This window comes from Pyrus communis, chromosome 6 (assembly GCF_963583255.1).
Source record: "Pyrus communis chromosome 6, drPyrComm1.1, whole genome shotgun sequence".
Lineage (NCBI taxonomy): Eukaryota > Viridiplantae > Streptophyta > Magnoliopsida > Rosales > Rosaceae > Pyrus > Pyrus communis.
The window spans coordinates 3,996,226-4,068,314 of NC_084808.1; the positions used below are offsets into that span (position 1 = coordinate 3,996,226).

The window sequence follows — 72,089 nt, forward strand, 5'->3', positions numbered from 1 at the left end:
TTATCATTAAAACTCAAAGTTTTCAAGCCATTTTCATTAGTTTTCCTTAAAATAAATGCTAGCGGCAAGCAATTATAGTAACTTACTAAGTTTTAGAAAACAACACTTACAACTATGTTGATAAATGCTACCTGCATCTGTAATCATTTCATTGCTATTTGTTTGGCTAGCAACTTCTATTTTTCTATAAGGGAAACTATAGGTTTCAAATAACCAAATCAATGGCTACATGTGGTTGTGCGCCTGGAGACGTTTGGTATTCCCAGGATATTTTTTGCTAATTTTTTTTTTTTTATATGTTGGCGCATGTAAGTTTTTCAATCATTCTTCTAGCCTTTGCTACCTTTAATTCCAGTAATTGCCGAGTTTGGGAATTATGACCTATAAAGTAGTTGTTTGGGTTTTGTGTTCTTGTTTTTCTTCATTGTGTTAGTGTGTTTTGATAGCTAGTTCCCTCCAAAGCTTCCCTATTCATATCAGTTGTGGTGGTGCCTTCTCGCTCCATCAAAGTCTTTGCCTTATTTTCCCCTGATTCCAAGAGACTCCAAAATGACTAACCCTCAACTTGCTGCTTCCTTCCCTGGAAATGCCCATAGGCCTAGAATTTGTTTTGAGCACTATATCCCTAGATGGGAGAATCCTTTCCCAATCCCTCAATCGGGACAAGAGCCCATAGTTATTGAAAGGATATGAACACGTTTACCAAGGAAAGATGAGTAACCAGGGTGAACACCAATCTTTAATGTTGAGCACATGCTGTCATGGGTTATAATGGGGAAGATGTTAGGCCAACCACTTGATGCTCGTTTGATCAAGTGGAAGTTTGGGCTTCTGTGGAAGAATAAGGTGAAGAACACCTTCTATTTGGACCACTTTGGAGGGAAATGGTTTGTGCTTGAATTCACAAATGAGAAAGATCTAAAATTTGCCCTGAAGAATCAGCCAATTTTTCATCTTGAAAGGTAGATAACAAGTTTCAAGGTGTAACAACCCGTCCTTTGATTTACGGAACAAAAAGGGTATGTTTGTATTTTCACTAAGTTTGGGGATATTTTCCTTTTAAAAATAGTTTTTTGGGTCTTAAATGGCGTGCCCAAAGGGCCCACCCCTGATTTGTTTATCCCTAGTCCTCTCTCCGTAGCTGCCACATGGCAGTCTCCCTGAGCTCTCTCTTGTCCCTTCTCTTATTTCCCCGATTTCTCCTTCAACTCTCACCCTCGTTCTCTCATCTCTCTCTCGAACAACATACACATGCACGCAGACCACCCATCATTCGCAACCCCGACGAATCGATCAATCATGAATTCTTCACTGATTGAGCAAGAAGCAATGTCAAGGAGGCTAAAAGAACACTCAAGAATTTGAGGGTCAAAACAAATCTGTTAAAATCTAGAGTACAAGATATCGAGATTTTAACCAGAAACCATATCGAGAACAATTTTTCTTTTTTTACACCCTCCGTGTAATGTTCCGCCAAGATCCAATTTACATTGAGAAACAAACCAGCGAAGGAAGGTGAAGTTGAAGAAATAGAAGTCACTATTTATGATTATTGGGTTAATCATCACAAAAAGGTTGACTAGTTTCTTAGCCAAAAAGGAAATGGGTCTAAGCTCAAAGAATAGTTAAGAACTGCTAATAAGATTTAACGAGGCCAAAGACATTTCGAAATTCACAATACTTTGTGAGAGCTGTTTCAAAGTTCAAAAATTAAACATAGAATCTCTAAAACAACACAATGACGAAGAAGAAAGATACGAAGCAACCTGTGTATGCATGCAATGACACGATTGGCTACCTTAAAGTGATGCCCTTGAGCAAACCAAAGCTCAAGGCTTGCGGGCAATCCTGTTTATCACTTCAAGATTGCGCCGAGCTGCCCAAAATGTCACCTCCGAAGAAGAGTGGAGGCAGTAGGAGGTTCCATAGTGCATCGAAACAAAAAATGGCACTAGGATGGCCTGTTTGAAGCCCAGCTGCCTACCACAGAAGTTTGAGTGGTAGACTTTCAGCCCGTGCTCATAGCTCATGCGATCGCTGCATACTCCCTAGGCCAGATCTCGTTGCTTGATGCAGCTTATGAACTTCTCCTTGTAAAGCGGGCTAGCATCCTCCTCGAAGGCATCCTGGAAGATTTAGTCTGAAAACCATGGGTATCTTCACAGAACAGAGGCGCCCTATTACAAATCTGCCCGAGTCCGGCAAACTCTAAAGAAGTACAAGCAGGTGAGTGTTGAGTGGTTAGTAGGAGATGCCTCAGCAAAAATACGAGCTGGAGCTACTCCCCCAAGGAACTCCAGATTGGGTGCCTGAAGCTCGGGGAAGTACCATTGCAGCCACAACTGGACTATCCAGGTTGGCCCGTTGAGGTTGGTATCAAAGGGTTCGCCTTTAGTCATCTTAAAGAAGAGGTGGTAGAGGTGAGCGAGAAGGAAATGCCCTATGGCCACATCGTCAAAGGAATAGAGGGATTCCACTAAGGGCATCCACTCTAGCTTCACTATTTTGGATTTGTTGGGGAAGACATGTTTGTTGAGCCAGTACAAGAGAAAGTACATGTGCTTCTGGTCCGTGCTTGCAATGGCTGAAGGCGGGCTGAATGACTTATTCACGAACGGAATGAAGCCTGCAAAGGACGTCTCGTAGCTCTTGAATGTCAAATAGGCTTGAGTTCATCTACCCACTGCGACCAGGCTTCATCCTTCATCAATAGGAAGCCTCTTCGATGGGTAAACCACTTGGAGGCCGAGATGCCAGCCTCGGCGGAATATGGGTTAGGGGTGAACCAATTGGCTTTGGGCATGTTATTCTCCACAGCAATTGGGACCCTGGAAGTTTAGGCAAGCCCTAGAGAGTGTACTCCTCATTCTTTGAAGAAAATAGAAGTATTTAGACTTGCCCGAGGGTAATAAAGGTCGTTAATTCGGCAGCGCATATTGATGATCCCTTCGCCAGACTCACATGCAGGATGAACGGTTTTGGGTGCCATTAAATGTTTTTTAGATAGGAAGTGAAAGAAAATTGAAGGCAGAAAGCAAGAAAGAATTGTGAAGGTAAGGAAGTTCTGGAAAATCTGGGAATTCTGGAAGCTTAGAGAATTAGAATTGCTAAGGTATTTCGCCGAGAGGTTTAAGTGGAGATTATGTAATGAGCAGTTAGTTAACGTTGGAAATCATGGGTTAGTGCAAAGGTTTATTCGAAAACGGTTGGTTAAATAGTGCAAATCCCGAGGAAAAGCATGCGGCGGCTATTTTAATCATTATTAATGTCTCGGATTGCAGACTTAACAATGATTAAAGGGGGCATTATTTAGATTAATATTTGAATATTGGGCTTAACTGAAGGGAGGCCCAAAGGCGCCAAAATGAGATGAACTTGCCCAAAGCCCAACTACGAAGCCTGAAGCAAATTGAAGCCTTCTCAGCCAAGGCATAGGCCATGTGCATATGATTAAAGTGATAAGTGACAGAGACCAGCTCACTAACAAACAAAAAGTACTTTTTGATGGCATAAAGGTGTAAATACAAGATGACTCACTACCCTTGAAAGCCCTCAACCACGAATGAGGCTAAAGCAATCAGGCCAACAAAGACAAGGATACTCAACAAATCAAACTCAAACAATATACAAACTCTGCTCTCAAGCCAAATTTGCATCTAGAAAAGCTGAAACTCGTCCAGATTCAGTCATTTTAGCAATAGTTCCCTTAGAAAAGCTATCTTTTGTCTAGTGTAAAAGCTATGCTACTGCCCTTAGTGTTGTAGTATCAATTCCCTTGTGTAAAACGTGTTTACCATCCATCCCTTTTTAGCATACAACTCCTGTAAACTCAAAAAGAAGTGGTTGCAGGAGGTTTAACCTTGCCCGACAAGGTGAAATCTTGCCCGAGTCTCTTTGCTTGCACATTAAATTAATGTACTTTTCAGTATATATTCAAGTTATTCTTAACTACTTTCTACCTGATAGCCCATTTGCAATCAGATCTAGTTAACTTAATAAACCTGTTTACATTAAAAAAAACAAACTAGAATCAAGGAAATGGTTTAATGGGCTCTGGACTCCCTCCTTTTTGGACATATGAGATTATGAATTAAAAGTCCTTGTTTACAAGGCAAGAAAAAGAACTTAATATAGACTTAACCCATATGTGACAATCCTTTAATAACAAGAAGTTTGAGTAACTTGGGGCGCAAGTAATCAACTTAAATCATATCTATTCTACATCTGTTATACTGAGATAACAGTGGCAAGCCTGACACTTTGTTAGTTTTGATTGCGAGCCTTAAGGCCTACACCTAAGGCCTTACAAAGGCACCTTTGAAATTAACTATGAACTCCTCTTGTAGTGCGCCCAAGCAGTAAGAGCCTAACTATCATACACCAAGTGCCATTCACCCCTGGGGAGTTATGCGAAGGGCCGAATCCATCTTTACCACGAACAAGTGTGATTCACATAAAACCAAAGCCAGCTTCTGCCACCATACTCCTTCTATTCTCCATGCACCCTCCATCAACTCCATACACACAAGGCGATAAGCGTCACAATATACGAGGAATGAACAATTATGCGAAACCAATTTGCGGTCTTATGGTGGTTCGATTTATTTAATACATGTTGTGGGTAAACTTTTTTCACATCATTTATAATGTATTATTAGATCAAAACACTGTAATGGTCATAAACTTATTTTAATTTATTTTGAATAAGTTGTTCTCCAATAATAGGACAATTAGCAACACTTTGTGACACACCCCGACTGCAGTGGAGGCATGCTGGCCGTCACGTGAGGGTGACGTAGCCAAGTGTGCAACAGAAGTGATAGTAAATGTGAATAAATAAAAACCAAAACTAAACTTATTTAACTAAAGATAATATAAGTGTGTGAACGTGATCAAGTATATGATCCCCACATATCAGAGTATAGGCAACACAAAAGTGTAGTCGAACTAACTAAACACTAATTATACAAACTAAGAGAGGATCCTTACAATATTTAATGGAATGTTAGAACCTTCGAGTAGTCCTCGTGAGCCACCAAAGATAAACAGCTACCTAGAACTGATAAGTAGCAGGATTGTAGCCCTTAGCTTTGCTTGTCCACGCTAGTCCTCGGGGTACGTCTCACCTTCTTCTTCTCCGGTCACCCGTCGGCCTCCGCCTTCCGCCCCCGCCGGCCATCGTCTGCACTTGCCAGTTGATGCGAGAATTATACGCGCACAAATTAAACCCTAATTGTGACAATTGTAGTAATGATGTAAGTAGGGATCGTTCTAACCGGGGATTAACTAGGGGTGCTAATCTATTTTGAATTGACTTGAAAACACAAAAACTAAATGTAAATACTCTTAACAAGACTACTATGACTCAGAATGGCTTTGAAAAACTCAAACTGCCTAAAACAATCAAACTGACTCAAATAGAAACTAGAACTTGATTTAGACGAATTTGAAACTGTTTATGACTCCAAAAGCTTAAAGATAAAAAAAAATAAAACAAATACGAATGATTAAGACTCAACGAAATATGGGGGAAATGTGTTTGGACGATATTAAATTAAATGGACAAAATATAATTAAAGGCAAAATGTAAATATGAATGTGATGAAAATATGGATGATGGAATAGCCAAGGGGTTCTTCTCCACACATGTTACACTTGCATACAATATTGATTCTCAGTTGGTCTTTCGATAAGTTGTGAAACTCAACACCCCGGGTTAATTAGGTCCGCTTAAATTAACCGTCAAGTTCTCCTTAAATTAATGAATTGGATGGGTTAGCGCAACGCAATTCACCACATTCTCCAAAAGTCCTTTACGTGAAAAGCACAATAAAGATACAATCAAAGATCATTAAGCATTTATGAAAACTATAAGTGTTGACGAGGCATTCGTTACTATGATGAGCATGAAACTAGTGTCAAGAATTCATTTAACGCGATTGTTTATAAGCAACCTCCACTACTTGTGAATATAAGTTCATAACGATTAGGTGAAATTCACTTATATTCTAGCGTCATATTTATGCATGAAAATTAAGCGCGCATTCTTAATAAACATTCATAAATAAGTTATCAATCAAACGGTTAAACAAATTGAATCCACAACTTATGAAATTCCAACGAAAGTTAATCAATTCATATTGCAAATATAAACATAGTTTCGAATCACCCCCTAGCTAAAAGGGGTTTAGTTCCTCATAACTTTGAAATCAAAGAAACACCTAAACATTCCAACAGCTCAAACTTGAATTGTATGAACGTTTAGGCACTCTTCTCTTCCAATCCTTATACGTACAAAACAAAGAGAATTAAATTATAACTTTGAAATCAAAGAAACACCTAAACATTCCAACAACTCAAACTTGAATTGTATGAACGTTTAGGCACTCTTTTCTTCCTCGTTGTTGTAGCACAAGGTCTAAGGTGAGCTTTGGGGATTATGTGAAGTGTTTTGGAGGGATGGGAAGTGGTTGGAGATGGAAGAAAAGATGCAGGAAATTGAAGTGGGACTCACGGCAAAGAAGGAATGGAAGTGTTTGTGGTGTGTTGTGTATGAAAATGAGATGTCTTGAATGAATGAATGCAAGGGTTTTTATAGGGAGAGAAAGGAGTGAATGTGCATGTGAGTGAGATGTGTAGGTGCTGAAAATGCATGTGAATGCATGCTGGAAATGGGAATGAAGGCCACGGCAAAGTAGGAATGTTGTGGTGCAATGATGATGTTTTGTGGCTGAATTGGTGGTGGAATTATGATGGGAATGCTAGATTGGAAAGCATGTGTTTGCTGAAATTGGATTAAAGAATGGGAATGCTAGGTTGGAGAAATGATTATGGATGCATTTGTTGAATGATTTGTGGTGCAATGATGAAGAGAAATTGCTGAAAATCTAAGGGGAAGGCACGGCAAAAAGGATTTCAGGATGCATGTGTGTGTAGGCCACGACATGGTTGAATGATTATATGTGTTAAATGAATTAAAGGGTGCATGTGTTGATGGTTTTTGCATGTGAATTAGAGGGGGAAGGTATGTGCAATGAGTGGTGTTTTGTGATGCATGTGAATATGCTAATAAATAATACATGTAGGGTTAGGAAATAAAATCATAACTTAAAGGGGAATGATTAAAGGGTGTTGAAAGGTTTGAAATGCATGTGTAATGGCTGAAATTGTAAGAGGAATGCATGTGGAAATGTTGGAATGTGAAGGAGTAATGCACGGCTTTGATGTGTTTTGGGTGTGTGTGTGTGAATGTGTGGCTTAATGATTAAGTGAATGAGTATGTGGATGCATGTGGATTAAAGGGGTGTGAATGGTGATGTAATGATGAAATGAAATGGCTAGAAAGTGGCAAGGGAAATGCACGGCAAAGAAGAATGTTTGGTGCTTGAAATGCATGTGAATGCATGTGAGTGCATGTGTGTGTAAATGGGTGAAAATGTGGGTTAAAGTGATGCATGGCTAGGAAATGTGAGTGAATGATGTGCATGTGTGTGAATGCATGTGGAATAAAGAAGAGTATGGAAGTGAATAAATCATAATATGGCTAGTTTAAAGGGCTAGGGTTTAAGTACATAGAATGGGCCTAAAATAGGTTGGTTTGCATGGCATAGAATGTTTGATTTGGGCTAGAGGTTTTCCATGGCTCAAAGGATTTGTTTGATTGGGCTAGGCCCTTTGTTTTATGTCCCCAAAGAGCATACAAGGCTTCAATTTCGTCCATCCTCTTTGCTCCATGATTAAGCTATCCAATCCAAGCCCAAAAGTGCCCCAAATAGCCTCAAAATGCACATTCTTGCTCCCTAAGCCCTTAGAACCTGAAAACACACAAAAGAAGCATAAAGGACTAAAATAACTAGAGAAACATAACGTAAATGCACGAGAACAAGCCATTTAAGTCGCATGAATATGCTCCTATCAAACTCCCCCATACTTATCTTTTGCTAGTCCTCGAGCAAAACAGAATAAAAACAAATAAACAAAACGACACTAAACACGTAAAACACAACCTAAACCTTCCAACAACCGTCTTAGGGATTTCCAATGCACATGACATGTTAAAAATCATCATTCTCACAGATTTTAGCCATCTTTACACTTAAGTACATTCTTACTCATAGTCACCACATATTATTTCACAATTAAGCATTTAAAACCATGTTTTGAATGTAGTAACATGCCTTAGAGAATTTGCTCAAATCCTTACAAGATATGCACTCGTTTTTCACACAGATTTTCTGACGACACTCCCTACACTAGGTATATGTGAGAAGATTGATGTAAACATGTAGACGAACACTCACATATGTTATAACAAGGAAAGCATTTTCTGGAATTATTAACATGTATATGATCTCATGAATGGAATGCTACTACTTAGAATGAGAACCAGTGATTCCATAAGCTCATATCAATTCCAAACTCCACATATTGAATACATAACATCAAGATAGAAGTTGAGGGTTGTAACGGGGCTAAGGGTAATGGTTTAACAAAGAAAGGTAAAGTGAAACAAAGGTAATAGAAAGCGAAGTAATGAAATTGACACTTAAACTCACTTTTAATGGCAGAAATCTACTTTTAAACACAAGGGAAGATTCATGCAACAACTAGGGTCAAATTCACTCTTTTGGACCCTAGTTTCAATAACCAATGCTTGTGAGATCATTCTCACTTATTTTTCAACTCTTTTTTTTTTTTTTTTTTCTTTTTTTCTTTTCAACAATTTTTTTCTTTATTTCATTCTTTGGCCGTGCCCTATTATCTTCCCCCACACTTATTTTCTGCAGTATATTGATCAAAAGGAGTTCATTCTAAGTCATGCTTCACTATCCTTTAAGAACAAGGGGTTAACAAAGAAAATAAGCTTGAAAAGGCTCAAAAGGGGTAATCCTACAATACATGTGAAAATGGATAGGCTTTTTGGCTTTGGCTTGACTAACAACTTCATCTTATTGTATGTTATGCAATCAATATCATGCTTTGAATGAAACGGATATAAGTTCTAGCATTTAGTTCTATCATGATACAATTGCATTCTAAGTAGTAACCAAGCAAGGAATAATGAGATCATGCAACGACTTTAGAAAACAAGAAATCACAGATTATACTCTCCAAAGAACGTTATAGGCTCAAGTCTCTCAGGGTTGTAGCGTTTGTTTGAGTTCCTTCCTTCAAGCATGTTACAAAAACGAATTTTTCTTTTATGATTGCATGTGAAGTCATACATTATAACCATAACCAAGCATATACCAAGAGTAAATCAAACTTTCATCCATGTTTATAACTCTTTTTAACAGTCATGCAATTACAAACCAAATCCTCATTATTGTGTTGGAAGGTAGCCTAAGACACAAACACACAAAAACGACTCAAAACACTCTTTTTAGGCTTTTCAAAACAATTTTTTTTTCAACTTTTTATGGTATTTTCGGAGTTATAAAAACAAAACATACTAAAACACTCTAAAACAACTTAAAAACACCTTAAAACAGTAAGGAACAACATTTGAAGTTATGGGCGATAAAATCCCACGAATTTGCATTAACAACATTAGTTACCCCCCCCACACTTAAATCAAACATTGTCCTCAATGTTTTAAGCTTAAAATCATATAAAGCATAAGTAAACACACAAAAAGCATTTAAACATACTAAACATGGCAGAATGTAAATAACAAAGAGAAGAGTTTAGAGACGCAAATCTGGTTGTGGAATGTAAATTCCATCTTCTCCTTGTTGATTTCATTGAGGCTTGATGTTGTTGATTCCACAGGGGTTCCTCCCATCGTTGATTTTCCTTTGTGCTACTCTTGAACTGGGCAGCAGGATTCTTTTGGTCTCCCCCGAAGGTCTGAGCTTACTCCTTTGGTCTGTTTCTTTGTTCAATCTTTCCAATTCGTATTGAAAAGGGTTGGAGGATAACTCAGCCTATGTTTGTCTCCACATGCTTCAATGTATCATTTTCCCTTGCCTTACTTGCTCCGTTGAAGATGACTACTCGAGAGCAACGCTAGGTAAGCAATCAGGAATAGATTCCAGGCAGTTGGCTCCAGATCGGAAGACTGACTCCAAGTGCCGGCTGATTGCTTCTTTCACTTTGCCATACGAGTAAGAACAAGGACAAAGAAAAGGACAGGGAAAGAGCATGATATGAGATACTTTTGCTTTAGACCTTGATGATATGAGATACCTTTGCTTTTGAAGAAACGGTGAATGAATCAGCACATGCTTCAATCCGCCGTTTCCTCCTGGGTCATATGTACTCCAGTCATCTGGTATCATCTTTGGGGAAGAAGAAAGAATTGAGTATTTTGAAAGGCTTTGCGGCCTCAGAGGTGAGGAAGAGCTGGGCATTTTCTTCAGGTCTGCCTTGCCAAAAAAAATGAAGGTCGACATATATAGAGATAATAGCAAGTGGTGGTACTGTTCTTTTACCCTTGTCGACAAACGTTTTGATCCCGCAAATCCGGCTTTTTGAAATAGTGGTGCCTCTTCGATCTTTGAAGACGCCTCTTCGATTTCTGAGCAGGCGCCCCTTCGCTTTGTGAACGACACGTAGTAGTACGGATGCGGCTCCTTTTGACAAAGCTGTACGCGTTTTCTGAAAAGCAGAGAAAGCGTCGCCTAACTTATGCCGGAAAATCCGGCTCTTTGAATCGGTGGACGCGTCACTTTGGCTTTTTATAGAGCTATCGATCACCGCCAACAACACACTCTGAAGATTTCCCATTCTTGAAAATCGACTCCGGCCCTTGGAAATTTAACTCCAACCCTTCCCTTTGAACACTTTTGAAAAATGGCAAACTCATCGAACCTTAGCTTAGATTTCAGTCTCAGCAGCGATCCGGTTGCACCCCGTCAAGGTAATGTATGGCGCCCTTCTTTTTTATCTTCTAACGGTCCCCTTACAGGTGAGGACTCCATGATGACGGATGCAACAACAGCTACGATAGTAGCTAGGAACCTCCTCACTCCTAAGGATAGTAGGCTGCTTTTAGGACGGTCCGATGAGTTGGCCGTTCAAGAGTCCCTCGCTCTCAGCGTTCAGTGTGCAGGCTCTGTGTCCAACATGGGCCAACGCCTACTTGCTCGCTCCCGTCAGGTTGAATCGTTGATGGCAGAAGTGGAAAGTCTCAAGCAGGAGATCAAACTGCTTAAGCATGAGAATAGAAGTTTGCACGTGCTTGCCAACAACTATTCGACGGGCATGAAGAGGAAGCTTGATGAACTGCAAGAGTCTGAAGGTCGGATTCAAAATGACCGTCAAAGGTTTTCGGCTTTCCTCCAGAGGCACATTTTTCCTGGCTCATCCAGCGTTTGGCCAAGTATTGGGGCCTGGAATGCTCTAGCTCCGATGTCTCCTGCTCCGATGCCTCCCGCTTCTATGCCTCCCGCATCTATGCCTTCCGCTTCGATGCCTCCTGCTTCTAGAATTTTGCCCAGTAGTGGGGCTTCAAGTAAACGCCCTTTGTGAAGGCTCCATCTTTCCTTGTTTAGCAGTGCCTATCAATAAACCAAACATTTTCTCAATGTTACAATCATAGACTCACACAATTAATAAACAAACAAACAATAACAACTAAATAACCTAATAAGGCAGAAACGAAATAACAACAAAGAGAAGAGTTTTTAGGAATCTGGAATTGGAGTGCTTTCTAAGTCTTCCTTTGTTGAATGCATGGGTTGCCTCCCAAGTAGCGCTTTCTTTTACGTCTTGCAGCCGGACGGTACCTCTGTTTAAGCTTGACTAGGTTCCACGGCATGGAGGGGTACCTCCTCCACGCATACAAATTAAACCCTTGACGGACATTAGTTGCTCATCTGGGAATGTCTCTATGATAGGCACGGCATCCTCTTCATGCACCATACGGCTCAAGTGGTCAGCCACCACGTTTTCACTTCCTTTCTTGTCCCGGATTTCGATATCGAATTCTTGGAGAAGAAGCATCCATCGGATAAGCCTCGGCTTTGCTTCCTTTTTCGTGAGCAAGTACCTCAAAGCTGCATGATCAGAATAAACGATTACTTTAGTTCCAATTAAATATGAACGGAATTTATCTAAAGCAAAAACCACAGCTAGAAGTTCTTTTTCCGTCGTGGAGTAGTTCAATTGGGCATCGTTGAGAGTCCGAGAGGCATAGTATATGACATGCGGCCGCTTGTCTCTTCTTTGTCCTAGAACAGCTCCTAATGCATAGTCGGATGCATCGCACATGAGCTCGAACGGAAGGCTCCAATCTGGAGGTACAATAATGGGGGCCGAGACTAGCTTCTCCTTGAGTTGGTTAAATGCCGAATTACACTCTTCATCAAACTTGAATGGCACATCTTTTTGAAGCAATCGGCAAAAAGGGTTGGACATCTTGGAGAAGTCCTTGATAAAACGCCTATAGAACCCTGCATGGCCAAGAAACGAACGTACCTCTCTAACCGAAGTAGGAGAGGGTAAGTGACGTACAAGGTCTATTTTCGATTTATCTACTTCAATTCCTTTTTCTGAAACAATATGTCCTAAAACTATACCTTGTTTCACCATAAAATGACATTTCTCTCAATTCAAGACAAGGTTAGTTTCAACACATCGTTTCAAAATTAAGGTCAGATTATCCAAGCAATTATCAAATGAACTCCCAAATACACTGAAATCATCCATGAAAACCTCAATGATCTTTTCAACAAAATCGGAAAATATACTTACCATACACCTTTGGAAAGTGGCCGGTGCGTTGCATAAGCCAAATGGCATGCGACGATAAGCAAATGTTCCAAAGGGACATGTGAATGTGGTCTTCTCTTGATCATCCGGGGCTATCACAATTTGGTTATATCCAGAGTATCCATCAAGAAAACAGTAAAAAGCATGACCGGCTAACCTTTCGAGCATCTGGTCGATGAATGGCAAAGGAAAGTGATCTTTCCTAGTCATGGCATTTAGCTTCCGGTAATCGATACATACTTGCCAACCTGTTTGAATGCGGGTTGGCACAAGCTCATTCTCAGCATTCTTCACCACTGTCACTCCGGACTTCTTTGGAACACATTGCACCGGTGACACCCAACGACTATCAGAGATCGGATAAATCACTCCACAATCAAGAAGTTTGATAATCTCCTTTTTCACAACTTCCATCATTGGAGGGTTGAGACGGCGCTGAGCCTCTCGAGTTGGTTTAGCCCCTTCCTCAAGAAGTATACGGTGCATGCATGTGGTAGGGCTTATTCCTTTAATGTCGGCCAAAGTCCACCCTATGGCCGTTTTATGCTCTCGCAGCACCCTCACAAGCTTCTCCTCCTCCATTGCCGTGAGACTTGATGAAATGATGACGGGCAATGTTTCGCCTTCTCCCAAAAACACATACTTCAAATGGTCCGGCAATGGCTTAAGTTCAAGCGATGGTGCCTGAACAACAGAAGGTAGCGTCTTAGTGGAAACTGAATTTGAAAGTGAGAGTGGAACCTTACCATATTGTTGTGGCAATGACTCAAGGGCTGCCACAACCTCAATTATTTCTTCACTAGAACCCATTGCAAAGAATTCCTCCTCCTTGTCGTGGCCTTGCATTGGCCCAAATCCTTCATTTTTGCGCTCTATGGCCTTAGTGATGGTTGTTTCCAGGGCGTCCTCGTTCAATTCTTCAAGGTATACCTGCGCCAAAGAATCGATAACATCAATGGAAAAACAAGAATGGTCATCAACGGGATATCTCATAGTTTCAGAAATATTAAAATCAATCACTTCCCCATCGAATTCCATTGTCAAGGTGCCTTTGTATACATCAATCTTCGTTCGGGCCGTCTTCATGAATGGCCTACCAAGGAGAATCGGAAAAGATGTAGAATGGGCTGAATCCTCCATGTCTAGGACGTAGAAATCAGCCGGAAAAATTAAATGGTTCACCTGCACAAGCACATCTTCCAAAACTCCCTTTGGATACGCGTTAGAACGATCGGCCAATTGTATAATTACACCATCTTGTTTTAATTCACCCAAATTCATAGATGCATAAATAGAATAAGGCATGACATTTATGGATGCACCTAAATCAAGCATGGCATTTTCAAAACGATTATGTCCAATCACACAAGGAATCGTGAAACTACCGGGGTCTTTGCACTTGGTAGGCAGTTTACGTTGCAAAACAGCGGACACATTCTCGCTTACCTTCACTACCTCTTTGTTTGCCCTTCTTCTCTTTGTATTGCATAGGTCCTTGAGGAATTTAGCATACTTTGGAACCTGTTTGATTGCATCGAGAAGCGGTATGTTCACTTGCACCTTCCGGAATGTTTCAAGAATGTCCTTCTCGCTTTCTTCCTTTTTTTCTTGCATGAACCTTTGAGGAAAAGGTACATTGGGCAGATTAGGACGTGAAGTACATGAATTTGAACTTAAATTACCTGATTTGGCCGAGTTAGGGTGATTGGGGGCCTGCGGCATTGGGTTTTTCACCCTTTCCGTGGGTGAGCTAGACACCACTTCCTCAGGTTGTGTCGTCTCTTCATCTACTTTCTGGGAAGATTTGGGATTGTTTGGCTCGGCCCCAACTTCTTTTCCACTCCTTAGGGTGATGGCCTTGGCGGATTCGAATCCTCCCTTTGGATTGACTGTGGTTGAGCTAGGAAGCTTTCCTTGCTCTCTAATCTGTCCAAGGAACTCAGAAATCTGCCCTATTTGTTTCTTCATATCCATCATCTCCTTCTCGTTATTTGCTATCCGGTTGTTTTGATTTTGCAACCCCTGCGAAATAGAGGTTAGTAATTGCATAGCTTGATCACTTTCCAAGGACGTACCTGAATGAGATGATGCCGAAGGTTGTTGGGGTTGTTGGGGTGCATACGACTTGGAATAAAAACCAGGGGGGTTTGGCCTAAATCCTCCTTGTTGGGCAGCTTGTTGTGGCTCCCTCCATTTGAAGTTTGGATGGTCCCTCCATCCGACATTGTAAGTGTTCGAGTATGGGTTGTTTTGATTTTGTCCTTGGAAACCAATTGCATTGGCAGATTCCCACCCACCATTCTCGATTAGTTGAGGGCACTTGTCGGATGGATGCCCTTGAATTGAGCACACGCCACAAACTTGGTGTTCTTGTGCTTTTGGACCAATCACAACCTGAGAAACAAGAGAAGTAAGATTAGCAAGTTGTGATTGAATTTCAGAAATAGCACTCACCTCATTTACACTTTGTTGCCGTGGGGCTTCCCTTTGGCCCACTCCTTCATATTGTTGAGCGTTGAGCGCTCGGTTGGCTATGAGAATCTTGGCATCCCTTGGTGTTTTGTCCACCAATGCTCCTCCCGCTGATGCATCAAGCATTTGACGTTCGATAGGAAGGAGGCCCTCATAGAAATATTGAAGGAGAAGTTCCTCCTTCATTTGATGTTGAGGACATGAAGCTACAAGGCCCTTGAAGCGCTCATGATAAGCCGGGAATGTCTCACCATGATTCTGTTGAATACCACTAATTTTCTTCCGTAGGAGAATCACTCTCGAAGTAGGGAAGAATTTCTCCAAGAAAGCACGCTTCATACTCTCCCACGAAGTCACAGTTCCCGGGGCTAGTTCGTAGAGCCAATCTTTGGCCTTGTCCATAAGTGAAAATGGAAAGGCCTTCATCTTCAATATACTCCCATCCACAGTGACGGGGGTCATGCTCGAACAAACCACCTCGAACTCCTTCAAGTGTTTGTTGGGGTCTTCCATAGACAAGCCATGGAACTTCGGAATATGGTGTAACAAACTGGATTTGAGTTCAAATAAATCAGTCTTCCCCTCTGCAGCCGTGGGGTATTGGATACAAAGAGGCAATGCATTATCCAAACCCGAGGCCGAAAGCTCCTTGATGGTTCGATTGTCCACGGCCATGGTTGGTACTTCCTCTTTAACCCAATCCGTGGCTTCCTCTTCTACGTTAGGTTCGGGACCAGGAGGATTAGACTCTTGCAATTTCTTGTTCCTTCTCAAAGTCCTCTCGAAATCACCGTCAAAGTCGGAGATATGCTCACGAACAGATTGTGAGTTACGGGTCATAAACTAGTACCTACACACAAAAGTAAACAAGATAAGTAACCAATTTAATAGACTTGGCACAAGTAAGAAAACAAGTTGCCACACACTAAACAATTTAAACAAGACTCAAGACAAGGGATTAGCAATTTTGCCAATCCCCGGCAACGGCGCCAAAATTTGATGCAAGAATTATACGCGCACAAATTAAACCCTAATTGTGACAATTGTAGTAATGATGTAAGTAGGGATCGTTCTAACCAGGGATTAACTAGGGGTGCTAATCTATTTTGAATTGACTTGAAAACACAAAAACTAAATGTAAATACTCTTAACAAGACTACTATGACTCAGAATGGCTTTGAAAAACTCAAACTGCCTAAAACAATCAAACTGACTCAAATAGAAACTAGAACTTGATTTAGACGAATTTGAAACTGTTTATGACTCCAAAAGCTTAAAGATAAAAAAAAATAAAACAAATACGAATGATTAAGACTCAACGAAATATGGGGGAAATGTGTTTGGACGATATTAAATTAAATGGACAAAATATAATTAAAGGCAAAATGTAAATATGAATGTGATGAAAATATGGATGATGGAATAGCCAAGGGGTTCTTCTCCACACATGTTACACTTGCATACAATATTGATTCTCAGTTGGTCTTTCGATAAGTTGTGAAACTCAACACCCCGGGTTAATTAGGTCCGCTTAAATTAACCGTCAAGTTCTCCTTAAATTAATGAATTGGATGGGTTAGCGCAACGCAATTCACCACATTCTCCAAAAGTCCTTTACGTGAAAAGCACAATAAAGATACAATCAAAGATCATTAAGCATTTATGAAAACTATAAGTGTTGACGAGGCATTCGTTACTATGATGAGCATGAAACTAGTGTCAAGAATTCATTTAACGCGATTGTTTATAAGCAACCTCCACTACTTGTGAATATAAGTTCATAACGATTAGGTGAAATTCACTTATATTCTAGCGTCATATTTATGCATGAAAATTAAGCGCGCATTCTTAATAAACATTCATAAATAAGTTATCAATCAAACGGTTAAACAAATTGAATCCACAACTTATGAAATTCCAACGAAAGTTAATCAATTCATATTGCAAATATAAACATAGTTTCGAATCACCCCCTAGCTAAAGGGGGTTTAGTTCCTCATAACTTTGAAATCAAAGAAACACCTAAACATTCCAACAACTCAAACTTGAATTGTATGAACGTTTAGGCACTCTTCTCTTCCAATCCTTATACGTACAAAACAAAGAGAATTAAATTATAACTTTGAAATCAAAGAAACACCTAAACATTCCAACAACTCAAACTTGAATTGTATGAACGTTTAGGCACTCTTTTCTTCCTCGTTGTTGTAGCACAAGGTCTAAGGTGAGCTTTGGGGATTATGTGAAGTGTTTTGGAGGGATGGGAAGTGGTTGGAGATGGAAGAAAAGATGCAGGAAATTGAAGTGGAACTCACGGCAAAGAAGGAATGGAAGTGTTTGTGGTGTGTTGTGTATGAAAATGAGATGTCTTGAATGAATGAATGCAAGGGTTTTTATAGGGAGAGAAAGGAGTGAATGTGCATGTGAGTGAGATGTGTAGGTGCTGAAAATGCATGTGAATGCATGCTGGAAATGGGAATGAAGGCCACGGCAAAGTAGGAATGTTGTGGTGCAATGATGATGTTTTGTGGCTGAATTGGTGGTGGAATTATGATGGGAATGCTAGATTGGAAAGCATGTGTTTGCTGAAATTGGATTAAAGAATGGGAATGCTAGGTTGGAGAAATGATTATGGATGCATTTGTTGAATGATTTGTGGTGCAATGATGAAGAGAAATTGCTGAAAATCTAAGGGGAAGGCACGGCAAAAAGGATTTCAGGATGCATGTGTGTGTAGGCCACGGCATGGTTGAATGATTATATGTGTTAAATGAATTAAAGGGTGCATGTGTTGATGGTTTTTGCATGTGAATTAGAGGGGGAAGGTATGTGCAATGAGTGGTGTTTTGTGATGCATGTGAATATGCTAATAAATAATACATGTAGGGTTAGGAAATAAAATCATAACTTAAAGGGGAATGATTAAAGGGTGTTGAAAGGTTTGAAATGCATGTGTAATGGCTGAAATTGTAAGAGGAATGCATGTGGAAATGTTGGAATGTGAAGGAGTAATGCACGACTTTGATGTGTTTTGGGTGTGTGTGTGTGAATGTGTGGCTTAATGATTAAGTGAATGAGTATGTGGATGCATGTGGATTAAAGGGGTGTGAATGGTGATGTAATGATGAAATGAAATGGCTAGAAAGTGGCAAGGGAAATGCACGGCAAAGAAGAATGTTTGGTGCTTGAAATGCATGTGAATGCATGTGAGTGCATGTGTGTGTAAATGGGTGAAAATGTGGGTTAAAGTGATGCATGGCTAGGAAATGTGAGTGAATGATGTGCATGTGTGTGAATGCATGTGGAATAAAGAAGAGTATGGAAGTGAATAAATCATAATATGGCTAGTTTAAAGGGCTAGGGTTTAAGTACATAGAATGGGCCTAAAATAGGTTGGTTTGCATGGCATAGAATGTTTGATTTGGGCTAGAGGTTTTCCATGGCTCAAAGGATTTGTTTGATTGGGCTAGGCCCTTTGTTTTATGTCCCCAAAGAGCATACAAGGCTTCAATTTCGTCCATCCTCTTTGCTCCATGATTAAGCTATCCAATCCAAGCCCAAAAGTGCCCCAAATAGCCTCAAAATGCACATTCTTGCTCCCTAAGCCCTTAGAACCTGAAAACACACAAAAGAAGCATAAAGGACTAAAATAACTAGAGAAACATAACGTAAATGCACGAGAACAAGCCATTTAAGTCGCATGAATATGCTCCTATCACCAGTTTCTATTGGAAGTCCAAAATCCAACGAAAAACGATCGGAAAATTCTTTGGAAAATTCGGCCAACTTTGCACTCACCTATTCTGATGTCCAATCCACTCCAAATCTACTCTAAAGTGCTAAGGAAGTTGCATAGAGACCATCCCAAGGCTCAAAACCTTGTAAATCGTCCGTGATCGTGTCAGAGCTTATGGTTTTCGAGCTAAAACTCACCAAAACAGAAAACTAAGGGTATGATTGTAATCGTGAAGTCAAGAAGAGAATGATGATGGTTTCCAAAAGTTCGATCCGTGTGAGTTTGATGATGGTTGTGTGTGGGGTGTCTCAGGTGTACGGAGGGAGAAGAGTCGAGAATGAGAGAGAAAGGGAAGAGTGTATGCGTGTGTGCGTAAGTGATTGGGCAAAAGAAGAAAATTACATTTTCTTATTGGGATGCCGTGAGAGAGAGAGAGAGAGTGATTGGGCAAAAGAAGAACGTTACGACTCCATTTCGGTTCTAACTCGCTTCAACGCACTCATGACGTCGATTACGATTTAATTACGACAGTGAGAAAGATAATTTAAATTTGCACACATACATCCACGTCACTTAGCCAACGAGGGCATATTAGTCATTTTCACACTCGGGGAGAAAATTACATAATAAATTGGGACGGGTCACCACACTTTGTTTGCGACTCTACACTAAAGTTCGAGTTTCTCTCTCGCAATTATAAAAGTTTTTTCAAAAAATAAAAAATAAAATACATTCAAAACTTAGAATGACAAAAAAAAAAAAAAAAAAAAAAAATAGCATGGCCTACACAAGGATGATAAGCATAAATTGACAACATTGTCCAAATTTTTGTAAGTGGAGGTTGCTTTGGTGATTTCTCTTTAAACCATTACATTTTGGTTCAAACTCTTCTCCCCCTTCTTAGAGTTTTTAGGTAAATTACCGCGCATATTAAAAGAAAATACATAGCTCATTCCCAATTATTGTCTTGTCAAAAGAATTTCTAATTATTTTTTTGGTGAACGAAAATTTCTAAATAAAATATCGTTCTCAGTTCTAGCAAAATTCTACATTTTCTTGTGTGACTTTGAACAAAATTTCAGAAACCATTAATTAGGCAAAGATAGTCATCTGGTAAGCAACTACAAAACAAAAAATCATGTGACACTTAGTACTACGGTTTGGTGGTATTTCTCTTCACTTGAAAGAGAGATTTTAGATTCAAATGTCGTGGATGACGAATTCGATATCAAATTATGTTGTTCATTATGTAGCTTAACCGAACTTCTCATTATTTTATTATAAAAATATCGATGTGCTTGGAAAGTAAAAAAAATAAAAAATAAAAAAAAGAAGCAGAAATTGAAGAGAAAAAAATAACCCCATCACCCGTCGTTGGATCTCAGTTGCTATGCGTACACGTAGGTTGGTGGTTTGCGATGCGTCGTTTTCCAAGCAAACTAGGACGCGGCACGCCGTTTGTATTGCAATCTCCACCGTATTAATTTGCGTGTCCAAACACCCCCATTTTCTCCACAATCTTCCCCCAAAAAATAGTCCTATATAGAACCCACCAAAATTTGCCAAAACTCATCAAATTCAATTCTCATCCGCAACAAATTTCAAAAACGCAGAAAAACCCACATACCCAATCGATAAATTTCCTGATTTCCCCCACAAAAATACAAAATCATGATGAAAGTTCCCATTTTTGCCCTTCTGATCTGCCTCCTCTTTGTCTTGTCGAACGGGTACGGCGGCATGGTCGGGGGAAGGAGGCAGATCGAGAACGTGAAGTCGAACAAGGAGGTTCAAGAGTTGGGGAGGTTTTCGGTGGCAGAATATAACAGCAGGCAGAAGGCAAGCCGGAAGATGGACAGCGGCGGAGAGCTTCAATTTTTAGAGGTGGTGGAGGCGCAGAGCCAGGTGGTTTCTGGCATCAAGTACTACCTCAAGGTGTCGGCCGTGAGGAATGGGGCGCACATGTTGTTCGATTCGGAGGTGGTGGTGAAGCCGTGGCTCCGTTCCAAGCAATTGCTCAACTTTGCCCCTCATGCTCCCAATTGATTGATTCGAATTCCAATTCCAATTCATAATGTTTGAATTGGGGTTTTGGGGGGTGTCTGATCTCGGATCTGTGTTTGTGTTTGCTTGTACTAAATTACTAATCTCGTTGGATCTCATGTTTTTTTCTTTCTTTTTCTCGTGTTTTTCTTTCCCTTTTTTATTTGTGTTGGGAGGCGTGGTGTGCGAAATAGGAATGTGGGTATCAATAAATGGTAGTAATTAACTTATGCTAATACCAGTTAATGTAATGTTTGTAATTACTTGTCTTTGTTCTATCAATCTCTGCCATAGAATTGAATGCACAAATAGTATTATTAGATACAATGATGAATGTGTATCTTTTTCTTTTGTTTGAAAAATAGCTTAATTCAAATCCTCGAACATCCAAAACCTTACCCTATATCCTATTTTAAAGTTTGACGCGTCCGCTGCTAAGAACGTGTCCATTAGAGCATCATAAAAGAGATGTTAAAAATAAATGTTACATGTTAACTAATGATTAACGTAGTAATGTCATAATTTTTTTTTATTAAAATAAATATGCATTAGTGGGGCTCACACAATAAAATAATTAAAAAAATTAATTACCATTACTTTTTTCTCCTGTGTCAAATTTGGCAACGGAATATTCATATGTCAATCCACATAGGATTGGCATACAGGTTTGAGATTCTTCATACCTTCAAGTTTGATTGCATTACATCTCTCTCTTTCAAATGCTTTTAACTCACTTAAAAAAAAAAAATGAAAACAAATATGTAACATATAGAACCCATACCATAACCATCTCTCTCCTCCTAATCTTCTCTCTCTCTCTCTCTTCCAATACTCAAATTGAAAACAGAGCTCCAATGTTCAAAGAACTCGACCTTGTAGACGAATGATAGATCCGATGGTGACAACGTCAATGGTGTAATCGCGAAAATTGAAGTAAAACATGCGCTTGTTGTTGAAGTTGGAAGACCACGATCACATTGAGTTAGAAAATTTTGAAAATTCAACAATGACACACCCCGATCCAGAATGTCCATCTGGACTCCGAATCGATCGATGCTGTAACCAGGAAGGTGATGAAGTCATAAAGTGTGGTGATGTGGAAAATATGAGTAAATTTAAACCTAAAAGTGACTAAATGCAAGAGTGTGCATGTGAGCGGGATTGAACCCATTTCACACGTGATGTCAAAGCATAAGTAAAGTACAGTAAAGTAGAATAAGAATTATACCATCGGAAGTGGTCTCCTATACCAACTTTTTCCAGGAATCCTCGTTGACACAAGAGCTCTGCCACTATATCCTAGAGGTGCGAAAAATAAGGGTGAGTGGACTTGAAAATAAAGTTTTGTAAAAATCTTTTCGAAAACATATAACCCCTTGCCGTAAAACAAGTATAGTTTCCAAATATATATACTAAATATAGTATGAAAACCCTTACCATAAATAGTATTATTTCATAAATACGGTACATCGCAATATTTCACATATAAAACATATATCTGGTGATCACAGTATCTCGCATAACGAACATATAATATATGGTGCTCATCAACATATACTGACACAAGAGGTCATGCAAAGATATTCTGACATGAACAAGAATGGGTGTAATAATGATTTACGGTCTAGTACTATAATCACGTGAAGACTGGCGCTATGCACGTCACATATGACTCATAATTTCCTATAGCAATCTAAGATAGGACTGGCACCTACAATGGATCCAAAGTGAGCATATCAGTGCAATGTGAACATACACGTGAAGACTGGCCCTTGCCCGGACGAGTACTAACACCAATGTAGCATGCACGATGAGCCCTTAACATAAATATGATCATGCAACAGTAATTCGATAATTATAGTCAATAAAATATTGTTTATGGCCGCAACTATAATTAAGGCATCCCATAATAGTACGCATACTTGTGCATCCCATAGGATATAGGACAATTTCATAGTTATTTTGCTAATTATTATAAGCATTAGTCTAATCTGGGTGTAATGTAGAATTTTTTTTACTAAATATATATATATGGAAACTAAATAAATATAATATTTAAAAGCAAAGACTCACTCGCAATCATGTCGTCAGGTCAAACCCGCCTCGCGAGCATTGAAGATCCTTGCGATGCATTTCACCTAGAAATGAAACCATTTACATTAATATATAACGTACTAATGTAAATTTGCATATTTGTACAAAGTACGGCTAATAATAAAACTATTTTAAAATGATTGAATTTTAGAAAACAGAGGGCCTATTTGATTAGGCACGTCAAGAAACCTAAGAAAGGACCTCGGGTTCCTCCATGTGTTGCTACACGCGCCACTCGATGTGGCAACCCCACGCCATTGTTCTAAAAAGTACCCTAGGCAGCCGCCTAGGAGCCTTGGAACCGAGGCGATTTTGTGCAAAACGGCTAGAAAAATCGGGGTGGCTCTAGGTGGGCTAGGCGGCTGGGTGGTTTTTTTTTTTTTTTTTTTTTTTTTTTTTGGAAATTTGTTTAAATTCTAGGTTCTAATTATACCTTGAAATTTTGTTAATTTTATAGAAAAGGTGTGTTGTGTATCAACTTAATTCCAGGATGCTAAAGATAAGTATCTTACATTACTAAATTTCCTTGTTTTCCTCCCATTTCCATTTTATGTTGTTTTAAATTGTGAACTTGTTGTACATGTGTCATCCTACAATACTTCTCACTATGGTTATATGGCATATATGCTTAATGCGTTTTTAAATTTGGACTTGTTGGATACTCTATTTGCATTATCATTCTTTTATTATCTTATTCATTGATTTCATACAAGTATAATTTTTTGTAAGTGTCAATATGCACTTATTATATACAAGAAATTTACATAAATCTTCCTACGCCGCCTAGCTGCCAAGGCGCTAGGCACTAGCCCGCCGCTTGACTAGCGCCTAGCGTTTTTTAGAACCTAGCCCCACGCGTCTGCGAGTACAGCAGTACTCACCATTTTCACGAAGGCTTGCAGATTGCAGGTTGTAAGGACGACTTTCAGAGCTCATTTTGAGCTTGATTATTCACAAAACTCGATGATTCTAAAGCCAAAATGAATTTAAAAATGTAAGGAACAATTCCATACCAAAATTGAGCCTCAACGGAGGTCAGAGACAGTAAAAAAAGAGGTTTGAAAGTCGATGATCAGTCATCGGAAAACTGAAAGTCACAGAGCAAAAAGAGAAGAAAGCGAGGAGAGAAGAGGATGGCGAGGGGGAACGATGGTGGCTCTCGACGTTTGTGAAAACATAGGAGAAAAGAAAGTTGTGAGGGAGTTAGTCCCCTTTAATCCTATCGTTCTCAATAAGTCTGCTAGCGAGGGAGAGTCCCCGCGAGTCCCTTTTAATCTCATTAAACTTAGTCTCGGACTGTAACAAACAAAGGACTACACTACTAAGTAGTCCAGTCCAGTGAAGGCTAGTGATGTCAAACAAACACCTCCTAAGAGTGTTAATAGTGCTTAAAAGCTGAGTTAGTGGTGGACATATGTCTAACTCTAAGATAAGCCACATATCGTTTTACGTGCAGAAGATTTAAATTCTAATCATGGAGGAAATAGGGACGGGTAGTTTTTTTCTAGAATGTCACGTAGTTGTGAATTCGCTTATTTGTTAAATTTTTATTTGAAGTCGGTTTCAACATGTAAGAAATTTGTTTTGCATGAAAGCTAGCAAAGAACCCTACACTGCCTTCGCCTCTACTACCCTATTCAAAGTAAGTGGTGAATTGTCTTGCTAGTTAGAAGCTTTTCTTACCCATTATGTCTTGGATTTAAACCTTCATTTGTTTGTACTAAAATAGTACATGCAAATTCTCCACCTAAATGAGTGACAAATAATAAAAGAAAATTAAATAATAAAAAAAAAGATTTACTAGGAGAAATAAGAGAGGTGTAGTTTGAATTATAGAACATGTGTGATTGTATAAATCCTTAGTAGATTGTGTTTAGGATTCAGACGATCTTAGGGTTTCTTACTTGTAAGACAATTAAGCCCATTATGTTTATTATAAATAAAGGCACAAAGTAGAGGAAATAAGGCACATAAAATTTCCCTCAACCTCACTTTTCTCTTTATGCCGCTGCCCCATCTCTCTCTCTCTCTCATTCAATAAATTTATGCGATAGCACGTTGTAAAGCTCGCTCCTAACGCTGCGCTAAAGAACTGAAGGTTATTTTGCTACATACTTTCACAAGATTCATCATCGCATTCCAAGTAACTTCTAAATTACAGTCTCACTGTCTATATTTTTTCAGCTTTGTTTGCATGAAGCATTCACCATGAAGCATGAACCTTAATTTTTTGTTTTTTGAGTAATATATTCTACTTAAATTATTTTTTGCAATTATATTATTATGATGTTGTTATAAGTGTGGTGAATTGAATATGTGTGAACAAGAAAAGAAAAAGGAAAAAAATAATTTTTTTTTCAAACCCTAGCCGTGCTTGAGCCACACCTTGAAGCTATTATCCTTGCTACTTGAGCCACCGACTCGAGGAGCCAAGCCACTTTTAGTGAAACCCCAAGGTCCAAAGCAATGCCATTTCGAGTCGTATTCTTCACGGACATATGAGCCATTTTCTTGGCTCACCTGTAGTTGAGCTTTAACCTCCTTTCACTGGATTCTGGTGAACCCAGACCTATCTCCCACCTCCCAACCACAAATTCCTAAGATTTTCCCATGATTCTGACCAAAATCTCGTCGAATTTCAAGATTGAATTTGAATCTCAATGGTTTAGACCCTCTATCGTTGTAGCCACACTTGCTACCATACACCTCGACTGTTCTTGAGCTTTAGAATGTCTTCAGTAGTTGAGATAACCGTGGCACACTTTCAATTACATCCCCGACCTTCTCCTTTGACCCCGACGTCGAGATTTTGCCTTCCGTCGTTTTTTTAGAGGCTCTAGTTGAACCCCACTTACTACTATCTAAGATAACCTCCGTCATTTTGGTGTTTGTGACACTCTGCACCACCGCCTACAATAGCCCTTGCGTGGTTTCTTGTTGAAACCCTAAACCCTACTACGCTAAGCTTAGATCTCAATTAACACTGAGCACTTTTAGGCGCTAAGAGAAGTACCAGATTGGTAAAAAGTCTTAAAGAAGCCCAAGAGACTTAGATGCCCAATGGCTAGGAAACCTACAAAAAGTATGTCCAAGCACGATGAATACCGATCGACCTGGTTGGACGTTGAATATTGGTCGACTTGAGCACAGGGCAAACTAACGGCTTTATTACAAGAGTTTCAAGAGAAAGGTCCACTTAGGTGTCATTTAAGCCATATAGCCACTTGGGGTCAATGATGAAGACCTAGGATAGGACACAAAGTAAGTCAGAATGATGCTTGGGCAGATTGGGTTGAGAAACCGAGGCCAACCGAGGGAAAAGGGCTATTTTATTTTGGGGCAACATGTATTCGATTGGACACTAATCACTTCATTGCCGAATGTCGGGTTAACAAGTAAAAAGGTGTCAACGAGCTAGTCCATGTAAAGTGGCACAATAAATGCTCATTGGGAATGACCCAGGGAAAGGGGCTCTCTGGAGACCTATACAAAGGGGTGAGAACCCCTAATATCGGGGTCGGGCAATTTTGAGATAGTGAGATTGATGTATTAGCCGAGCGTTATCTTAAGTCTTATAATCAATAAACTTTGTGGTCCTGTGACTTTCCAAGGCTGAACTAAGGCTGTTTGAATACAGTGTCCTCAGAAAAGGCAACCCAACCATATGGCGGTAAGCTAGGCTTTTCTCCGACTATAGGCACTTGGAGAACGACATCATTAGGAACACTATATTGATTTATCATCTCTTCTAGCTTAGGATGAGTCATAATACTATGAGTGTGATTATCATTATGATCCCGAGCATCATAGTGGTATAGGTTGGAAGGGACGCCGACTCAGTATGTAAGGTATCGTTTGGTACGTGTGATGGGACGAAACGCACCTATCCCATGTTTGGTTCACCAAATTCCCTAGGACGCGCTATCCTGTGGAATGAATTTTGGTTAAATTTTTGTTCCACCTTCCCCCTGGAACGAACTCATTCCACCCCGTGGAACACAAAATTATAAATTTTGAAGACAAAAATGTCCCTTATCTTTTTCAATATTTTCACTATCTAAATCATAAAATAGACTCTAATTTTATCATCTTATTTCCATCTTATCTCTCACAGCCTTTTTTTCTCCCAATATCCCACAACCTTCATTTCCCGCAGCCTCATCCTCTCCCGTAGCCTCTCTTTTCTCTTCCCGACGGAGTGGGACTACAACTCTGCATCACCAGGTTCCAGGTTTGATTTCGCTCTCTGTAAATCTTTGATTTTGCTTTTCTTGTTTAGGTTTTACCTTTTCATTTTCTTGATTTTTCCTTGGAGTTTAAATCTTTTCTCCTTTTATGATTCTTGTAACATGGTAGAACATGTAAATTGCCTTAACTACATCATTATTTAAAAATCCTTGGGTAGAAGCTGAAAGGCTGCCATACTCCCTTTGTTCATATAAGACAATAATTTCATCCAGTTTAGAGCTTTAAATCTATAGTTTCTAAGTCTATATAAATGAAGACTCCTTTTTACTTGAAGTCTTGAATTGTAAAGCTTGAAAAATTTGCTAAAAAAATTTAAAATGGCCAAGAAAGCCAGTTGCAACAGCTACCATTTTGCTCTATTCTTCTTGTTCTTATTTTCTAAGACTAATTTCCTGGCCATGGCACAAAGCAATAAGACTACCCCAGTTCATGTTAGTCTGTTCTTGACTTTGATGCTTGATTATTTGGGTTGTGATGGTTATGATGGTCAACAAAATTAAGAACTGGGATTAGGACATAATGCTCCACTTTGTTTTGCCATTTAATCATACCTTTAAATTGAATCTTGCGTGTTTTGATGCTCGATTCATTCATGTATTGTTTTGTTGCATATGAAGGCATGGATAGATATGAGACTCATTTCATTGTTCTTATGAACATTTGGATTATAATGGCACAAGTCTATACTATGAATGCAATTGTTGAGTTATAGACAATGACAAATGAGACAAAGGGAAAGAGCTAGTGTGACATCCTACATCGCCCAGGGGAGTGATCCTTATATGTATATTCCCATCCCTACCTAGCGCGAGGCCTTTTGGGAGCTCACTGGCTTTGGGTTCCGTAGGAACTCCGAAGTTAAGCGAGAAGGGAGCTAGAGCAATCCCATGATGGGTGACCCACTAGGAAGTTGCTCGTGAGTTCCCAAAAACAAAACCGTGAGGGAATGGTAAGCCCAAAACGGAAAATATCGTGCTACGGTGGTGGAGCGGGCCCGAGAAGTGATCCACCCCGGGCCGGGATGTGACAATTTGGTATCAGAGCCTAACCCCGGCCGTGGTGTGCCGACGAGGACATCGGGCCCCTAAGGGGGTGGATTGTGGCATCCCACATCGCCTAGGGGAGTGATCCTTATATGTATATTCTCATCCCTACCTAGCGCGAGGCCTTTTGGGAGTTCACTGGCTTTGGGTTCTGTAGGAACTCCGAAGTTAAGCGAGAAGGGGGCTAGAGCAATCCCATGATGGGTGACCCACTGGGAAGTTGCTCGTGAGTTCCCAAAAACAAAACTGTGAGGGAATGGTAAGCCCAAAGCGGACAATATCGTGCTACGGTGGTGGAGCGGGCCCGGGAAGTGATCCACCCCGGGCCGGGATGTGACAGCTAGTTAGAGCAGAGCACATTTGTTAGACTTCATGTTAGGAGAAAAGAGATAAATCATGTCACACGATTGAGTGATACTAACTGTTTGAGGGAGTTGGGAATGGATAGGAATGCATTTGCAGTTTTATGTGATTTACTAAAAACTCGAGGTGGATTAGGAGATGATGGTCATGTTACAATAGAGGAGCAAGAAACTACTTTTGTTAATATATTAGCCCACCACAATAAAAATAGGACAATTCAAGTTAGATTCAAAAGGTTTGTTGAAACTATTAGTTAGTATGTCCACAGAGTATTGCGTGTGTTGCTCTGTTTACAAGACATGTTGTTTGCAAAACCAGCCCTTATCCTAGAAGATTGCACAGAATCAAAATAGAGATGCTTTAAGGTAAGCATCGTAGTAAAATCATTAAATAACATAATTATTTGTATATGTGTTAGACGTATGCACACATGATCTCAAATTGTATATATGTTATCTAATTAGGAGGGATCAGCTACTGATTCGAGAGTTCTTGGTGACGTTGTTACTACAGTTAGTGGCCTCAAGGTCCTAAACGGTAATATAGGCAAGTACTTGGTATTCTTCCTTACTTTTGTTGGCCAACAACTAAAATTTATTATTAACCAATATAGATACATACTATTTGGTTGATTCTGGATATATGAATGGTGAAGGTTTTCTGGCACCATATAGAGGTACTAGATACCATTTGCAAGAATGGGGAGACAATTCATGTGCACCTAGGAATCATGAAGAATATTTTAACATGAAACACTAACATGCTAAGAATGTCATTGAGAGATGTTTTGGCCTCTTCAACAAACGTTGGGCTATCTTGCAGAGTCTTTCCTATTATCCAATCAAGATTCAGGGACGAATGATTACATCATGTAGTTTACTTCATAATTTTATCAGAATGTATGATTCTGAGGAAAACGCAAGGCTTGTATTTAATGAATTGCCCATAAGGGAAGATTTACCGCAAGTATCAGGCTACATTGAAACCGTTGAGTCAAGCCAAATATGGACTCGATGGCGGGATGATCTTGCAAGAGAATATATATGATGAGTGGAGAGGAAAAAGGATTTGAAAATTGGTTGAGATGGTAGTTGTTGTAATTATTTTTATTGTTTGATGACAGTTTGCTGAGATGATTGTTGTAATTATTTTTTATTGTTTGAAGACTGCTACAATGATTGTTGTAATTGTTTTTTATTGGTTGGAATGTGTTGTTTCAAAGCCTTTGATTAAGCAATCAAAATTATGATTACCATGTGGCTGGATTGTGTTGTTTGAAAGCCTTTGAATGTCTTATTCATGTAACTATGTTAACAAATATGTGGCTGTTTATCTACAACTTAAGTTGCATTTTACATTTTAGATTGATGCTTTGGAACAAAATCAGCTTTATTTCCAAAGTGACTCGGTGCTGCAGATTTTTTTTTTCTTCAGAAAAACAACAACATGCCTGTTTTAGACTTTAATTTTCCTATACATCCCGAACTCGAAAACCCATGAAATTTGACACAAGTTTGTTTTATATGTCTACTTTGATTCTAGAAAAGTTCACACTTTTTGGGTAGATGAGCTATTTTAGGTAAATGTTATGGTACAGGTCGTTTCTTTGTATTAATTGTAGCGTGTTTGCTCCACTAACAATATGTTTATTTGTGTTACCTATGTAATATATGGCTTCTTTGATAGATTATAGCCACCTCATGCAATTGGATTGATCATGAGGAGGATGTGCTGCTTACCATACTCGAGGGGATGGTTGGTAATGGTGTTAGGTGTGAGACCAACAATTTTAAGGCTGGCACTTTTGGAGCGGTTACCTCCAAGATGTGGGAAAAGATTCCTGGCATTAATACAGAGCCGAAGCATATACAAAATAAATTGAAGTGTCTGAAAGAAAAGTATTCCTCTACATATGAGATGATGAATACCTCTGGATTTGGTTGGGATGACAAGAAAAAAATGTATTGTTGTGGATAGTGACGAAGTACTAAAGTTGTGGTGAAGGTACATTTTGTTTCTTGTTCTTTCTCAATTAGTTGCTTTGAAAATCTCAACCTTGATTTCTTTGGGTTCTTATTGTAGAAACATCTCAATGCATCTTGCAAACTAAATAAGCCATTTCCGTTGTATCCATGCTTGTGTACGGTCTTTGGGAGAGACCGAGCCATGAGTAGTATGGCTGAAATAGTAACAGGTATAGTTGAAAACATAGGGTTGGAATATGAGGATTGCGAGATCTTCAAGATGCCTTGGACTTCACCTACCTCATCTCTTTCTGTTGCTACATTCAGTGCATCTTAACCTATTAGCAAGAGGAAGAGGAATATGAATGACGGCGATGCAAATCTTGCAGCTGTTATGAATGCAGGTTGGGATAAAGCAAGTACTTAAATGAAGAAGTTAGGTGAAAGTTTTACTTTCGAAGAAGCGAAACTAAGTTACCTTCTGAGCTACATGCCATGGAATCAGGTGTTAAAAGTTTCAATGAAGTTAGTGAAAGATACTGATCTGATGCATATTTGGAGTACCTTGGATGGCCCACACAAGCCAAATTTCATTAAGATGTTTATGGATGACCTCTGCGCATTTGGGGTTTTGACACACCCTGACCCGGAATGTCCACTAGAACCCCAAATCGAGATGTGCTAGGCGACACCTGGAAGGTGACGAAGCCATAAAGTGTGATACTATATAAAATGTGAATAAATTAAAACCTAAAAGTGCTTAAGTACACGAGTGTGCGGTGAGCGGTTATGGACCCCTTTCACACGTGATACAGAGCATAAGTAAAGTACAGTAAGCTAAGATAATAATTATACCATCTTAAGAGCCACCTGAACTGGGGAGTGCCACAAGTCCTCATCGATACGGAAATTTGCTATCAGAACATGAAGGGGTGCAAAGTAGAAAGTGTGAGTGGGCAACACAAAGATTTTCAAAATCATTTCAATTATCAAAGGTAGTAACCCTTCGTCGCAAAACTTGTATAGTTTCTAGAAAATCATACTACGTATAAGTATGAAATCAAATGTATAACAATAGTAAATCCAAAAGTATACCACAACATAGCATCTCGTTAGCAATATAAATAATCATGTGTTTGATAACCCATACTAGCACACAAGTCGGAAGTTACCTATGGTGACATGTATGATTGCACCCATATCTCCTCAATCAATGCTAGCAAATAGCTCAATAACATGCTAGCCAATAGCTCATCAACATGCTAGCCAATAAGTCAATAACATGCTAGCCAATAGCTCAATAACATGCTAGCCAATAAGCTCAATAACATGCTAGCCAATAGCTCATCAACATGCTAGCCAATAGTTCAATAACATGCTAGCCAATAAGCTTAATAACATGCTAGCCAATAGCTCATCAACATGTTAGCCAATAAGCTCAATAACATGATAGCCAATAGCTCAATAACATGCTAGCCAATAGCTCATCAATATGCTAGCCAATAAGCTCAACAACATGCTAGCCAATAGCTCATCAACAACATGCTAGCCAATAGCTCATCAATATGCTAGCCAATAAGCTCAATAACATGCTAGCCAATAGCTCATCAATATGCTAGCCAATAGCTTATCAATAAGCTAGCCAATAAGCTCAATAACACTGTTGATTTTCGTCGACATTCATGGCCTCCAACCGCCACATACCATGATTAATCAAGGTGGTTCTTGGGTGAGTTTTGTAGAGGGGAATGAGAGCTTCAAGATGGTGGTGGTGGCATCGAAAAACTCCACTAGAGTTGGCCGGAATCGGCCTTGGAAATTGGGTGGTTGTGGTGGTGGCGTGCACGGGAAAGTTGGGAGATTTCTCCTTTTTTTTTCCCCCCTTTTCTTCTCCCCTCATTTCTGATTGGTCAACCCTTCTTTTATTTTGATTGGTCCCTTTTCTTCCCTTAAAAACCAATTGGCTTCCTTCCCACAAAATGGGAGCTCAAATTATTTAACTAACTTTAAATAATAAATTTCAAACGTCTGTAACTATACCGTTATAATCTAGACTCGCAAACGACTTTCGCCTATGCCTTCGTACCAATGAGTACTACGAGGATATGCTAAAAGAATAAGTCCCACATCTCTCAAATCGATGGTCAACGGAAGTCAAAGTCCTTGCCTCTAGGGCATTTTCGTAAATTCACGCTTTTAAAATTAATAAAAACGTAAAATTAGGGACGGATTGTCACAATCTACCCACCTTAAAAAATTTCGTCCCCAAAATTTAAAATCATTTCTTACGCAAAATTCAAAGATGGAGAAGGATAAAATATATGTACTAATGAAGAAATCAAGTCAGAGTGGGAAAAATGTCACTCCGTCGCGATTTAGAGTTTCAAGCCTCCAATTCATACTCTCCTTCTCCTCGGGTACAATACTAAAATATACAGTCCTTATAAATATAAAGTAGAACACTAGATGTATAACAACGCAATTTCGAAGTACGTATATAATAAAGTGAAGTTAAAACATTTGTACCAAAAACAACTCCGAAAATAGAAAACTTCACTTAAGTTTTCAATATTATGGTCTGCAACCCGTAATACCAGCAACTCACTATTGTCCCGATAAGCAAGTAACAAATTCCCGAGGGTGCAATATTACCATCTTGGCCCTCATTGGGAAATACACATACATCGTTGATTCAAGTCTCAATTGTACTTACACACTACCCTCACGGGTAACATTAACCAATATCATAATTTTCTATATCATAATCTCGATCATCCAGATACATATTCGCAATACTCATTTATCAAATAGGTTCTGTTGCAATCGGATGTAATTATTCATCTTTCATGCCTCCAAGCTCACATATTCTTCCTACATAATAGTGTAATACCTGTATAAATAAAACAATGTAGTAAGAAAATTATTTACATGACACAAATCAAAACCCAAAACGAAAATGGACCTCGCCAAACATTCGTCGTGTCACGAATTCCGCTAATGAGTCTGAACCATAGCTAACTAGTAAATGTTGCCAAAAATGAGTGGTCTTGCCCACTTGCTTAGTGAACCTAACAATTCGACCATTGACATTTAAATCTGCAGCCCGTAACACTGATAACTTATCGTCATCTCAACAACTAGTGAGAAGTTCTCGAGGATACCAAAATATCATTTTATTCCTCCCGTGCGAATATGCCTAAATTGTCTGACTCATAACTCAATCACGATTCCGTACTATCCCAAGGTACACCAATTCGGCTGCAAAAAGTGTTTCGGCGTTCACGTCCCCACAACTCAGGGTTGTTTAGAATTCTTTTTGGTAAGTCTGGTAAACTCGCAATAAGATTATATTTCAATGGTTCTTGCTAGCATCGATATGAAAGTGGCGCAAGCACCCGTCAAGTCGATCTGTCAAGAGTTCCTCACTAACCGAGTGAGAAATCATGTCGAGAAGGTTAAAAGAACAATCAAGAATTTGAGGGTCAAAACAAGTTCATGAAATCTAGAGTACAAAATATCTAGATTAAATGTACAATTTGAATGTCTAAGTGGTCCTCCTGGACAATTTGTCCCTATCCAAAATGATATGGGAAACAGACTGGTGACTCTAAATCAACCCAATTACCTTTAATACCAGGAGCTGAAGTTGAGGGTACGAACAGAGTTGATGCAAACTAATATCAAAAAGTCAAATAATTTCAAAAGTGAGGAATTATGATAAAAAAACTAAACAATTCCGACGTTGTCCCAAGCCAAAAATAGAGAGGCAAAATTTAAGAATAATCTAACAAAATTTCTTGATGATCGAAAAGTAACATCACAAAATATTAAACTACCCGGGACCAAAAGTAATTTCCCAACATGTTCCTCTGCTGAGTGTTACCACTTTAGCACCACACTGCCACATGAGACATTTCTAGAGTCTTAACAAAAGTAGACTTCGCAAGAATTCTATTAGGTGATATTCTAACAATACTATAAAGAAATCAAAAGTAGATGGGATTTCCAATCTCAAAAAGATCAATACTAACAATGGAAGAATGATGATGGAATTGGTTGGTAAAATCTCTGGTGGTACACGGTTATCAATACATTAACTTAAGCTATCAATTTACCTCAAATCTACACATTTCTTCCACAAACATAACTTTGTTTTAATTCTAAGGACAAGTGCCAAAATGACTTTCTAAAATGTCGTCAAGACCACAAAACTGCCAAAAACTGAAGAAAATCTAACATGTTTTCCGTATCCAACTTATGCTCTGATACCAAACTGACACACCTCGACCCAGAATGTCCACTAGGACCCCAAATCAAGCTGTGATGGCCGACACCTGGAAGGTGATGAAGCCATAAAGTGTGATAGTGTATAAAATGTGAATAAATTAAAACCTAAAAGTGCTTAAGTACACGAGTGCGCGGTGAGCGATTATGGACCCCTTTCACACGTGATACAGAGCATAAGTAAAGTACAGTAAGCTAAGATAATAATTATACCATCTTAAGAGCCACCTGAACTGGGGAGTAGTGCCATAAGTCCTCGTCAATACGGAAATTTGCTATCATAACCTGAAGGGGTGCAAAGTAGAAAGTGTGAGTGGGCAACACGAAGATTTTCAAAATCATTTCAATTATCAAAGGTAGTAACCCTTCGTCGCAAAATCTTATAGTTTCCAGAAAATCATACTACGTATAAGTATGAAATCAAATGTATAACAATAGTAAATCCAAAAGTGAAGATCTCAAAGAAAGGAACAACTTTCATTAGCAACATAGCTTTGCCAAAGTGAAGATCTCATTAGCAACATAGCTTTGCCAAAGTGAAGATCTCAAAGAGAGGAACAACTTTCATACCTGCCACGAAGTCCAAAGGTGGACGGAAGATGGTTAATTTTGCCCATGAAGCCGGTGGGTGCCTAAAGCTTCCCGGTGTCGATTCGTCTTCTATGGTGGTCCAACGGGGTCAAGGTTGGTTGGGTTTTGCTCCTAGGATGATGGGCTACAAAGCCTAAGTGGTGGCATCAGCCATCGCTTTGCCGATTTGCCGGAAAATCGAAAAGAGTGGCCGGAGCATTGTTGATTTTGGTCGACATTCGTGGCCTCCAACCGCCACATACCACGGTTGATCAAGGTGGTTCTTGGGTGAGTTTTGTAGAGGGGAATGAGAGCTTCAAGACGGTGATGGTGGCGTCGAAAAACTCCAACGGAGTTGGCCAGAATCAGCGTTGGAAATTGAGTGGTTGTGATGGTGGCGTGCACAGGAAATTGAACTTTCTCCCTTTGTTTTTTTTTTTTTTTTTCCTTTTCTTCTCCCCTCATTTCTAATTGGTCAACCCTTCTTTTATTTTGATTGGTCCCTTTTCTTCCCTTAAAAACCAATTGGCCTCCTTCCCACAAAATGGGAGCTCAAATCATTTAACTAACTTTAAATAATAAATTTCAAATGTCTGTAACTATACCGTTATAATCCAGACTCACAAACGGCTTTCGCCTATGGCTTCGTACCAACGGGTACTACGAGGATATGCTAAAAGAATAACACTATGTTTAGATGAAGAAATTTAAGATTACTAAGCAATTTCAAAATGACGGAAATTAAAATGACGAGATTTTATTTTCTAGAATTTGTAAATTTTCTTGTTTGGTTAACCTAAAAGAACAATGGAATTGAATACGGAATTTGTGATTTTTAAACTCTCAATCATAGAAATTGGGAAATGACACCTATTTGCATGGAATTTGAACTTGGGAATTGGAGGTCCCAAATTCCAAGTTTTTTTTCCACGCGGAAATCCTAAATTTCTATGTTTATGAATCCAAGCAAAGGAATTGGTGTATGTCAATTTATAAATTCAGACTTTTACCAAAATTCTAAGTTTATTTTCCTCATCCAAACATAGTGTAAGTCCCACATCTCTCAAATCGATGGTCAACGGAAGTCAAAGTCCTTGCCTCTAGGGCATTTTCATAAATTCACGTTTTTTAAATTAATAAAAACGTAAAATTAGGGACGGGTTGTCACAGGTTTAGTATGATGAACTATATTAACGTCTAGTATTTTCATTATTGCTTTAGCAAGACATTATCTTCTTTTTTTAAGTCAGGACAAATGTTTAATTTGGGATATTTCATGTTTAAGTTCTAGATATTTCTTCTTCTTTTTTTTTTTTTTTTAAGTGAGGGCAAATGTTCAAGCACCATTTATTCTGCTTAAATAATTTTTGATATTTAGTAGTGCTAGTGTAAAAAATATATCATAATTATTGTGTTGTTGTCTATTTCAATTCATCTTTACTTATCCTTTACTTCATCTTTGTTTATTTCAATTCTTAATTATTGTATTGTTGTCTTTTTATATATATATATATATATATATATATATATATCTATATATATTCTTTGCCTATTTATAGACTTACTTATAAATTAAAGCAAGATTATATGTTTTTAATTACTCTGACGTCTTTGGGCCATATTTGGTATCAGAACCAAAACTTGTTAGTTATAGGGCTAGTTTACTTAGATCCTTGAGTCAAAGAATTGTTGGTAGCAATAGTGGTTCTAATAGCAATAATAGCTCGAGAGTTACGAGGTAAAAATGTTGAAGAAGTAACTATCCTGAATATAGAAAAGGACTTAGAAAACTGGAATATCCCTAAGGCCCCAACTTGTGATATATATCAGAAGGGAACATTTGAATTTAAATCAGACTATTCAATTAAAACAGTTGAAAACACCATTTCTGTCACTGATGCTAGTGCAGATTTTCAGTTACTCTCTCAACACCAGATAGATCAACATATACAAAAGGTCACAACTATTTGCATATAGGTTTACTACATGTAGCGGTGAAACCGTTAACCAGAACAGGGTTAGATACCTCAATTCTACTATGTCTGTGGGATAAACGACATAGGAACTTTGTTAAACCCATGTTGGGATTAGTAGAGTCTTCTTTAAGTGAGGGGCCAATTTATTTTACTTGTTACCCAAACTTTTCATTGTCGTTATCTGACCCAAGAATCCTGAAAACCTTTACCTTAAGTGTGGAAACCAAAGGGTATGATATAGACCCTGGATCACAGAATCTCACTGTGATTAATCGAATCTCATATAAGGTTATGAATACCATTGTACCCCAAGCCAAAGTCATGGATAGTAAGGAACAAACCATTTTGTTCCAAGCTAATTTAGGAAAGGCATATACTGTGGTACCCAAGATAATTAGGTGGAATGAAGTTACTTTACCTGAAAGATGAAGATTGCAAGAAGCAATTCCTTCTCAGCCAATCCAAAATCGAGAACCTAGCCATATTAACCAATATGATGATGGAGATGTTGAAATACATTTCAACAATGATAGGTTAGCCAAACTAAGTTTAGGTCCTCGAAGGAACATTGATTCCCTTAGGCAGAACTTCAAAATAATTCTTTCAGGAAGGCAACACCTGAATCAAGTTCGTATGAGCAGTAAAATGAAAGGACTATCCTAGAAAGCCTTAGAAAAACACAAGAACATGTACATTACCCATTCTATAAGATCGAAAATACTGGAGCCACAACTTCCTCTATGAACTTTAGGAATCTACCCTTACAGCCCGAGTTTACGTGGGAAGATGTTGAATCTAACATTTGTGTTATAACAAAATTTGAACCAGATACGGACTTTATTAAGAAAGATTTTCTCAGTGAAGAGAATGCTCTAGAAAGGGAATGGCTAGAAAAAGCCTATAACCTAGAAAGAAGAGCTTTATTGAAGAAGCTTCATTGCACCTTCATGATAGAAAAATGAATTAATACAAGATTCTTTTCTTAGTATGAATGGTGTGCTGAGAAATACAACTTTCCTGAATATAGTCAATGTATAAATACTTTAGATAATCCATTTAAGACTTGTACAGCGATAGAAGGAAAAGAATAAAGAGCGATACATTCGCCAGAAAAGTCCATCTAGATCAATTCAAAAGGAACAATTGCCTCTCCTTATAGAGTAGCCCCTAATGGAGATAGGAAGTCTCTTTGAAAACTGAAGTTGTTGTTGTAATATAGCAAAACAATTATACAAACCTGTTTCTTCAGTCTTTAGGTCAACAAACGTCTAGAATAGAGAATTCATTAAAGCCAAATGATTCTCTCAAATCTAGAGTTATTTGGAACCTTAGAGAACCAAGAGCATCTTCCAATTCTTCTGAAGAAAAGAAGAATAAAAGGGAAAAGGATAAGGTAGACTCACCAATGTTTAAATTAGCTCCTAAGCTTAAGGATTACAAACTAGGAAACAATGATAACTTTATTGATGCCTTAGCAAAAAGATTAGGCTCAATAAAACTATTGAATCCAAATGTTTCAATCATTAATGAAACCCAAATTGTTGATTTGAAAGATCAATTTGCTGAATCAACCCTAGATCCACAAGTAAATAGGATAAGACAAGGACACAAGGTCATGAGAATGCATATCCTAAAGAATTATTATCTTAGGTCAACCTCTGTAAATCATCAATTTGAAGATAATGATATAGGTGAAATGGTGCAGTATGATGGAAGATCCATTGTTGAATGAAACATTGATGGTCAAACAAAATATCAGATAGTAAATACCATGAGACACATGATGATGTTCTAATCGACCAGCAATTTACAAGGAAATCCTGACAGAACAACTACACAAGTGATAATAGCAGGATTCATAGGACAACTTTGCAGATGATGGGATTTTCATCTCGACGAAAAAGCCAAGGAACAAATTCTTGCTGCTACAAGGATTGAAAACAGAGTAGTCATAGAAGATGCAGTGAATACATTAATATATATGATTACCCTTCATTTCGTAGGTTCCTCTGAACTCCAACTTGATCGTTCTAGAGAACTCCTAATAAACCTAAAATGTCCAACTCTATCTCATTTTAGGTGGTATAAAAATGTTTTTGTTTTATGCCAAGGTCTTTACTAAAACAAATTGCAATGTTGACTTCTGGAAAAAAAAAAAAAAAAAAAAAAAAAAAAGGTTTCTTTCTAGATTACTTTCCTTATTTGCGGAAAATGTACGAAATAGAATAAGAGAAAATTTTGGAAGATTAATACCTTATGATCAGTATACTTATGGGGAGCTCACATCTAAAATATGTGCTGAAGGGTTAGCGCTGTGTAATGATATGAAGCAGAGATCTTTAGGATCAAAAGAAATGAGAGACTTATGTGAACAATTTGGATTTGAACCTAAAAGCCAATCATCTTCTAAGAAATCTTTTAGGAAAACAATAAGATTTTCCAAAACATACTCGGAAGATAATCTGAATAGATCATCTAAACCTTATAGGTCATTTCGCAAGTGGAAGTTCTAGCCTCGCAAACAAAAATGGGGGAGAGAAGGACTAGATAAAAAACCTCTTGCTTGCTATAAGTATGGAAAAGTTGGACATATGAGACCTCAATGTAGAATGAAAGAAAAGATTAACAACCTTAATCTAGATGAAGGCTTGAGAAAACAATTATGCCAGCTAATACAAAATTCATTTGATCTTGAACAAAGTGAAAATGAAGTTGCGGTTCTTCAAGATGAAGAACTATTTACATCATCAACTGATGCTAGCAGCGCGGAGTCAGAAGATGAATGTGCCTGTAAGCTAAATCTATGTGTTATCACCAAAGAGGAAAGTCTGATTTTAGACTTAATCAATAGGCTAGAAGATCCCTTGGAAAAGAGAGAAGTTCTAGAAAAATATTTAGATCTGGCAAGAGAAAAAGAAAATTCTAAACCAAGTGAGTAGCAACCAATTGAAGCTTATATTTTGAAAACAATCATTGACATAATAGCTGGAAAAAAAAAATGAAGGAACCCATGTTATCTGAAATGTAGCATGAAATCAATGCTACAAAAGATGAAATAAAAGGATTAAAGCATAGAGTTCAAGTCCTTGAACTCTATCATTTTTCGCCTGAAGAAAAGGTTCGGAGTAAAGGCAATTGAACTAAAACTAAAAGCAAGTTTCAACATCTGATGGATGACTTTGCAAAAAAGAAGAAAAATAAACCACCAGAGTATGAACCAGTATTACAGCTTGCCGATCCAAACAACAGTATCTCAACCCTGAAGTATGTTAATAGCATCGATAAGGTAATTTCTCAAAAATGGTATTCTATAATTACCTTTGCTATTAACAAAACTTTCAGGTTTTCTTTTGAAACACTCATTGACTCCGGAGCAGATCTAAACTGTGTAAATGAAGGAGTTACCCACTAAGTACTTCTCAAAAACTTCTCAAGGTCTGTGTAGTGCAACTAATCAACCCATGAAAATCCAATATAAGGAGTCGGATGCCGCGGTGATTCAAGAAGAAGTTTGTTTCGAAACCCCTTTTATTATGGTTAAAGGACCAAACCATGCTGTGATTTTAGGTATTCCTTTTATCAACATGCTTTACCCATTTAAAGTTTTAGAAGAAGATATTGAGACTGAAGTAGAAGGAACAAAGGTAAAGTTCACATTTTCCAGAGAACCTCAAATGCAGTATGTAAATGTCATACAAAAGAATATTCAAAACAAAGAAAAATTTCTTTGTTCTCTGAAAGAAGAAATGCATTTTAAAAGGACTGAAGAACAACTCACACAAAGATAGTGAAAGAAAGGGTTAAGTCCATACAAAAGGAATTTGAAAAACAAGTCTGTGTTGAAATTCCAAACGCCTTTTGGGATCGTAAGGTACATATTATCGAATTACCCTATGAGCCTGATTTTGATGAAAAGAAAATTCCTACTAAGGCTCGACCCATTCAAATGAATAGCAAACTGATGGAGATTTACAAAAAAGAAATCAACGAACTTCTTGAAAAGAAGTTAATCCGAAAGTGCTACTCTCCTTAGAGTTGGTCAGCATTCTATATAGAAAATGCCGCTGAACTTGAGCGAGGAGCGCCAAGGTTAATTATCAATTACAAACCTTTGAATAAAGCTCTTAGATGGATTAGAAACCCTATTCCAAATAACAAAAATCTGCTAGATAGGCTAAATCAAGCTTTAATATTTTCTAAATTCGATATGAAGTTTGGATATTGGCATATTCAAATTGCTAAAAAGAGAGGTATAAAACTGCATTCAATGTCTCATTTCAGACAATATGAATGGAACGGATGCCATTTGGATTAAAGAATGCTCCTTCTGAATTTCAAAACATAATGAATGACATCTTTAATCCTTACTCCACTTTTATTATTGTCTATATTGATGATGTTTTAGTCTATTCTAATTTGTTAGAACATCACTTTAAGCATTTAAGTATTTTCTTGAAAGTGGTGAAGAGTGCAGGTTTGGTCATCTCGGCACGAAAGATGAAACTCTTTCAAACCAAGGTTCGATTTTTAGGGCATAATATTCTTAAAGGAATAATTTTTCCTATTAATAGGGCTATCAATTTTGCTGATAAATTTCCGGATGAAATCCTGGATAAAAAACAATTGCAAAGATTTTTATGCAGTTTAAATTATGTAGGTGAGTTTTACAAGGACCTCGCCAAGGATAGCAAGCCTAACACACCCCGACCAAAATCAAGACGTGCCAAGATGTGACAAAGCCACTCTATAACAGGTTGAAGAAGAATCTTGTTCCTTAAACCAAGGAACAAACTCGAATGGTGCGACTCTAGAAAAGAAAAGTCAAAGAACTCCCGTGTTTAGCTCTGACAAATTTGGAAGCATTCAAAATTGTAGAAACAAATGCTTCTGATGAAGGCTATAAAAAAGTTTTAAAGTAGAAAATAAAAGATGGCAAGGAGTCTTTAGTTTGCTTCACTTCTGGTGTCTGAAAACCAACCCAGAAAAATTATTCAAATGTTAAGAATGAGCTATTATCCATAGTTCATTTAGTTACTAAATTTGAAAGTGACCTTCTTAATAAACGATTCTTGATAAGGGTAGATTGTAAGGCTGCTAAAGATATATTGCTGAAAGATGTTAAAAATTTAGCATCAAAACAAATTTTGGCTAGGTGGCAAGGGATATTGTCAACATTTGATTTTTATATAGAATACATTAAGGATGAATTTAACTCTTTGCCTAACTTCTTGACTCATGAATTTTTGCAAAGCACATCAAAGGAAGAAGGAGTAAAATCTAGCTCTAGCTGGAAAAGGCTCTACCTTGATCCAAAGAGGATCTCTTTCGACCTCCCAGTAAAATCCAAATGCCATCTCATCTGCTCTCCCTTATAATAAAGGCAGGGAAAAGGATGTAGCTGACAATCCTTTCAAATGGACCGTGTCGATTCATCTGATGAACCTAGAGGATTCTGATTTACTATTATCTTCAAGACAAGTTGGTGAAAAATATCATCGAGATCATATTCGTCATTTCCTCAAGCAAAGATACTAGTACGAAAGAATTCTGATAGAAACAGAATTAGTCGATGTTGTTCACCGATATAGAAGTGAAACCAACAACATGATAGCATTTTCAAAAATCACGATATTGAAAGTAATCTCTTTGGAAGAATGGGGAAATAGCCCCTATCATCTGCGTTTACACTCCAGCCCTGATAATGAGTCCAACAAGGTATATTATTGGGATACCTGAAAGCTTGGGATGTAGTTTTATGTTTCCAAAACATTTGCTATTCCCACACTTGGATCATCTAGTTTCTTTTGAGATCTCTGAAAAAGATTCCTAATTGGTTTAGAACATGGTTTATTGTTTGGATCCTAGTATGGATTATCTACCCCAAGTCATTGTTGATTCTTTTCTAGATAATTTTAGTAAAGAAAATGTTGATTATCCTGAAAAAAGAAAGTTGTTTCTTTAGTTCATGATAATGTATGATCTTAATTGGATCCTGAAATGGGATTATGGTTTTGTTGACGACAATGATGGTTCTTGGGATTTTGCTCCCTAGCTTGAGAGAAAGCTTTTTATTCGCTAGTGGGATAAGTTCCACTTGGATCATCTCAAGCCAAAATAATCTAGGTTGATAGGCAGAGTGCAGTTGAACCTTCCCATTCAACCCCTGAATCATCATCATCATCAAAGACTGAAAAGCTTAAGTCTTTAATCAAGTCCAACCCATCTTGCTCAAAGAAAGATCTAAAGGACAAAGTTCTAAAAATCCTTAAGATTGACCGTCTAGATGACGAGGAGATGAAATCTGAAGCCGCGTCATCTCAGCATAACATGGATGAAGACTATGATAATGATAATAAGGATGACTGCTATGGAATCTGTCCTTCGATCCGTTCAAAGAAATAAAGCATGAAATGCTTTTTCTCTGAATAAAGAGAAGATAAGATGATGTCTGATATCTAGACGCCGACCATTATTCCCTTTTCAAAATAATTGTCCTTTGATTCCTGTAGCTGCTTGTTGTTATGTACTTTTTTAGGAATCTTTCAACAATCCCTCGTGAAGCTGAGTCAGTGCCATTGCATAAAATGAAGATGCCGCTCATTATGGTAGGATGCTTTATGATGCTCCACTACCTCTTCGACACCTGGAGTTTAAGTTTGCTTTTAGTTTTCTATTTTAAGAGCCTTCGAGCTCAGTTGTTTGTACGCTTAAGACTTTCGCATTGTAAAATATACTACTAAGTGCTTTTCTTTGAGTGATATCTCTCTTTTCAACTTTGGTGTTATCTTGTAACATTGAAGATGAATAAATTAATATAAGCGTGCTTCCTTACTTTATACCTATTTTATCATTTTCTATTGCAATCTTTACTTATCTTTTACTTCATCTTTGTTTATTTCAATTCCTAATTATTGTGTTGTTATCTTTATATATATATACACACACACACGTCAAAATAATTAAAAATGTCTAACTTTGTTTTAATTTATAATTAAGTCTATAAATAGGCAGAGTTAGACGTTAGACGTTTATAGACTTAATTATAAATTAAAACAAAGTTAGACGTTTTTAATTATTCTGACGAGACTTAATTACACGCACACACGAAATTGGAGTCCGGCTAAAAAAATGACCCACTCAAAAGACGAAAATGTCCTTCTGCTTAATATAATTGCCCTAGGGTTTTCTTAGCAATCCTCTTTTAAAAGGAGGGTTTCAGGGTTTATTTTAGCCGAAGGGAAGAGGAGATTTCGCCGCATCTCTCCCCCAGTCCAGAAACCATGGGTACCAGTCAGACCTCTCTCTCTCTCCCCTCTCTGTGTGTGCTGCAATGGCTGATGGTTTTGTGTTTGTGATAATATGCAGGTATCTCACGTGACTCGATGCACAAGCGCCGTGCCACTGGAGGCAAGAAGAAGGCATGGAGGAAGAAGAGAAAGTAATTACTCTTCCACCTTCAACCCCATTTCTCTTCCTTTTCTCTCTGCTTTACTCTTTGATTGCTTTTTTCTAATTTCTTTCATTTTCTATTATTTGTTATTTGCCCTTTGTAATATTTTTTTTATTCATTTGTTCTGTTGCAGTTAGGCTACAGATCTGTTAATAATCGTAAATTATTTCTGAGTTTTTCGTTATGTTCTTTGATTTTTTATGATGGTTGGTGTCTGCTTTTATCGGATTGTTAGGCTAAACACTGGTTCCTCTATGGTAATTATGATTAGTGCTTGTCTGAGAGAATGAGATTTGTATCTTAACTTGTAGATAGCAAATGCAACTAAAGCTTTCACTCAATTTTTTCGGACTTGTTTAGGCTGAAATTCCGAGTTTCATCTGTTTTGAATTTTTGGGTTTTTTATGCTTTTTTTTTTTTTTTTTTTTTCTTTTTTAATGTTTAAACTATTGCTACATGGCTCTATCTGTTTCATGTTATATAGGTTTTACAACTTTGGTGCATAAAGGAATTTTAATTTCAGTTTGTTGTTTCTGCCGGTAATGAATTGAGGAATTTGTTAATTTGTTTAATGTACATCCTTATTTAGTTGCTTAGTTCAGGCAGTGATATCACTAGAAAGAAATGATATGAGCGGTCCCAGGTTTACCTCTGGCTGCCCCGCAAGAAAAAGCATAAGATAGAACCGTTTAGATCTTGAATCCCATGGGACAATCAAGCTACGAACTGTATGAGAACTCAACCTATGTAATAATTTTGTGCATGTGCCGTTGCCAAGAATGGTGAAATTTCCGTTTTCTTATCTGCTCAAATATTTTATCAAGAGTCAAGCTGAAGGGTTTTTAATCATGTTCAGGGTTTCTGAAGAATAATAGTGTGGACTTTGCTTCAAAGCTAGACAATTGTTGTGTTGTGGATTTCTAATTGTTTTTCATTCTTTGTCATATACAGGTATGAGCTCGGACGTCAGCCTGCTAATACAAAGCTCTCAAGCAACAAGACTGTAAGGAGAATCCGTGTTCGAGGAGGCAATGTGAAGTGGAGAGCTCTCAGGTTGGATACTGGAAACTTCTCGTGGGGCAGCGAAGCCATTACTCGTAAAACCCGTCTCCTGGATGTTGTATACAATGCCTCAAACAATGAACTTGTTAGAACACAAACTCTGGTGAAAAGCGCCATTGTCCAGGTGGATGCCGCTCCATTTAAGCAGTGGTATCTTCAGCATTATGGAGTTGAAATTGGCAGAAAGAAGAAGTCTGGTGCTGCTAAGAAGGATACCCCAGACGTAATTTTTGTGAATTCGAAACTTTTATTTGCTACAGTGGGGATAATTTCTAGACCCTCTACTTACCTAAGTATCATCATTGTTATTGTTGAACAACTTGGGTTGTAAAATTAGTATTCACTTCTGAATGGTTGCACTATGACTTGTAACTGCACATAGTTCTTGAATTGCACTGTGAATGTAGTGAGATTAGTGTTGAGAGACGAAGTGATTCAAATCTTAGTGTCCTATTTGTTGGTAGTAAAACAAGAATGATGTAGGTATTTATTGTTAGGGCCCATCAAGGTCTTTTTAGTAACTTCATAAACTACCTTTGTTTCTCATCAAACTCATATGTGTGGATCTGCATGGTTTGTGAAATAAGGATATTGGTTTCTTATAGGCGTTCATGTTGTCATCTGTCTTTTAAAGTCCTTACTTTATACTTGTTAGTGGATGATAATTTATTTCATTGCCAAACTAACTAGTTCCATCGTTATATGTACAAGCAGGAAGGAGAAGGAACTACCGAGGAAGCAAGGAAGAGTAATCATGTTACCAGGAAGCTTGAGAAGCGTCAGGAAGGTCGCACTCTAGATTCCCATATAGAAGAGCAGTTTGGAGGTGGGAGATTGCTCGCTTGCATATCTTCGCGTCCAGGCCAATGTGGCAGATGTGATGGGTGAGTCTAATAATAACATGTGATACTATCTATCTTCAGTTGTATATCTTTTGTTTGCGTCGTCTTATTTTGTTTTGCAAACTTGTTTGTCAGGTACGTCTTGGAAGGTAAGGAACTTGAGTTTTACGTGAAGAAGCTCCAGAGGAAGAAGGGAAAGGGTGCTGGCGCTGCTGCATAAAACAGTGTGTTGACGAGGCTCTTTCTTTTTTTGGCTTTCTATGAGATCTGTTTTAGCTGTAATCTTTTTCATTCATCTGGGACATATATGTTGGTTTCCTGTGTGCTAATGCAAATTTTCAACTTTTGCTTGGCATATCCGGTATTCCAGACTTCCGAAGATTTTGACCGTTTCATTCAATTGATATTTTTATGGTGCAAGTCGAAGTAAACTGGTGGTGAATGTTGAGTTTGGTGGATTTGGATGCTTTTCAACCTGGAGTTTTATCAACTCTTTAAATCTTGTGATAATTGAGTGCTTTTTGATCTGATTCTATTGCAGAAAATTAGGTTTTTAAAGCATTGAAAACTTGTCGGTCAACGATAGTCTGCTAACTTAATTGAATTTCGTTGACATTCAAAATAGTATGTACACATCAAGTATTATCTTTTGTATGTAAGTAGCATGTATGTTAACAAAGTTTCCGTACGGTTTTCAATCCTTGCTGGTTTGAACTATAATCCATAATTTCAATTCCGGAATTTTTGAACCACGCTCTCAACTCCATCATCTTGTCGTAGGTGGTGCAATTCATTTTGAAACCAGCATCAGCGGGGGCAGAGTATTCGAAAACAAAACTAGAGGACAAGGATTAGAATTGAAGGAAGGTCAAGGGTTCGATCCCTTTCCGCGTGCCGAAAATAAACACACACAGTCGAAGTCACAAACTCACAAGCTGAAAGATACAGCAGACAAAATTGCAAGCATACTCATAAATCAAGTTCAAGTTTTGGCTCCACGCTGCTGTCGCAGCTGATGCAACAGATTCTCAATCATCCTGACCAGTCTATCACGCAATTCAGATAGTGTAGTTGGGATTGGATGGAAATACTGATAATGGCAGCTGGGAAGCGTGCCCCATTTTAAGTCGCATTTGTAAACTTGGGAAGACCTTCCTAGTTGCATCGGTCTTAGGTTGCCAACATCAGCTAATGAAGTTGCGGATTTTGTGGCGTCGCATTATGGTGCGGAGATGAGCGACGACTCTTCGTTTGTGGGAATACTAAACAGTGTTTCTTGTTAGCCTGTCGTAGGCTTTCGTTTGTTCCCCTTGGGCTTGGGCCTGGTATGAATATTCCAGTTTCCTGTTTCCAGTTTCTCAAACATCTTAGTTAATAAAAAAGGAAAATAGGTTTATGTCTCGATGCCGAAGGAGAATGCAAGGTCAAATCTTGTGTTCAGGTGGCCTGATGTTCAAACTTCAAAGCCAGACCTTAAAGCTCACAGTGAAGTGCTTATACAATAGGCTAAAAGGTGGTACAGAGCCTCACCCTACGTAACCCGTTGAGAGGCGGAGTTGGAGCCTGGAGGTGTTAAAAGATCCAAAAAAGCAGCTTAACCTGAGCCCTTGAAGTAACTATATTTCAAATCAAGGCTGATGGAAGCCCATTTCTACCGCCCTGGAAGAATATAAACAAACGACCAACTCAAGAAAAATATAAATCACATCAGGGAAGCGTAATCAGCTCAACAATTTCCAATTTCGCTCAACAATTTCCACAACATTTCTATTGTCAAGTCAATACAACGGAAAGTATCCAATAACAATAATGTCCTCAACTTCAGCCTGAAATGAATCCAAACTTTTTCTTTTCTGGCCCTAATATATTTATATAAAATAAAAAAAAATAATAATTAAAAAAAAAAAAAAAAAAAAAAAGTACATACAGCCTACCTTCATAAACCCATCAGAGTATACAACTTAAAAACTTCAGACACAAGAAAGTACCTCCTGACCTGGTTGAGTAGAGACACAAAATGTAAAAAGAAAAATCTCACAACATATCCTCCCGAATTGGCTCCGCAACCCAAGCACGGAACGCACTTTCACTCACATTCCTCTCATATACCTTTCTTTCCAAATATATCAAACTCATTTCGCCTTTCACGTCCCTTATTCTATCAAAAGGCAGTACTAAATACCTTTCCCGCACCCCCCCCAAAGAATGTTGTAAGCTTTTTTCCTTATTAAAAGAATTTTGGGGGTCTCGCCTCTCGTCTTTAGATACATTGGAAAGAAAGGAAAACAACTGAATGGAACAGGAGGACATGAGGGGGTAGAAAATCTAAACCAACCAAGTTTCCCCGCACCAAAATCAAGTGTAGCTGCAGAATTCAAATTTCTATTTGGCTCTCTCAGGATTGTACAGCCAGCCTCTGAAGATGCTCAAAGAAAACTTGAAGGCTCACATCGTCTGTGAAGATTACATCTGAACCGGCAGCCATTTCATGGGCATTGTTGTATGTTGCTGACGGGTTCAACTTTGCTAACAAGAATCTTGCCTGCAGAGCATGACAGTAGAAAACAAGTAGGCGTTCAGAACACAGCAGAAAATTCATCCAACTTCATCAAATGCAGTAGAGTTGACAACTGTCACTTGCTAAGATTAATAAGCACTACTTTTACGTGTAACTATTCTCTCCGATGAGTTGACCTTTTTCAGTAAAATATTCTGAGACAAGTAACCTTAAATAGACTGTAAAACATGTTTTAAATTATAATAAAGAAACAACTTTATAGACAACACAATTGACAAGAGTCCTAGAAATTGTCAAAATGCAAATCTGGGGCATGAGCCTTCATCCGCATTAATAATTGCTAATTTTACTCATGGCCAACAACAAGGTAAAGACCAAACTAGCATTCTCACTAACAAACGGGTTTACAATCATTTTTAATTTATAAGTTTTAACATACTTAAAAATCGAGCCTAGATGAAAACTATCAACCGTACAACTGGGAAAGCAATCAAATAAAATCTAAGATTTTAAACAAGTTAGAAACCTGGGAGCCATGCTGATCGCACACCACCAATCTAGGGACAGGGAAACGGTCCCGAACAATCAATTGCGTATCATCATGAGGAGCTTGCAGTAGTTGTGCAAATGCCTAAAAAAGAAAAATTGAAACAATATCAACATTTGCACAACACTAGTCAGGGAATCACAAATTAAGCATTCATACCTGGTGTTCTGGCTGATTCTGGTATCCCATGTTACGCCACTGTGCTATTGTCATTCCATGGAAAATGACTATACTAAAATATGAATCCAACAGGAGAATACGGTCAGCTGCAATGGATGCTACATCCAACAATGCTGGCTGAGGCAGCGAATTAAATGAATAAGATATTAATGATGGTTGTATCATGACAGCAGCATTGCTGATATTTTCCCGATTTAACAACATGCGAAAATATGCAGTTTCATCTGGGCTGTTGTTGAAAACCTGCAAATACCCCATTTCAGATACCAAAGTGGGGAAAAGATAATATATTAGCAATAGTTTACAAAGTTATTATCAAAACAAAAGAGATGAAAAGGAGAGGGGCAATCATGGTTACCTGCACAAATTGTGAGCGTCGGAGGTTAAACATAAATTGAGGGAATAATGAGAAACAGGGATTTAAAGTAAAGGATGATGGATCATCTTTTCGATAGTCACCAAATTTCGAACAGAGGCGAATAAGTCCTCGATCCAACCATCGTGTAGCATCAAAAGATTCCTATATGAAACAACATCAAACATCTTTTCAGAAGTCTATGCTTACAAAGTTACAAGAACAATAAATAAATCAAGGAGAAAATTCATTGGTGAAGAACCAACAAAATACAAGTAATCTACAATAAGATAGCTTAGAACATTCATAAGAAAGGACGACCTATAAATTGTGTTGAAGAATTGGCTATCAAACAATTTAAAGAAACCCTGACTGGAAGTTCGAAATATTAAGAGTCCTGAGATCAAAACTTGGGGTACTAAGAAAGCAAGACCTATAAATTATGTTACGAATTTGCAATCGATCAAATTTAAGATGCACAGATTGAAAGTTTGAAATATCGCAGTACAAGTAACTTCATATACATAAATACGGTGAGTGCAAAAAACTTATCCCAACATGATTTCACTTTAGGATACTAACAGTGTATTCTTATCATAAGTTGTGAGATATGAACATAACAAATTGGAAAAGGTATGCAATAGGGATATACAAGATAACAGCAGTTGAGAATGGCTGTAAAGTACCTCTGACTCCATTTTCAAGGAAGTTTTTCTTGCCATCACTACAGCAGCAGTCTCTTGGTCAAATCCTTGAACCAATTCCTGTAAATTCAAGATCCTTCTGCGTCAGTGATATCCCTTCAATCAAGTTCGGTAACTAATAATAAGTTACCAGCATAGGAAAATATATAACAAGAAAACATATCGTTCGGCACAAGGTTCAGGATCCTATTACATAGCCAAGTATTTGATAGCAGCTTTCACAAGCAAAGAGAAAAATGACAACGCAACAACTCTAGAAATTGTTGATATACAACAAACTTGGCAAAACTAAGAACAAAATCAAAAGTACTGTTTATTCAAAATGCATACCCTTTTACAAACACTTATATTCTCTCTAGTATCCAACTCTTACTTGAACTTAATAGAAGGATTTACAAGAAAACAGTAAAAAGCAAAAGAGAAAGCAGCACAGTTTTACCTTGCTTGGTTATCTAAATAAAAGGAAGCACATGTGTGTGTATGTGTGTGTGAATGTGTCACAGCACAATCGTGCAACATAAACAAGGGTGTTTGTAACGTCCAGGATAAACTTGAATTTAAAATAACCAGGCTTCACCAAACAAACTGAAATACCTCTGGGCTAACGGAACTATCTATCCATCGTCTAGTAATTGTGGTTACTCGAAGCATCATTTGACCTTCAGGGTTTTGAAAGCTGCAATTAAGAAAGAAACCACCCAAAATTCAGTCTTCACATAGAAATAACAAGAGAAATTTAACCAAAGGGCGCCATAAGATGTTTCATCTTTGAAGGTCATGATACAATGTTCAAGCATACCTTGTAAGAAACTGCAAATACAATTGTGGATTTACAGTTCCCGGTGTATTTGACTGATCACTAGACGAGAGATCAAAGAAAACTGTCAAGCAAGTACTCCTGTCAAGGCCACACATTTTCCAAGCTGTTGTATTTCCCTCCCCTATAGCAGTATCAGCAACAGCAGGTCCTTTCTGCCAGGCTTGGAAAATTTAACATCAAACTCCACAAACACATGTCTACTTCGAATAAATTTAAATGGTTCTAAACATTATTGCCATAAATGCAAATAAATACAAGTTCTAAATCATTAAATTGTTCAACCTTCTCCAAAGATGTGCAGGGTCCAATGACCCCCTGAATTTTTATGTCCTTCGAACAGTTGATCTCAAGTGTACCACTGAAACAATAATGTCAGTAACATATAATTAGAGTTTGAACACAAATTCGTTAATGATACAAGTCAAAGCATAAAGAGCAGTGAAAAAAGGTAAGGGATTTTTACTGTGTCCATGCACATGAAAAAGGCATTGGATAGGACAAATACCTAACCTAAGGGATACGACTGTGTAAGGAATCCCATGTAATGATAAATAGTCCACTGGTACATATACCAAGCAGCCACTCACTACCTTCAGTTACTAGAATGCTAACAGCCACGCTCTACCATATGGGTCCCCTTCTCATTCTATTCTTCAATTCTTCCACCCACCCAAAATGAAAAAGGAAAAAACAAGAACAATCATGCGTATGGAAAAAGCAACTGACAAGAGCCAGCTAGTACCATTGCTAGCATTTGACCGCATACTCTACAAGCTTAAAAGTCAAAAAAATCAAGGAATGGGATTCCCAAGCCACAGCTTCATTCTTATAACCATGCTCAACGTGTATCACAAAAATAACAATTTACAAGAATCACATTTGGAGTTTCACTAGATGTTGCCAAATTCAGCTACATTGTCAGCAATACAACTTTAAAGTTGATTGCCAAACTAATTATGATGAACTCAAAATGTGAACAAAGACCATCGAAATGTTTAATGATTATTACACTTACTTGAAACATAGGCCAAGCGATTGTTCCCCTTCTTCAAAAACACGCTTGAAAGAGTCTTTGAATACAGAATGACCAAAACTTTCTGCTAGAACAACAAGCCCACCAGTTCTTTCAATTGCAACTTTCATTTCTGCAACCCCAACCTATACAAAAGTATTGTCTCAAGTCAATGCATAATTAAAATAGAATCCAGGTGCATAAACAGAATGACATTTTTCTAGAAATTGTTAAAACGAATGACATTTTTCTAGAATTTTTTTTGTCAATTTATTTAACATACATTAAATAAATTGACAAAAATTTCTAAGCAGCATTAGAATGACATTTTTTTCTAGAAATTGTTAAAATGAACGACAATGACTGTTATAGTGTGTGTGTGGGTGTGTGCTAAGACAAATTTGCTGAATTACACACAAAGAGCTCATATTACATGATCAAACCTATAAAATCACTACACAATAGGATCAGAGATATAAACATGAATTCGTAAGATCACAATTAACTGCTCAATCTTAAAGTTGTTTGAAATTTTGACCATTTCATGAATACATCTGATGCTTTGCAGCTTTAACAGCTCATTGGCATATTAGATGCCAAACTAAAGGCATACATCTGTGACCCTTTTGTTCTTGTTTAGGTTTCGATTCATGGACTTCCTATATACAGTACCAATGGTGCTTTAGTTAGCGATTTCATACAGCTTCAAGGAAGAAGCCATGGTCTGGCATTCAACTATTTTATATTTCAAACTTCAAACTGTTTCAAATTTTCAAATAAACCTTACCTGTGTGATAAAAGAAATACAACCCAATAAATTAAGAAATGTGAGTCTAACAAGCAATATTCTAACCAAAAAAGTTTCTGTTCCATGAGTCTTAACTGCATTGGAGAAGATCACATGATTGTGAAGTTGCATTGTTAAATTGTCCAAAGATGTATACACTGCTCATTTGATTCTAACAACAAATCACAAATGGTTCATCTACTGCTTCAAGGAAGTGAAAGACGGACTGAGAAACGTGAGCAATCCATGAAACAACAGCAATGAAAATACATCCAAACCAAACCAACAATGCTATGTTAACAGTCTGGATGCTAATACAGGTCAACCATGCACAAACAGGAACATAAGCCCTAATAACTGAATTGATGATCCAGTTTACACAGGGAAAACATAAATAAAGCCAGAACTGCAGGAATAACTGTTGAAACAAAGACAGACCTGATCGAGTGCAGATGCAAACAGGTCTAAGACATGGCCTTGGCTAACCAGCTGTTTTGCAAGATTTTCATAAAACTTGATTGCTTTCTTAAAGTACGGTGCCGCATCCTTATCCAGATCTTTGTGGGAACGTACTGGGTCTGACATATCTTTCGATACAATCTGCATAACTTTCATAAATCAACATCTTTCTCATCTAGAATTTGAATAAATCATATTACTTCCATTTATCAAATTAAGTGATAATATGCACCAATGGACCCATATCCTTCATTATGCCTACTTACACTGATTTATTGTAGATTTCTAAAGTAACTACGGCCATAAGACAAAAATAAAAATTTAGATACACATATTCATGCATTCCAGAACATCAAGTCACAAGCACAACAGAACTCTAAAGCTTTACCGCGCCAGGCCCCTCAGTGCATGGACCGCCAACCAAAGCTACAATGCGAGCCCCAGTCCCAGGCAGACAAGCTCCAAGTAACCCTGCAGCAACACTCAACGCCACTCCTGTGCACCTGGAAGCACGACTTCCTTGTGGCACAGGCCACTGGTCCGTTTGCAATTCATCCAACAGCTGAAAATTCACAAATTCAGACCCAATTAGCAGAACCCAAATACACCATTTATTAAAATCAACCACAAAAATACAGAAACCAATCAATCACACTCAAAATCCCACCGTGTTCAGTGTGTATTCGCAATCTGAAGCAGGCAACAAAAAGCGGTTTACACCAGCATTGGGAATTCCCATTTGCACCCCCTTCGGCTGGTACCCTCCGACACCAATTGGACCAGGTCTCCGACCAAGAACGCTGAGACCCAATTGCTCCAAAACCTGATCCTTTGAAATCTCCTTACTACCCCGAAAGACATACACTTTCGACAAATCAGAGAACCCCAATTCATGGACCTGAACTTGGGTTCCATACGAAACGAACCCAACAAGCGCATTATCGGGCAGCAAACCAAGTGCCCTTTTGAGCGCCGATTTGACATATTCCATCTCCTCCTCGATCATACACGTGTCGAGCACGAAGACAAAAACCGGGGACGGCAGAGATTGAGGGGCGGCGGAATCGGTCGGCAGTGCGTATTGGAGGGTGGTGTACTGAGGGTAGAGTTCACCAGGGAGATTGGTCTCAGAGATCGCGGCGTAGTGAGGCGGGAAGTGATTGCGCTGGTAGCAGAAGGGGCAGATCCAGATCTTGGCGGTGAAGTCCACGCGCGCAAAGGGGTTCAGCACGGCAGAGCAGGTCTTGCAGCGGAGCGGCGCGTAGGGGAGCGTGGGGATGTCGGGGTGGGACCGGATCGGGGAGATGCAGGCGGCCAGTGGGATCACGCACTTGCTGGCCTCCACCTTGGTGCGTGGCCAGACGTTCCAGGTCATCCGAACTCCGTCGATCCCTTCCGGGTCTGTGTTCGCCATCTCCGACATCTTTCAAATTCTCAGCTCCTGAATGCGAATTGGGGTTTGATCGGATTGAAATTCGAGCCCTTTTTTTGTTTGAAGGATGGGGGAAGCGGGGGAGGGTTTGTTCTTGCAAATTTTTAATTTTTTTTCTTTTCTGGGGAGAGAGGAGGCGACGACCCCTCGAGAAAGGAGAGAGAAAAGGGGCCACCGCAATTCGCAGGGTCAGAGAGAGAAAGAGGAGAAAGAGAGAGGGAAAGAGGGAGTCTCTCTGAGACGTCGAGAAATTGGAGGTTTGGTTTTACGTGTTATGGTGTTCAAAGGAGAGAAAAAAGGGGATGATCTGAATCTGGAAAGTTACAAAATTCTATTTGTGTAGGAGAGTGCCTACCCTTTTTTATTATGAACACCATTTTTTAATTTTTCATTCTATAATAAAATTGATTGGAACAACCAATGGCGATTTATCTCTGTGGTAAAAATTAATTATGGTTATGCACGTTTACGCATCTTGTATAGGTTCGATTCCATCAATTTCACTTTTTATTAATCATTAACACCAATATTCTGTTAAAAAAAAAAGTTGTAAGATTTCTTTTTATGAGTTCATGACATACCCCATTGAAATTAAAGCGTGCTGGCCGTCACGTGAGGATGACGTAGTTATGTGTACAGTGCGAAAACAAAATTAATAATAAAAATGCGAATAAATAAAAACCAACCACCAGCAGTACTAGCTAAGATAACATGCTAGCGCGAGATTAAGTGTGAAATACACAACTAGAGCATAAGTAGCCTAAGTGCAGTCCAGCAGGACAAATGCTAATTATACAACACCAAAAGATGACCATACAATGGTGATAATCTGTCGGAGTTGCCGTGGATTCCTCGCAAGCCACCAAAAAGCACTCTTAACTAGAACCTGGAGGGGTGCAAAACAGAAAGTGTGAGTGGGCAAAAACAAAGCTTTTCAAAATCATTTCATTTCTCAAAAGTTCTAACCCCTCGCTGTAAAACTTGTATAATTTTCTAGAAAATAGAATATATATATATATATATATATATATATCTATCTATACCACAACCATGCTCAGAATAGCAAAATTCACCAATATGTCATGTCAAATATCTCAGCATAAAAAAATATATGTAAGCCATGTGATATAAATCAATGCAAATGATATGTCAGCCGGAGTCACCTAATGTGACCTGTACGGCTGAATCTAGAGCTCATCCATCTAGCCGGAGTCACCTAACGTGACCTATACGGCTCAAATCCACATCTCAACAAATATACTTGCACACGAGTCGGAACCACCTAAAGTAGTCTATAAGATAGGACTGGGTGTAAATAAATACGTTCAAGTGCTACGATCACGTGAAGACTGTACGAATAATCACGGGTCACCTACGAGTCGGAACCACCTATAGTGGTCTGTACGACAGGACTGTGCACCTAACTTAGATCCAAGATGAGCGTATGGTGTGGGAGGTGAACATCACGTGAAGGACTGCCCTAACTCTGGGCGGGAGCACTAACACCTGGGTGCAGGTTTATGAGCTCTCAACACATCTCACATAAAAATCAATCTCACAACCATAATCTATAAACTTACCTGGCACTTACCTGTGCGTTCGCAGCACCAATCATAAATATATGCAACTACTAATGCATGAGTAAAATAGGCATATACTTTGCATGGCATTTCAAGACGTATAATCATTCAAATTCATTTTCTGGGACAAATACCAAGTATATAGGTATATACTGAAAACCAAAAGCCCACTCACTAGTATGTGGGTCATAGACCCTGAGCCTCGATTGACTGCGCTCCTCTTGAGGATAAGTCTCACCTATATGCGAAACAACTATATAAACGTTAATTTAAAGCACATAAACAAAATTAGCTAATAACTTCTCCAAATGGGGTGTTTGAATATACCAACATGATCTACTCAACACCACGAACATCCCATATTTTTAGAATAATTTTCCGATCACCCACGTGCCGGCCACACGCAGGCACGTGCCTTGCACACGTACGGAAACCCTAACGGCGTTAGGGAAGATTCGTCCAAAAATGGAATATACCGTTATATATACCTGACGCCATTAGTAACGTCGTTAGTATATTCCGTCAAAGCTGACGAAATATTCTTCGTCTTCTTTGGTGATCCTCACTGGAGCTGCCGTCGGCCGCCGTCTGCGTCGTCGGAAACTAGAAAAACTTAGAACTTCAATATCTTCTTCATTTCTCAACCAAATGCCATGAAATTTGTACCAAAATGAAGCTTACAATGAGAAGAACATAATCATACCACTTTGGGGGACCTAAAACCAAGGGAAAGTCGCCTGAAAAACCTTCGATATTCTGACCAAACCTGCAACTCGCTAAACCTGGGCTTCTCGACATCCAAATCACTTCAAAATTACTCCCCGAGCTTCATGAAGATGTTTTAAGGCTCTCTAGAAGCTTAAAACTCTTTGAAAACTTCACGATCACGTTTGCATGAATAGTACTCCATATCGGGGTTCTTGGTTCCAAGGGTTTCCGAGGTTTTCACGTCCAACCACCACCACCAATTAACTCCTAAGCTTGCAAGGAGTCCAAAAACACCATTCACGACCTCGATCTGTGATGTTTGAAAGGTTTTTTAGGGTTGTCCGAACCGGTTGTACGGAAATGGCAAGAAAATCCGAGAGAGGGAGGAGAGGGAGAGTACACGAAAGTGTGGTATGGGTGTGTGTGATGTCCAGCTGAGTCACCAACCAAAAACAAATAAAAATAAAACCTAAGTCTAATTTCCTAATTGGTTCCAAAATATTAGGGAGTTAGCATATTGGTCCACAACCAAAGTAAAACCACACGACACCAGGGTACTTTAGTAATTTCACGCCATCGATACAAATATTTCAAGACGGGCTGTCACAGTTCATATTTTTTGGGACATATTTGAGTCCATCTTTTTTGGGACATATTTTTCTTTATTTGCGAGAAAATAATTTGTGGAAATCATATTTGCCAAAATTTTCAATAATCAATTTTTTTATTTTCTTTTTTAAAGAAATAATTTGTGGTAAGCTACGGTTATTCACAATTTTCAAGAGTTACAAAGATTCACAAAGACATTTTAGCCTCTTCCTGACCACAAGTCTGGCTTTCACAACAGCAGTGGGTTTCGAACCAAATTTTCAATAATCATTAATTAAGACATTTTATAATAGTGTATTTGGACAAGGTTGTGACAGCCCGTCTTGAATCATTTGTACCATAGGTGTGAAATGACGATTTTGCCCTTGGTGGTTAATTGCCATTTTGGGGTGTTGTTTAGTTGTTCTTTTTGGTTGTGAACTCATCTAGGACCACACACCCACACACACACACCTGCGACTCTCTTTCTCTTTTCTCTCTCGGACTTTCTTCCATTTCCTTTGCAAGTGTACAGACAACCTCCATCCAACCATTTCTAGCACAGATCGTGTTTATTGTTGGTGTTTTTGGACTCCTTTCGAGCTTAGGAGTCGATTGGTGGTGTTGGTAGGACGTGAAACCCTCAAAAACCCGAGAACCCAGTTTTGGTGCACTGTTCATGCACTCGTGATCGCAGAGGTTTCATCAAGTTTTGAGGTTGTATGAAGCTTTAGGACGTCTTCACGAAGCTTGGGGAGTAATTTTGAAGTGTTTTGGACATCGGGAAGCTCGAGTTCATCGAGTTATAGGTTTAGTCGGATTATTGAGGTTCCTCCGATGAGATTTCGTTGGATTTAAGTTCCAAAAGTGGTAAGGTTTTGTTCTACTCGTTGTAAGCTTCATTTTGGTACAAATTTCATGGAATTTGGTTAAGAAATGAAGAAGATATTAAGGTTTGAAGTTTTTCCAGAAACCAGCGAAATTTCAAGTTGCAGACGGCGGCGACATGCGAGGCTCACCGAAGAAGGAGGTGAATATTCTGTTAGAGTTAAAGGAATATTCTAACGGCGTCAGGTAACGGCCGTTAACTTCTGTTAGGGTTTTAACGGAATATTCCCTAACGGCGTTAGGGTTTCCACACACGTGCCAAGCACTTGCCCATTCGTGACCGGCACGTCTGGCCGTGCCTTGGCAGGCGCGTGGCGGAGCATGAGAGGTCGAAAAATTATTTTAAAAATATGGGGATGTTCGTGAGGTTGAGTAGAGCCTGTTGGTATATTCAAACACCCCATTTGAGCAATGTATGAGAAGTTATTTCCTAAGGTTGGTTATGTGCATTAATTTGACGTTTATATAGTTGTTTCGCATATAGGTGAGGACTATCGGAAGGACGAGCGCAGCCACGCGAGGCTCGAGGTTTACGATCCTTCTACGTATCAGTGAGTGGGCTTTTGTTTTCAGTATATATATTGATTGGTATCTTTCCATAACTTACATTTTAATGGTTTTATAATTGAAATGCCATGTCGAATATCGTTGATATTATTATTGCGATTGTGTTGGTTATGCTTTGGTGCCGCGGACGCTCAGGTAAGTCAGGTGAGTATGTTGTTAGTGATAGATGTGGTGATGATGAGATTGAGTTATAGCTTATATTCCTGCACCTCGATGATTGTGGTTCGCCAGAGTAGGGCCTAGCCTTCACGTGATCGTTCACCTTCCGCACCGTACGCTCACCTTGGATCCAAGGCAGGTGCCAGCCTGTCGTACAGACCACTTTAGGTGGTTCCGACTCGTAGGTGACTTGCGATACATCGCCCAGCCTTCACATGATCGTAGCACTGAGCGTATTTATATACACCAGCCTGTCGTACAGACCACTATAGGTGGTTCCGACTCATGTGCAAGATAATGGTTGAGGAGCTATAGTTTTAGCCATACAAGTCACTTTAGGTGACTCCGGCTGACGTACTGATATTACTGGCATATTATGATTTGTTTTATCTCACCTAATTGATGCTTATACTATTTGTTTGGATATTCTGACACGGCATATTCTGGCATGGCATATTTGAGCTTTATCGTTTTTAGCATGATTTGATATATGAGTACGTATAATATTTTCTGGAAAGTATATGGGTTTTACAAAGAGGGGTTATTACTTGATATTGAAATGGTTTGAAAAACAAACTTTGTTTTTGCCCACTCACGTTTTCTGTTTTGTGCCCCTCCAGGTTTTAGGTAGCGAGGACGTGGGTGACGAAAGAGGCATCAAGGCATTTCTGACAGAGCACCTTCCATGTAGGACTTTCTAGTTAATGCTTGTGTAGTGTTTGCTTATTCTGGATTGCACCTAGGATACTTGACTTCTACTTTGCATTTCTCCTTCCATGTTTGTCGCTATCACTCACTGATCTTTTTATTGTAAATTATCTTGTCGACTTTATTTTTCTCGTATTTTCACTCTTTTACTTCCGCATTGCGCAGTTGGCTACGTCACCCTCACGTGACGGCTAGCACGCCCTAATTTTTGGATCGGGGTGTGTCAAGGTAGTGAGAAGTAGATTTAGGATAAAAATGATTGATAAGGCCATCTCCAATGTACAATATCTAAATCTCATATTCTAAGTCTTTTAAAATCTCTCCAATGCTTCAACCCTGATTTGGCTTCTGCTATTGCAAGTCAACTATCTATTTTAGAAGGTTACCCATATATGCAAATCCATTGCCCTACTAGGGATTGGGCTTCGGTTCTTTAGCATCCGTTTATTCCTCCTTGTTATTCTATTATTGCATGGCACATTCTTCATAATAGGCTAAGCATAATTGTGAGTATCAATAACTTGTCAATTAATCAATTAATCACATGATTCTAGAGTAACTTATTATTTAGGTGACTAGATTGTCAAAGTGATCTTGTGACCTAAAATTGTTAGAATAATAAAGTCTTAACCTCTAATTGAATTATTACGTGATCCCTATTTAGTAAAAACTTACTAACATGGGACATAAAATATATAATTGTGGTTATGAGTATTTCTCATTTAATAAAAGGCTTAATTGAGAGATATTTTAACAACTATATAAGGATTGTCTCTGCTCTCACAATAGTCGTTCTATTATGTGCTAAACCTTATTCATAGCAAGAACATATAGTTTGGAGGGAGTAGAAAACATTCTTATGCATACGTCAATTCTTTTATCATCCGCAAGAGTCATGTCTTCTGTATTCTACAAACAAGTTCAATATAATTAGTTCATCTCTATTTTATTAATTCAATTCATCATATCCATGATCCTAATGTCTTGTTGTTGTCATTTCAGAATATTTTACATGCGGTATCAGAACCACACAATAAGCTTAGGGTTCAGATTAAAGGTAATTGTTTGATTACAAAATATTGTTTTCGTTGGTTGCTTTCGACTAACGATAGTAATTCTAGAATACATATGCGAGACTGAAAAAATCACCAAAAATTCATTTTTCATCTAATGTGTGACAACTCATCCCTAATTTTACAATTTTATAAATTTTAAAAGTGTGATTTTATGAAAATACCCTTAGAGGCGAGGGTATTGACCTTAGTTGACCATCGGTTAGAGACATGTGGAACTTATTCTTTTAGTATGTCCTTGTAGTACTCGTCTTTACAAACGCACAAGTGAAAGCTGTTTGCGAGTTCGAATTATAACGGTATAGTTACGGACGTTTGAAACTAGTTAATTATATTTTAGATTATAAGTGTTAACTCCCACTTTGTGGGAAGGGGAACCAATCAGAAAATTTGGAGATTAGAAACAACCAATTAGGAGGAGAGAGGGAAGCTCTCAGCCTCCCTCCCATTTTTCTTCCTGTGGCCTTCGAACACCCAAAAACTTGGTTTTGACCCAGGGAGGTTTCCGGCGATTCTCACCCGTTTTTCAGGTGATTTTCACCCATTCACCACCATCAAACCTTATCACCATATCCCAACATTCAATTCTAACCAAAATTGCATGAAATGGTAGAAATTTCCCGAAGAACACACATGGGTGCTCCGGGAAACTTACTTGAAATCCACCCATTGTGAAACGTTTTCCTTCAATTACCACTACCAAAACACTCCCCTAGAACCTAGAATCAAAGCCCAAGCAGTGGTGGAGGTATCGAAGCAAGTTTGGAGGTCGAATCGAATCACACCTAATTCTAGGGTTTTATACGGTTTTAGCAAAATTGGAGCCTTTCTAGGCCAAATTGGACTTGGCCACAGGTATAAATTTTACTCTACTCTTTGAGATCTTCAATTCTGTAATTTTTGAGAATTTTTAAAAATAGTTGAATTTTTCGACGAGTCGGGGCGGTCGACCGCCACCCGCGGTGGCGCGTGCGGCAGCACGTGGCCTGTGGGCCAATGATGTTTTTTTTAAGTACTATTAGTTGCCCTGGGTTCATATTTGATATCCGTATGACGTAATTTCATTATTTGGACTTAGTTTCATTTTGACACGTGAATAGGTCAAAATATGAATCGACAATCCGACCGTTAGATCGCCACCAAACTTTAATATGTTATAGTACGTAATATTTGAGAATCATGGGAACATACGGAATTGTAAGTTTTTAAAATAAAAAGTTAATCGCCACTTGAAATTGAAATTGGCAGAGATCCAACCGTTGGATCGTAATGAAATTTTAGTTTATTGTTCTAGAAGCATAATGTAGATCCTTGGAAATTTTGGATCGGAAATCTGCAATGCGGATCTTCCGGATCGAATAGTAAGGGTGTGTTCTATATAAATTATGTATTCTATTGATAAGGATTTTGAGTCATGGTTTGATAATTGTTCTAGGCGCCGATTGTTCATGACGCCTCAACCTTCGTGCTAAAGATTTACGAATTGTAGTGAGGACTCCAGGTGAGTGGGTTTTTGGTTTTCTATACAAGTATATATGCTTTATGTTTTAGAATATGCATCTAGTGATTGCTTATGTTATTGTTGATACTGTGAACTACGAATGGCTTGATCCCTGTTTAGGGTACATAGGCAGTCTAACGAGATGTTAGACACAACCATACAATAAATAAGACTAAATAATTGAGACAATAGCCTTGTTTGGGGAATTGAGCAATGTGAAGGAGATTGATGGAAAATGTGAGATTTAACCTTATTTATTGGTGGTTAAACGTTGGTTATAAATTAATGTGTGAAGAATCGTAATATTGAAGTGAAAAATAGTTAGGAATGTTACTTAATTTAACTAGTGTTTAGTTGGCCTTATCACTGATATTTATTTCCGAAGGTAAATAGTTTGAGAGTAGGGTGTTACAGCTTACACATATTATGCCATTTGTATATATGTTTATATATATTTGGAAATATTATGATATGGTTGAATTTCACATTTACATTCTGGTATATCCATATGTATGTTACTTGCACATAATTAAAGGTGAACACTCTGAAGTGTAAAGGTGAACACAGGACGCACAGGTAAGTTCAGGTGAGTTTATGGTATTAGTAGAAATGATGGAGTTATGGCATGACTACATGTAAGTTTTAGGCAACTCCGACCTTGTCGTACAGGTTGTAATAATAGGCAACTTTGACACTATCATATTGTTTGCCCATGAGTTGTATATGTTACAATAGATGCAGTTAGAGCTCCTAACCCTGCACGCCTGTGTTAGTGCTCCCGCCTATGGCCAGGGCACAGTCCTTCACGTGATGGTCACCTTCTGCACCTTATGCTCACCTTAGATCCAAGGTTGGTGCACAGTCCTGTCGTACATACCACTACAGGTGGTTCCAACTCGTAGATGACCCGCGATTATTCGCACAGTCTTCACGTGATCGTAGGACTTGAGCGTACTTATTTACACCCAAGCTTGTCGTACAGAGCACTATAGGTGATTTTGACTCGTGTGTAGGGATATGTGAGGAGCTATGGGTTCAGCCATACAGGCCACAAAAGGTGGATCTAGCTAACATATTACTTGGATATGTGATGAGATATGAATAAGTCGTACAGGTCACTATAGGTGACTCTCGACTTATATGCTAGCATTGATTGATGAGATATGGATAAGTCGTACATATCACTATAGGTGACTCCGACTTATGTGCTAGCATTGATTGATGAGATATGGATAAGCCGTACAGGTCACGTGAGGTGACTTCGACTAACATGTTGATGAGCTATTGGTTCAACCGTACAGCTCACAATAGGTGGATCAGGCTGACATACAATTTCTTCTTGATTTATTTCACCTGAGTTACTTATTCTTGTTGAGATATTTGACACGGCATAACTGTGAGACTGTTATTTGGTTAAACTTTAGAGTTATAGTCATGCATGTTATTTTCTGGGAAATTATACAGGTATTACGATGAGGGGCTACTGCCTTTGGTAATTGAAATGTGTTTGAAAAGTTTTGTTTCACTCACTCACATTTTTATTTTTGCACCCCTCCAAGTTCTAGCAGCAGAGTTCCATATCGACGAGAATTTGTGGCACTTTTCAGTACAAATGTTTTTTTATGATGGTATAATCATTACCTTACCTTACTGTACTTTACTTATGCTCTGTATCGCGTGTGTAATGGGTTCGTTCCCGCCCACAGCGCACTTTGGTATTTAGACACTATTAGATTCAAATTAATTCATATATTTTTTTTATCATCATCACACTTTTTGGCTTCGTAACCTTCCGGGTGTCAGCCAACACAACTTGATTCAGAATCATTGTGGATATTCCGGGTTGGGGTATGTCGGTTTGGTATCAGAGCATAAGTTGGGCAATATTGTGTTCATCACACGCGTGATGTGAGCATTCTTGGTTTTGTGTCTAATGTTCGAATCTTGCCACTTAGTCGAATACGGAAAAATAAGTTAGCTTTTCTTCAGTTTTGGGTAGTTTTGTGGTCTTGATGACATTGTAGAAAATAATTTTGGCGTTTGTCCTTAGAATTAAAACGAAGTTATTCCTTGTGGAAGAAATCTGTAGATTTGAGGCAAGCTGGTGGCCTAAGTTAATGTATTGATAACCGTGAATCACCAGAGATTTTACCAACTAATTCCTTTATCATTCTTCCATTGTTAGAATTGATCCTTTTGAGATTGGAAATCCTAGCTAGTTTTGATTTCTTGGTAATATTGTTAGAATATCACCTAATGGAATTCTTGTGAAGTCTACTTTTGTTAAGACCCTAGAAATGTTTCATGTGACAATGTGATGGTAATGTGGTAACATTTGAAGGAAGATCATCTAAGGGACAAATACTTTTGGTCCTTATTATCACTAATATCTTTAAACATACTAGTGTTTATATTGGATCTTCAGGAGAAGATCGACTACTGATAAAGTCCTTTTCAAAGTAGATCTTTAGCAAGGTCTTTTTCCAGCCTTGGAATTTTTCAACCAACGCTAATTCCTAGATTTGTCTTCGCTGTTATACTTATTAAATGAGTAAGAATAGGGTTGCGAGAGTGAGTTGTCATATCCTGGGAGTAGTAGAAATTCGAAAAACAGTAATCAAATCCTCCTAGGATCAATGAACTACTTCGCTTGAGCCTAATAAACTAGGATCGTGGAAGCTTAGGAACAAGCTTTGTATTTGGACAGTAAACTTATGGTTGTTTTTACCTTATCACTAAATTGTGAAATGAAGTACATCATCAACCCACTTCCTAGTATTACACCCATTTTTCCTTGCTTCACATTGAACGTTTTCAACATCATTGAGAAACTTAGTTACAAAGTTTACCAATTAGGAATTTACCCAACCAAGGACTAAACACTTTATCCTGGAAACCTCAAACATTAGTTTTGTTTAAATTGATATTCTTCTTGGGAGACGTGATCTCCACAGATGATATTCTTTTCTTTTCCAAAAAGGTTGTAACAGAAGAAAATGGAAAATCTCTCCAAGTATTGTGAAATTGAGATATCCTTGGTTTTGTCGAGTTTATCAACAATTTGTTAAGCTATCTTTTGGCTATAATGTTTTTCCTTAATTGTCGAACGAAGAAAATTATTTTGGTTTGGGATGCTGTTTATGAATAAAGTTTTTGACAACTAAAGTGTTGTCTCATCTTACCCCTACTTTACACTTTTTGTTGACTCTGATCATATCGAAATCCAGTGTGATGTGCTCTTTGGATGTTTCAACACGGCTAAGGCAGGATGACGGAATATTGTTTTTATTTTCCAACGATTAGAACCGTTTGAAACAAACCATCTTATTCATGACCTAAAGTCAACAGTCATCATCTGATTTTGAAAGCTAGATGACACTTTTCTGTGGAGATTTTGGTGATGAATGATGATTGTCGATTGATGTGATAAGCTAATTTGCTTTCTGTTGGTTCACAAGGACAACATTTTCTTTTTGGTATTGGAAGGTCTCCTAGATAACCTTGGATACGTGTCCACCCTACCGCACTTTGTATTGCCTTAAAGTAGAAGCACTGTCTAGAAGAACCATTGACGTTGAAAGTGCAATCATGACCATTAACTACTCCATCACTAGGAAATGCTTGGTTGAACGAATCTTACCGTGGTGATCGAATATCTTGGAAGCTAGTGTTGTAGTTTGATGTTATGCATCCAATCTAATTATCTCGTACTTCATATGTAATGGACTTGCTTTGACCCTTAAATTTTCGAATATTCTTTTAGCCTTCTCGACGTAATCCCTTTCTCACTAAGTTTGAGAGAACGTCAATATGAATTTGTTTGCTAAAACGCTACAGACTATGTAAGCTCGATTGCATGGCAAGTATGTCACTATTGTCTCTTATCGGGATGCATGTTTTATTTCTAAGTGTTTGGGAAGCCTTCTTGAAGGCCACGTGTAGTAAGTTGTTGTTGTTGACTGTGTATCTCCCTCAGACTAACAACCAGTCTGAACAGAAAATCCAAACTTTCTTGGGGTATTATGTTTATTTGTTTTATAATTGTGCATGATTGTAGTTGATACTTATCTTCACTAGAAATGCTTGTAACTACGGTTACAAAAATTGTTGGTCTTTGTTGTGACACTATGGAGATTTGGAATGGAGATTCTTTGCTTAACGCTTACTTGACTGAAGAGTGTTACGAATAAGTGTTCAATTGTGAGAGTTCACATTATAGAAATGTTATCCTATTGTTGTAGTTACCCAAGGATATTATGTACTTACTTTTGGAGTTCGCAACTTTCGATTGCGTAATTGAAAATACTATTTTCAGTTTTAAGTATCAATACAACTGCTCTAAACATTATGCTGTTACATATATTTCTTCAACGGAACATTAGTGCATATATTTATTGCTTCCTTAACCTTGAGTTTTGTGTCACAAATCATTTTAAATTTCGGGGACGAAATTTTCTTAAGGGGGTAGATTGTCACAGCCCGTCCCTAATTTTACAATTTTATAAATTTTAAAAGCGTGATTTTACGAAAATGCCCTTAAAGGCGAGGGCGTTGATCTTAGTTGACCATCAGTTAGAGACATGTGGGACTTATTCTTTTAGTATGTTCTTGTAGTACTCGTCTTTACGAACGCATAGGCGAAAACGGTTTACGAGTTCGAATTATAACGGTATAGTTACGGACGTTTGAAACCAGTTAATTATATTTTAGATTATAAGTGTTAACTCCCACTTTGTGGGAAGGGGAACCAATCAGAAAATTTGGAGATTAGAAACAACCAATTAGGAGGAGAGAGGGAAGCTCTCAGCCTCCCTCCCATTTTTCTTCCCGTGGCCTTCGAACACCCAAAAACCCGGTTTTGACCCGGGGTGGTTTCCGACGATTCTCACCCGTTTTTCAGGTGATTTTCACCCATTCACCACCATCAAACCTTATCACCATATCCCAACATTCAATTCTAACCAAAATTTGCATGAAATGGTAGAAATTTCACGAAGAACACCCATGGGTGCCGCAGGAAACTTACGCGAAATCCACCCATTTGTGAAACGTTTTCCTTCAATTACCACTACCAAAAAACTCCCCTAGAACCCAGGAACAAAGCTCAAGCAGTGGTGGAGGCGTCGAAGCAAGTTTGGAGGTTGAATCGAATCACACCCAATTCTATAGTTTCATACGGTTTTAGCAAAATTGGAGCATTTCTAGGCCAAATTGGACATGTCCATAGGTATAAAGTTTACTCTACTATTTGAGATCTTCAATTCTGTAATTTTTGAGAATTTTTAAAAATAATTGAATTTTCTAGCAAGTCGGGGCGGCCGACCGCCACCCGCAGCGGCGTGTGCGGCGGCACATGGCATGTGGGCCAATGATGTTTTTTTAAGTACTATTAGTTGCCCTGGGTTCATATTTGATATCCGTATGACGTAATTTCATTATTTGGACTTAGTTTCATTTCGACACGTGAATAGGTCAAAATATGAGTCGACGATCCGATCGTTAGATTGTCACAAAACTTTAATATGTTATAGTACGTAATATTTGAGGATCATAGGAACGTATAGATTGAGAATCCAACGTACGGATATTTCTGAATTGGAATTGTAAGTTTTTAAAATAAAAAGTTAATCGCCACTTGAAATTGAAATTGGCAAATATCCAACCGTTGGATCGTAATGAAATTTTAGTATATTGTTCTAAAAGCATAATGTGGATCCTTGGAAATTTCGGATCGGAAATCTGGGATGCGGATCTTCCAGATCGAATAGTAGGGATGTGTTCTATATAAATTATGTATTCTATTGATAAGGATTTTGAGTCATGGTTTGATAATTATTCTAGGCGCCGATTGTTCGTGATGCCTCAACCTTCGTGCTAAAGATTTACGAATTTTAGCGAGGACTCCAGGTGAGTGGGTTTTTGGTTTTCTATACAAGTATATATGCTTTATGTTTTAGAATATGAATATAGTGATTGCTTATGTTATTGTTGATACTGTGAATTATGAATGGCTTGATCCCTATTTAGGGTACGTAGGCAATCTAACGAGACGTTAGATGCAGCCGTACAATAAATAAGACTAAATAATTGAGACAATAGCCTTGTTTGGGGAATTGAGCAATGTGAAGGAGATTGATGGAAAATGTGAGATTTAACCTTATTTATTGGTGGTTAAATGTTGGTTATAAATCAATGTGTGAAGAATCGTAATATTGAAGTGAAAAATAGTTAGGAATGTTACTTAATTTAACTAGTGTTTAGTTGGGCTTATCACCGATATTTATTTTTGAAGGTATATAGTTTGAAAGTGGGGTGTTACAGCTTATGAATATTATGCCATTTGTATATATGTTTATATATATTTGGAAATATTATGATATGGTTGAAATTTACATTCACATTCTAGTATATCCATATGTATGTTACTTGCACATAATTAAAGGTGAACGCTCTGAAGTGTAAAGGTGAACGCAGGACGCATAGGTAAGTTCAGGTGAGTTTATGGTATTAGTTGAAATGATGGAGTTATGGCAGGACTACATGTAAGTTTTAGGCAACTCCGACCTTGTCGTACATGTTGCAATAATAGGCAACTCCGACACTGTTATACTGTTTACCCATGAGTTGTATATGTTACAATAGATGCAGTTAGAGCTCATAACCCTGCACCTCGGTGTTAGTGCTCCCGCCCATGGCCAGGGCACAGTCCTTCACGTGATGTTCACCTCTTGCACCTTACGCTTACCTTAGATCCAAGGTAGGTGCACAGTCCTGTCGTACAGACCACTATAGGTGGTTCCGACTCGTAGGTGAGCCGCGATTATTCGCACAGTCTTCACATGATCGTAGCACTTGAGCGTACTTATTTACACCCAGTCCTGTCGTATAGACCACTATAGGTGGTTTCGACTAGTGTGTAGGGATATGTGAGGAGCTATGGGTTTAGCCGTACAGGCCACAAGAGGTGGATCGCGGCTGACATATTACTTGGATATGTGATGAGATGTGAATAAGTCGTACAGGTCACTATAGGTGACTCCCGACTTATATGCTAGCATTGATTAATGAGATATGGATAAATCGTACAGGTCACTATAGGTGACTCCTGACTTATATGCTAGCATTGATTGATGAGATATGTCGTACAGGTCACTATAGGTGACTCCTGACTTATATGCTAGCATTGATTGATGAGACATGGATAAGTTGTACATGTAACTACAGGTGACTCTCGACTAATATGCTAGCATTGATTGATGAGATATGGTTAAGTCGTACAGATCATTATAGGTGACTCCCGACTTATATGCTAGCATTGATTGATGAGATATAGATAAGTTGTACATGCCACTATAGGTGACTCTCACTTATGTGCTAGCATTGATTGATTAGATATGGATAAGCCGTACAGGTCACGTGAGGTGACTCCGGCTAGCATGTTGATGAGCTATTGGTTCAACCGTACAGTTCACAATAGGTGGATCCAGCTGACATACCATTTCCTATTGATTTATTTCACCTGAGTTACTTATTCTTGTTGAGATATTTGACACGGCATAACTGTGAAATTGTTATTTTGTTAAACTTTAGAGTTATAATCACGGCTGTTATTTTTTGGGAAATTATACAGGTATTACGACAAGGGGCTACTGCCTTTGGTAATTGAAATTGGTTTGAAAAGTTTTGTTTCACTCACTCACATTTTCTATTTTTGTACCCCTCTAGGTTCTAGCAGCAGAGTTTCGTATCGACAAGGATTCGTGGCACTTTTAAGTACATATGTTTTCTTATGATGGTATAATCATTACCTTACCTTACTGGACTTTACTTATGCTCTGTATCGCGTGTGTAATGGGTTCGTTCCAGCCCACAGCGCACTCTGGTATTTAGACACTGTTAGGTTCAAACTAATTCATATTCTTTTTATCATCATCACACTTTTTGGCTTCGTCACCTTCCAAATGTCGGTCAGCACAGCTCGATTTGGAGTCCTAGTGGATATTCCGGGTCAGGGTGTGTCATAATGTGCATGAACATTTCCAATATAGACATACAAATTTACTATTACCTAAAATTTCATAAGTTTTGAGATTTTACAAGTGGGCCAAAAATAAAATCAAAATGAAATGTGCTCTAGAAATTCTGCAGTGTAGTACCGAGATTAAAAATTCACCAATAATTCTTTTTTCAGCCAATGCCAGTGAATTTTCAGATTTGAAATAGACATCTCAATGTATATTATACTAAAATTTCACGAATGTAGGAGTTTCATAGGCATATCAAAAATATATCAGAAATAAACTATGCTACAGAAACCAGCTAAATTTCAGAAACATAGTATCACCTTTAAATTTTTATCATAAATTCGTTTTTGATGCAGGGCACAGCGGATAGAAATGAAATGAAATGATAGATATGATGGATAGGTAGGGTCCACTATCTCCTAGTGCGAGGAGAGACCTAAAAACCCTAAGAACTTTGGTTCTAGTACTAGCCTACGTTATAGACAACTAGAAGACTAAAGATGTAGACTCTTAAACAAGAGAAAAGCACATAGAAACGAGTTTACAACTCAAATATCAATATGATAATTCAAACAACTTCTTCTCCTTTTCTTTACAAGTACATGAATTTATAGATGC

The 72,089-nt window shown here is 38.3% G+C and overlaps 3 protein-coding genes across 3 annotated transcripts; 2 read left to right on the top strand and 1 right to left on the bottom strand.

Moving 5' to 3' along the window:
* Positions 1 to 20,593: 20,593 nt before the first annotated feature.
* LOC137735933 (cysteine proteinase inhibitor B-like) lies at positions 20,594 to 20,968 on the top strand. Its single transcript, XM_068475286.1, has one exon. The coding sequence runs from the start codon at positions 20,594 to 20,596 to the stop codon at positions 20,966 to 20,968; it is 375 nt and encodes a 124-aa protein (XP_068331387.1).
* Positions 20,969 to 44,652: 23,684 nt separating this feature from the next.
* Positions 44,653 to 47,216, top strand: LOC137737040 (small ribosomal subunit protein eS8-like). The gene is made up of 5 exons (XM_068476390.1): positions 44,653 to 44,791; positions 44,873 to 44,945; positions 45,909 to 46,242; positions 46,734 to 46,903; positions 46,997 to 47,216. Exons 1-5 carry the CDS (start codon positions 44,788 to 44,790, stop codon positions 47,079 to 47,081), a joined length of 666 nt encoding a protein of 221 aa, XP_068332491.1. The 5' UTR covers positions 44,653 to 44,787; the 3' UTR covers positions 47,082 to 47,216.
* A 1,366-nt stretch (positions 47,217 to 48,582) lies between these two features.
* Positions 48,583 to 56,020, bottom strand: LOC137737119 (protein transport protein SEC23 E-like). Its single transcript, XM_068476503.1, has 12 exons — positions 54,911 to 56,020; positions 54,632 to 54,805; positions 54,223 to 54,384; positions 53,001 to 53,143; positions 52,268 to 52,343; positions 51,965 to 52,137; positions 51,760 to 51,841; positions 51,148 to 51,225; positions 50,465 to 50,626; positions 50,086 to 50,349; positions 49,906 to 50,010; positions 48,583 to 49,403 (listed from the first exon to the last, which is right to left on the bottom strand). The coding sequence occupies exons 1-12, from the start codon at positions 55,664 to 55,666 to the stop codon at positions 49,257 to 49,259; spliced, it is 2,322 nt and encodes a 773-aa protein (XP_068332604.1). The 5' UTR covers positions 55,667 to 56,020; the 3' UTR covers positions 48,583 to 49,256.
* Between the last annotated feature and the right edge of the window lie 16,069 nt (positions 56,021 to 72,089).

Coding starts and splice junctions, on each gene's coding strand:
- LOC137735933 (XM_068475286.1), top strand. CDS start 20,594: ATGATGAAAGTTCCCATTTTTGCCCTTCTGATCTGCCTCCTCTTTGTC.
- LOC137737119 (XM_068476503.1), bottom strand. CDS start 55,666: ATGTCGGAGATGGCGAACACAGACCCGGAAGGGATCGACGGAGTTCGG. Junction 50,350..50,464: donor GACGCTCACAATTTGTGCAG/GTAACCATGATT, acceptor GGGTATTTGCAG/GTTTTCAACAACAGCCCAGA. Junction 50,011..50,085: donor AGAATCAGCCAGAACACCAG/GTATGAATGCTT, acceptor TTTCTTTTTTAG/GCATTTGCACAACTACTGCA.
- LOC137737040 (XM_068476390.1), top strand. Junction 44,946..45,908: donor GCATGGAGGAAGAAGAGAAA/GTAATTACTCTT, acceptor TGTCATATACAG/GTATGAGCTCGGACGTCAGC. Junction 46,904..46,996: donor CAATGTGGCAGATGTGATGG/GTGAGTCTAATA, acceptor CTTGTTTGTCAG/GTACGTCTTGGAAGGTAAGG.